We start from the raw sequence: 55,826 nt of genomic DNA, 5'->3' as shown, positions 1-55,826 counted from the left end.
GATGCTGATCCCTGCTCCTCTGGATTCCAGCAGGGTCTGGCCTCAAAACCAGTTTGCCACTTCCAGCTCCGCACCTGGAGATTCAGCCTGCTAGCTACCCTAATCCTCCGCACTGCACTTCCTGGCCTTTCTTTGCTGCTCAGCCTCCAGCGGGCCCTGGGCTGGCGGAGGGGAAGGAGGAGGAAAAGGGGAGGGTGGAACCCAGCCAGAGAGCCACCTCTGAGTGCTAATTTGGTGCCAGGCACTGTCCTAAGCACTTTGCCTGTATTAACGCATTCAGTCTTCCCAGGAACCTTCTAGAGATAAGTGCTAGTATTATCCCCATTTTACAGGTAAGGAAATCAAGGCCCAGAGTGGTTAAGTAACTTGCCCAAATTCACACAGCTATTAAATTGCAGAGTCAGGGTTAGAAGCAGACCACGTGGAATGTGTGTGCCAGGACATCCCCCCTCCCCCACCAATTCCCCGGGGGCTGTGAGGCACTGAGACTTTGGCCTCTTCCACCCCCAGGGCTGTGCTTCTCCTACTCCTCCCTCCTGAGCTGAAAGGAGACAGAGAAGAGGGGGCGGGCGGGCGGGGGGTGGGGGGGGCAGTGGAGGAGACCGGATCACATGGTAGGAACCATGTGAAAGGAGGGATAGAAGGCAGTTTAGGGATCACAGCCAGGAAAAGAGGAATATCCAATCACCTGCATCAGCAAGGGAGCTCCCTGCAGGGAAGCTGGGGGTGGGGGTGGAGGTGGGGGGTTAGAGTGGGGAGGCCATGGGAAAAGATAGTCCTTTTAACACCCACAGGTGGCAGGAAGGAGGGGGCTAGCAGTGCCCTCTAGTACATGTACTTGCTTAGTCATGCTTGTCTGCTGGCACACTGCCCCTTACTCTTTCCCCTGCAAGCGACCCAGCGCCTCAGACCCTCGTCCCCTGGGGAAAGTTCACACTCTCAAGCTGTACACATTGCCTTCCAGGTGAGACCCGAGGGCTCGAGCTGAGTCAGGGCAACCTGGAGAGGGGAGGTGGCCTGGAGCTCCCCTGAAAAAGCCACAAAGCCCTGGGAGAGCTCAAGGCAGCTCAGACAGCCAGAGGACAGACTGGGCAGAGCTGAAATCACCGTAACCCACCCCACATCCTGGAACATCTGAAACCTTGGTGTTCCCCGATGGTGCTGACATTCCCATGCTCCCCAAGAATTTCTTGGCCACTGTAGGACCCAGTAGATGCCAGAGCGCCACCAGCCCCACCCCTGCTGCTATTTCTCAGGCAGTGTTGCCCTCGTGGCCGATGAGGGGCACCTAGGATGGCATCTTCTGCTTCTGCAGATGTAGGGGTTTGGGGGACCAGTGACTTGCCCTACCCCTGCCTCAAAACCCTGCTAGCAGCTCTGACATGTTCTGATTCCTGTAGGTCTGTCGTCTCTGTGCTTAGATCACCTGGTACCTGCATCTGTCTCAACCAGAGCTAGTCCCTGGCCTGTCCCAGCTGCATACACCCCCAACTGGTGAAGACCTGGTGCTGACTCAGGTGGCTTACACCATCTGCACGGACTCCATTTCCCCAGCTCCTGGCCTGAGACTTCCTGCACTCACCCCATGCCCTTGACCAAATGGAATTCTACCTTCCTCCCACTCTTAAGTCACCAGTACGTGACTTCTGACCCGGTCTCCCCAACGAGTCAGCCCCCAAACACTGGCTCACATCTCATCCTCTTGCCTTGGACGGCCAAGGTCTAATACGGTCATGCACCACCCCAGTGGCCACAGATGCTGTCCCCACTTTTGAACACAAGGTCCTATCTTCAGCCAGGGTAGATAGAGTCTTTGAGGCCACCCAGTTTCTCTGCCTACAGCCTTGAGCACTTCCTGGGCAGGACGGCACATTCAAGAGGTTCTTCACCTGCATGACGCTGGTAGAGGGCTCACCGGAAGCCACCTTCCCAGGGCCCCACCCTTGCATCCCAGGTCCCACCTCAACAACTCAAGCTTCAGTCCACGCCAAGCTCCTCCATCAGGCTCTTCTCCCCACTTCCCAGTAGTTACATGGCCCCTTGGAGAGCAGATGCCCAGCCAGTTAAGCTTTCATTTCGTGTGGTAGGCTTAATAATGGATGCCCAAAGATGTCCACATCCTGATCCTGGAACCTGTGAATATGTTACCTTACATGGTAAAAGGGACTTTGCAGGTGTGAATAAGTTAAGGATCTTGAGATGGAGAGATTATCTTGGATTACCTGGGTGGGCCTGGTGTGATCACAATAGTGATTTTTTTAAAATAAATTTATTTATTTTATTTTATTTTTTGGCTGCTTTGGGTCTTCATTGCTGTGCATGAGCTTTCTCTAGTTGCGGCACACGGGGGTTACACTGCGTTGCAGTGTGCGGGCTTCTCTTCTTGTGGAGCATGGGGTCTAGGCATGCGGGCTTCAGTAGTTGTGTCACATGGGCTCAATAGTTGTGGCTCGCGGGCTCTAGAGCGCAGGCTCAGTAGCTGTGGCACACAGGCTTAGTTGCTCCGCAGCATGTGGGATCTTCCCGGACCAGGGCTCGAACCCATGTCCCCTGCATTGGCAGGCGGATTCTTAACCACTGCGCCACCAGGGAAGTCCCAACACAATAATCTTTTTAAGAGAGTGGCAGGAGATCAGAGTGGGTAGTGGGAGATGTGACAACAGAAACAAGAGGTCCTAGTGATACAGGAAGGAACCACAAGCCAAGAAATGCAGCAGCCTCTAGAAGATGAAAAAAGCAAAGAAATGAATTCTTCTCTGAAGCCTCGAGAAGGAATGTAGCCATGCCAACACATTGATTTTAGACTTCTGACCTCCAGAACTATAAGAAAATTAATGTGCGCTGTTTTAAGTCACTAAGTTTGTGGCAATGTGTTACAACAGCAGTAGGAAACGAATACACGTCCCTTATTCTCAGACTCCTCCAGGAGTCTCAAACTGGCCCATAGAGCTTTTATTTTCCCATGCATTATGTTTTTGGTGGGGATAGGGCTGTACTGTCCAAATCACCAAAGGCCTCACCACTGCCTATTGTCTTACATCTGACAGATTCACATATTTATGTTACCCTCTGACCCTTGTAGCCAGTTAAGTTTAGGACTCCTAGACCCCTCTCTGTTTAACCCCTACCTTACCTTCACATTTTTTAAATTGTTGAAGGAAAGATTTTTGTTATAGGTATAGAGAGCAAAAGAAAAACACTGGGTGGGCCCCATTGCCCCATTGTTCCTCCTCTTTCAAGAAAACCACTTAATGTTATTCTCTGAGATGTGACTGTCTCCATGTAGTTCATGCTGTAATCATGGAACAGTAGCTGACTCCACTGCAAAAAGCTGGAGTAATAAGCTAGATGATCTTGAGCCTCGGTTCCCCTGACCAGCTCTAGTAAGGTCTGCTCCTGCTTCTCCTAAATGTCTCCCCCAAGAGAAACCCACACCCCAGTAGCAAGTTCCACGTAAGCCACACCCAGAGAAGAAAGCAAATAGCCTGTTAGGGCTAGATTAGATTTAGCTGACAGACAATGCTGAGTCTGGATGGGATGTCTGGAACTGTGGCAGCCATCTTGTGACCCAAGAGGGAAACCAGAGCAAAGATGAAGGCAGCAACTAAGAGTAACAAAGTGGAAAGATGGAATTAACCTAGGGGGTTGATGGTGTCACTGAGCCACTGAGTTAACCAATCCTGGAGCCACCTACCTCTACTCTAATGGTAGAAGATAAGAATTTAAATTTAAGTCCTCCTTATCCTCTTGATTCTTTAAGCCATTGTAAGTTGGTTTTTCTGTGATTTGCAGCCAAAGACATGTTAACTAATATATTTTTACAGCTTTTTAAAAATATAATAGACAATTAGTTGCCCATATTTACAGTGTTAAATTTGATGAGTTTTGACAGATGCATACACCCATGAAACCATCACCAAAATCAAGACAATGAACATAGCCATTGCCAGCAAAGTTTCTTCATGCCCCTTTTTGTGTGGACATGGCTTCCATTTTTCTTGAGCAAACATTAAGGAGTGGAATGGCTGAGTAGTATGCAAGATGTATGTTTAAGTTTTTAGGAAATAGCCAGTTTTCCAAAGTGGTTGTAACAATTCACCAAGTATGTGAGAGTTCCAGTTGCTCCACATCTTTGCCAACTCTTGGTATGATTGATATTTTAAATTTTAACCATTGGAGGGAATGTGTAGTGGTATCTTACTGTAGTCTTAATTTACATTTCCCTAACGACTAATGATGTTAAGAAAATTTTATGTGCTTATTTCCATCTACATCTCTTCTTTAGTATATGTTCAAAACTTTTTGCACATTTTTAATTTGGTTGATTTTTTATGATTGAGTTGGAAGCTGTTTTTTAATAATGTATTCTAGAAACAAGAATATACTCCTTTCATTTTAAATTTTTCAAAGTTGTTTTGGCTAGTTTAGATACTTTGTATTTCCACATAAATTTTAAAATCTTTTGCCAGATATGTGTTTTGCAAATATTTTCTCTAAGTTTATAGCTTGTCTCTTCATTTTTGAGTGTCTTTTGAATAGCAAAAGTTTTTAAATTTTAATGAAGTCCAATTTTTTATTTTTTTCTTTTATAATTCATGCTTTTTGTGTCTTATTTTTTAAATCTTTGCCAAACCCAAGGACACTAACATTTTCTCTTATGTTTTCTTATTGAAAGTTTATAGTTTTAACTCATATTCAGGTCTATGATCCATTTTGAGTTAGTTTTGTAAAGAGGGTTGTGGTTCATTGTTTTTTGCATATGGTAACCAATTATTCCAGCACTATTTGTTGAAAATTTTTCTTTTCCTCATTGAACTGCCTAGGTATCTTGGTCAAAGGTAAACTGGCTACGTGTGTGGCTCTATTTCTGGACTCTTCTATACCATTGATCTGTTTATGTGTCTTTACATGAATATCACACTGTCTTAATAACTATAACTTTATAACTAGTCTTGAACTCAGTGTAGATCCTTTAATTTTAACTTTTTCAAAGTTGTTTTGGCCACTCTAGATCGTATGCATTTCCATATAAATTTTAAAATCAACTTGTAAATTTTTACCCAAAAAACTACTAAAATTTTGATTTGTATTACATTGAATCTATAGATCATTTTGGGAATAATTGTCATCTTAACTATATTGAATATTCCAATCCATGATATAGTTCTCCATTTTTTTAGATCTTCTTTAATTTCTCTCAGCAATGTTTTGTACTTTTTTTTTAAACCTTTTTTTTTTTTTTAATTTTTATTTATTTATTTATTTATTATTTTTGGTTATGTTGGGTCTGTGTTTCTGTGCGAGGGCTTTCTCTAGTTGCGGCGAGTGGGGGGCCACTCTTCATCGCGGTGCACGGGCCTCTCACTGTCGCGGCCTCTCTTGTTGCGGAGCACAGGCTCCAGACGCGCACGCTCAGTAGTTGTGGCTCACAGGTCTAGTTGCTCCGCGGCATGTGGGATCTTCCCAGACCAGGGCTCGAACCCGTGTCCCCTGCATTGGCAGGCAGACTCTCAACCACTGCGCCACCAGGGAAGCCCAATGTTTTGTACTTTTAAGTGTATAGATCTTGCACACATTTTGTCAAATCTATCCCTAAGCATTTCATATTTTATGCAATTATTAATGATATTTTATTTCATTGCAATTGTTTGTTGCCATTATACAGAAACTGACCTGATTTTTGTATATTAACCTTGCATCCTGCAAACTTGCTGAAATCACTTATTAGTCCTAGTAGCTTTTTTGTATATTCCTTAAGGTTTTCTATACAAGCAATCATGTTGTCTGCAAATAAAAGCAGATTTCCTTCTTCATTTTCTGGAATTCTTTCATTTCTTTTACTTACATTATTACACTGCTTATAACCTTCAGTACAATGTTGAATAAAAGTGGTGAGAGTGAATATCCTTGTTTTATTCCTGAACTTAGGAAGAAAGCATTTAGACTTTCACAATTAAGTATGATGTTGACTACAGTTTTCCAATAGATGTCCTTCATCAATTTGAAGAAATTCCCTTTTATTCCAGGTGTGCTGAGAAGTTTTATCATGGAGGTCGTTGGTATTGAATTGTGTCAAGAGATCTTTCTGCATCTATTGAGATGATCATATAGTTTTTCTTTTTTAGTCTATTAATAAGGTGAATTACATTAATTGATGTTTTAATGTTAAATCAATTTTGCATTCTTGGGATAAACACTACTTTGTCAAGATGCATTATCCTTTTTATGTATTGCTGACTAAAATTTGATAAAAAATTATAGTAAGAACTTTGCATTTATCACCATAAGGGATATCGGTCTCTAGTTTTCTTTTATTGCAATGTTTTTGTCTGGCTTTAGCATCAGAGTGGTATGGACTGAATGTTTGTGTCCCTCCAAAATTCATAAGTTGAAATCTTTTTTTTTTTGGCTGTGCCACACAGCTTGTGTGATCTTAGTTCCCCAACCAGGGATAGAACCCAGGCCCTCAGCAGTGAGAGCATGGAGTCCTAACCATTGGACCGCTGGGAAATTCCCTCATATGTTGAAATCTAATCCCCAATGTGATGGCATTTAGAGGTGGAGTCCTTGGGAGAAAATTAGGTCATGAGGGTGGAGCCCTCATGAATGGGATTAGTGTCCTTATAAGAAAAGACCAGAGAACTAGCCCTCTTTCCACCATGTGAGAGTACAATGAGAAGTTAGTCATCCGCAACCCAGAAGAGATCCTCACCAGAACCCAGCCATGCTGGCAGTATGATTTCACACTTCCAGCCTCCAGAACTGTGAGAAACAAATTTCTGTTTTTGATAAGCCACCCATTTTATGGCATTTTGTTATAGCAGCCAGAGCTGCCTAAGACACAGGGTAATGCTGCCTCATAGAATGATTTGTGGAGTATTGTCTACTCTTGAAATTTCTGTAGGTGTCTGTGTAGAATTTGGCATTATCTCTTCCTTAAATGTTTCACAGAGTTAGCCAGTGAAGTCATACGTGCCTGGAATTTTCCTTGCAAGATGGTTTTTAAGTACAAATTTAATTTCATTTAACATTTCCTGTACTGCAGGTCTGCTGCTTCTGAATTCTTTCAACTTGTATATGCCTGAAAAAGTCTTGATTCTGTATGGTTTAGAAAGATATTCTGGCTGGGTATAGAATTTTAGCTTGATAGTTTTTTTCCTTTTCAGTTCTTTAAAGATATTTCTCCTTTATCTGCTAGCTTGTATGATTTCTGACAAGATATCCCAAATTCCCAAATCCATTCCCTTAGCTCCAGGAGACTTCAGGCCTCAACTAGGTTCCTCCCCACACCCACTGTTCTACAGACTTGAAATTTTCTCTAGTCAATAAGTTGATTCATAAGGTTCATTTTATTGGTTTTCTTTCTCTCAGGGAGCAACTGTCCTGTGCTTCCTGTTGCCCAATGTCTAAAAACAGCTGTTGTATATAATTTGATAGGCTTTTTGTTAGTTTGAGACAGGAGAGTAAATCTAGTCTGTGCTGCTCCTTCTTGACTGGAAGCAGAAGTCCTGACAACTGACACATTATTATAGTCCTCATGACTTCTTGCCAAATACATTTCTATAAACAGGAACAACTGAAGAAATAAAAAACAATATTTTCTGATTTCTCTACATACCATGAAGACAGGAGAGCAACAGAATTAAAGAAGACAACGTTACTCAGAAATACTGAACTTTGAGCTGGATGAAATAAACTATCAAAACACCCATCTTTTCTGCACCAAAGTATGGAAACTATTGAGAGATAGACCCAGCTGTCAAATACCTTTCTGTGTGGTCAAAAGTGAGCAAAATACATGCTCTCTGAAGGCAAGGATACCCCAAAAGAGAGAAAGAAGGAAAAAACTCATACATGCCCTGTTTCTTCTCCCAAACTCACCAATCAGATGACTCATTCCTTATTCCACAAAGAAACAAGAAGCCAGAAGAATGGAGGTTTCTCCAACACTCCCTACCTAGCATCTCCCTTTAGGGAGGGATAAAGTCCACTTCCAATTACACTAGGAGCATTGTTGTTTTAAAATCATTAAGAATGGAAAAGAAATTATCCCAGGCATGAGGGAATAACAGGGTCCAAAGTAACTCTCCCGCTGTAAACAACTACAACTAGAAAACTGAAGGAAATGTGGGAAACCATAGTCAGCCTTTGAACAACAGGCCATGCAGAATTGTAATTTCTTTGATAATAGAAACAAATGATGTGAGACCTACCTATCATCACCCAGGCTTTCTTCCTGGAAGCAGTTTCCGGACTTTAGTGTAGAGAAGTGGAATCCAAAGAAAGCCTGGCAATCTCATTGAGTTGAGGAGGACAAAAAAGTTAAGAGTGGCCAAGGCAGCTAGAATTTGCAGGACAAACTTCTGGAGAGGAGAGAGCTATGCAAACATAGTTTCACAGATCTGTAGTGTATATAAAGAACTCCACAACTCAATAAAAAGTAGTCAAGTACTCCAATTCAAAAATGGGCAAAAAAAAAAATTTGAACGTGTGCTTTATGTTTTTTTAATTTTTTAAATTTTATTTATTTACCTTTGGCTGCATTGGGTCTTCGTTGCTGTGCACAAGCTTTCTCTAGTTGTGTCTAGCAGGGGCTTCTCATTGCGGTGGCTTCTCTTGTTGCGGAGCATGGGCTCTAGGCGTGCAGGCTTCAGTAATTGTGGCATACGGGCCCAGTAGCTGTGGCTCGCGGGCTCTAGAGTTCAAGCTCAGGAGTTGTAGTGCATGGGCTTAGTTGCTCTGTGGTATGTGAGATCTTCCTGGACCAGGGATCAAACCCATGTCCCCTGCATTGGCAGGCAGATTCTCAACAACTGTGCCACCAAGGAAGTCCCTGAACATGCACTTGACCACAGAAAATAAATGGAATGGCCAATAAGCAAATGAAAAGAAGTTCACCATCATTAGTCATGCAGAAATGCAAACTAGACCATGAGATATTACTACACATCCTACTAAAAATGGCTAAAATTCAAAAGATGGACCATACAAAGGGTTGGAAATAACATAAAGTAACTGGAACTTTCACACATTGCAAATGGAAATATATAATTTGGAAACTCTTTGGAAAACAATTTGACAGCTTCTGATGAACTTAAATATACACTTACCATATGACCCAGCAATTCTACCTCTAGACATTTACCCAAGAGAAATTAAAACGTTATGTCCACACATTGTACACAAATGATCAAAGCAGCTTTATTTGCAGCAGCCCAAAGCTGGAAACAACACAAATGTTCATCAACAGGTGAATGAATAAACAAATTGCAGTGTGTCCATATACTGAAATACTACTCAGCAATAAAAAGAATGAACTCTTGGTACACTACAACATGGATGGATCTCAGAAACATTTGACTCAATAAAAGAAGCCAGACGCAAAAGAGTATGCACTGTATGACATTCATTTGAAACTCTAGAAAAGACAAATCTATTGCCTAGGACTAGGTAGAGCTATCTGGAGTATGGTACCAGGAAATTTGGAGGTGACAAAAATGTTCTATATAATGGTTACATGGGTGTATAAATTTGTCAAAACTTGTCAAAATGAGCCCCCCAAATTGATGCATTTTATTGTATATACTAAATCTCAGTAAAGATTTTTTTTTTCCCGGTTTTGAGGATGGTTAACCAGCTAATGGGATAGACGGTGGTGGACATTTCCTTGGTTTTAGCTGTTACAATTGAGGGAAAGAGAAAAATTGGGAGTGGATTGTATCATAATGAGAAAAGAGGCCTTGCTGATATTTACCTCTGAGGAGGGTTCACTTTTTTTTTTTTTTTTTTTTTTTTGGCCGCATGTCATGCTTGTTGGATCTTAGTTCCCCACACCACGGATTGAACCTGGCCCCCTGACAGTGAAAGTGCCGAGTCCTAACCACTGGACCACCAGAGAATTCCCAGGGTTCACTCTTTGAGTGGAGGTTAAGCTGTGGCTTAGCCGAAGGCCCGGGTTCTGGGATTAACACAGAGGCAGTGCTCACAGGTTTGGGGGGTGCTGACAACCACAGCACAATGGCATTTCTATGTGAGCTCTTCAGAGCCTTTACCCAACTCCATCCGGCCCAAGTGGCCTTGAGAAAAGGGAATTCAGTTGGGGCTTTGTGCTCAAACCAGCTTGGGCCTCCCTCTGCCCTTTCCTATCTCCTCCAAGAAGGAGGTCGCTTGCTCTGGCCTAGGGTGGGGAGATTCAAACCACCAAACTTTGGGGCGTCACGCATATCCCTCCTTCACAAGAAGGTGGTTTCTTCCACCCCATCCAACTTTACCTGCCCTTTAGATCCCCTTGAACAAATCACTGACCCGATGAGTCTTAATACTTGAACGTCTCACTTTCAAGTCACAGTTTAACTTGGTGCCTCGAAAGAAGTTATGAACATTAGTCTTTAGTTCAAGTGACTTAGGGCCACAGCAGACCCAGGAACTGATGAGCTGAGGAGGCAAAGGGCAGTCTGTCTCCTCCCCCTGCACCGAAAGCCAGGAAACAGGTTGTGGGGGGGAGAGGCCTCAGCTCCAGTGCCCCTGCGAGATCCTGCCCCATGGCCTTCAATGACCTCCTGCTGTAGGTGGGGGGTGCCGGCCGCTTCCAGCAGATCCAGGTCACTCTGGTGGTCCTCCCCCTGCTCCTGATGGCCTCCCACAACACCCTGCAGAACTTCACCGCCGCTGTCCCCACCCACCACTGCCGCCCGGCTGCCGACACCAACCTCAGCAAGGACGGGGAGCTGGACGCCTGGCTGCCCCGGGACGGGCAGGGGCGGCCCGAGTCCTGCCTCCGCTTCACCTCCCCCCAGCGGGGGCCGCCCTTTCCCAATGACACAGAGACCAACAGCACAGGGGCCACAGAGCCCTGCACCCACGGCTGGATCTATGACAATAGCACCTTCCCTTCCACCATCGTGACTGACGTGAGGAGACCTGGACCTCCTCCTTCCAACTCCTGTGTTCCCATCTTACCATCCTCCCCCCCCCCACACACACACACACACACAGACTGTGTGAACCTGACCTGAGTTTGTCTGAAGACCCTGGAGCTATGAAGAGCTCTGCCTAAATGCAGGTAAGAGAACCGGGGTTGGAGTTGAGGTCTTCCTGGTAGAGGAGGTTATGGAACTCCTTTCAGAAAGCTGCTCCCTGCCCCTCCACCTCCACCAGAGAGAGAGATAGTATTACTGGAGTTTGATATTCTACTTTGGTTTCCCTGAGAGGTTGCAATTCCACAGGGTAGGGAGGTGGGGCAGTGGTACAGAGGAAGCTAGAAAGGAGGCATGCAGATAGTGGAGGGCAAAGAGGATATTCCTGAGCTGGGGATTCTGGGCTCAGAGTCCTAGAGACAAAAACAATTTCCTGACTTCATCTAGAAATAGCTCTCGGCAGCTGGGGCCAGGAGATGGAGAGCAGCCAAGGAACTAAGATGGGAAAGAGAACAGGGTTATGGGAGGGTCCTTTCATCTCTAGTGATTTAACACCCCTCCCCCGAAACGCACACACAGTCGACTGTAGAGTCTCCCTGGCCTGCTAAGTGGTTCATCCGGCTGAATACTGCACTTTGTAGCTGTCACATGGATCGTGCTCTTAACATCTGTTCTAGTCAATGATCTTTTGGTTGCAAGGAAGAGAAGCTCTCTCAAGTCAGCTCATGAGAAAAGGGATTTCAGGGAATCCAAGCGCAGGAAACAAAGTGTGTCCAGGCCTCATGGAAACTGGAACCAGGGATTGGAGCACCAGAGACATCCCTATACACTTACTCTGTAACTCTCTCCTCAACCCATTTCGTCTGTGTGCCCATCTGCAAGACAACCACTGGTCCCAGCTCTGATCCATTACCCCTCAGATTTAGGGCCTACCACCAACCAGAACATTTCTGTGAATCTTAATTCAAATTCTCAGAAAAGGCTTCAATTGGCTCAGCCCAACACACTGATGAGCAGTCCCACTCCCAACCCAGCAAATGGCTCAGGTGTCCATACCTCATCTAATCATCATGCCAAAGGACAATATAGTGGGATTACGTGGCCCCTTGCCCTTTAGTCAGGGCTCTGCAGAAAAGATGCCTTGAGAAGAGGCTGTGGTCGAGCAGAGCCCCCAAACTTGCCTGATGCAGCATCTGTCTGAAAGTGATAAAAGTTAAGCCATACTTCCCACTCGACAGACCCAAGATACAGAAGCAGAAGGTGACAAAGGATGGCTAGTCCTCCTCCCTCTGGGCATGCAGGCATCATATGCCACCCCCTCCCTGCAGAGTTGGGGAAGGACCTTCTTCATCATTCTCCAGCCTCAACCCAAATTCTGAGACATTCCCCTCCACCCACCTTAACTTGTATGTTATCGAGGCTTCCAATTCTGCTTTTCCATTTCCCTTCTTAAAACTCTACACTCTGCTTTCCAAGTTCGACCATACTCCGGGAACTATCAACCTAGCTGTTGTTCTTCTGTTCAAAACAGCAGGCAGTTTGATCCAAAGCTCAGATTTCTTGCCCTCTGGAGCAAAGAATCTGGGTAAGTGTGCACCTGAGCTTTCCTTCTAAATGGAGACTTGGTAGCAATCTCATCATTTTTGGTTTCAATGACTGACAAAGCCAGATGCACACAGTTTTCCTGAGTTGTGGGGAGATGCCAAGAATAATCCAATCCTCTTCCAGCAGGTACTGTGAATGGGACCATTATCCACCACCACACATGGACATAGGGTACTAAAAGGCCTATTTCATAAACACAACCAGGATACTTCTTCCTTGGGCCAATAATGCCAAAGGCTGCACCAGAGACCATTTCATTAGGATAATAGGCAGCTTACATGCATAACCTAATGTGAAGCTGGGCCTTCTGAGTTGTGAAGCAAATGAAACGGCTCACAAGTTATCAGGGGTTGCTTCAGCAAGAAGCTTAGTCGCAGTGAAGATACTCCACCCAGGCCACATGGCTGTATCTGGTCGGCACAATGGCACAGGTCACCTGAGAAAGACAAGTCCCAGCCTGCCCCTTGGAAAGCACTCCCAAATGGCCCAGTATCCCAAAGAGATACTTCTGCACTCTAAATGCAAAGCAAAAAATAAATAAATATAATTAGAAAAAGATGCTATCTCTGGGTTCTAATAAAAACTCTGTCTGAGCTCTTCTTATTTTCTTCTGAATTAAGGTATCCTAAGTAATAACTAGCAGCTTCTATCTGAACCATGTTAGTCAGGACTCTTGCTTGCAAGTGGCTGCAATTCAACTCAAGCTAATCTGAGCATGAAAAGAGTGTATAAAGGCTCCCATAACCAAACCACAAGATGAGCAAAGGCAGAGCTTGCTCTAGGAGCAATGGGAACCAGGGCCATGCGAGCAGGACCCTTGCTGGCTCTCATCTCCACTTTTCTTTGCATGCTGGGCATGTGACTCTGCCACGGATCCTTCACAACGTGGCCACTGACCATTCTGGGCTCACTTCTAATAACTGTCTCTCTGCTTCAACTTTGAAAAATTCTAGGAAAGACTTATTTGCTGGCCTGGGTCAGGTGTCCACCCCTGGGTCCAATGACTGTAGGGCAGGGAGGGCGTGAGTTGTTATGAATGACCGGCCTGAGTCTCCCGTTCACTTCTGTTCTGCAGATGAACAACAGTTACCATTTCACTGCCCTATTTCCTGGTGCCACTGTCATTCGTTTTCTCTTTTTCTTTCCCTTGAGGCCAGTCTCACAGCATCTGTCATTTATCACAGCCTTTATCAAGTTAGCAGTGCAGAGCCTTCCTAGGCAGCAATTCTCTGAGTCTCCCTCAAATCCACCACTGCCTATTCCTAGACTTTGGTTCCTGTTACTGATAAAGTAATTCTATATACATGAGGCCCAGGAGCACACAAATATACGATCCTCAAGAGTCTCAGGTGCACATGAAGAGAATATATATAGTAAAAGCCAGTGCCAAACCTAAGGTGATGTAAGCCCCAACCAATTGTTGCTTTTACAGATGACAAGCACTTTAGGGCAGAACAGAGGCAGAAAAATTCTTTCTGAGTACATATTCTATACTCATTTATCAATTTCTATTCTGGACAACACCCAGATTTCATCACCAGACTGCATACAGATTTTGTTCTCTTTGCACGCCTTAGTTCTTTTTTTTTTTTTAACAAATCCTTATTTTATTTTTCCGTTTTCTCTAAAATCGATAAACCTTTTTTTTTAATTTTATTGATGTAGAGTTGATTTACAATGTTGTGTTAATTTCTGCTGTACAGCAGAGTGATTCAGTTACACATGTGTATATTTTTTTTCATATTCTTTTCCATTATGGTTTATCACAGGATATTGAATATAGTTCCCTGTGCTACACAGTAGGACCTTGTTGTTTATTTGTCCTATACACAATAGTTTGCATCTGCCAATCCCAGATTCCCAATCCATCCCTCCTCCAGGACTCCTCTGACTTCTTACCTCTTTCCTACATCCTCTTGCTTCTCAGCTTTCCATTCCTCAGTTCTGGTCTATCATATCCCTAACTCCTCACTACAGTGTGTCCCACATGCATCTCCACAGTAGTATTTCATTCACAAGTTTCCATTAAAGTACTGTTAAAAATGAATTCCCAGTCTGACACAGCCCCAAAATCTTTTTAAAATAAAAATTATATCAGATAACACAGAGAACTACAGAATAGCAGTTATTTGAATAAAACAGCAATAAAGTCCATTGTTCTTTGGAGAAAGTGTTCAAATGCCAACCACCCAAATTTTACATCATATGGTGTGTGCACAGGGTATTAAAAGTCTCACAGTAATAATGAAATTCACAAACAAGGATTTCTCTCCAATCAAATCAAGATTATCAAGTAATTACACTTGAAGGATGAATTCATTTGCATATATATTAACACATCTTAAGGAGCATTCCCTAAACGTCCTGGTCATCCCTGCCCCCTTTCCTTTTTCCTCTGTTAACAAAAGAAATGAGCTTTAAAGTCCACTCAAAAGTATACAAAAATTAGCTTTTATGTAAAGGAAATACCACACCTATTTGTCATTTTGATTTAAGTCACATCCTTTAAGTCACATCCGTCAGTGTGACTTTTGATTTTAGTATGATTTTCCTGCAGGCTGTAGAGCTGTTTTACTCCACCTAGAAAGGAAGTACTTTTAAAAGGAGAATTTTTTTTTCTTATATTCATTAAAAAGAGCAAAAAATTTAAACTATTAGTTGAGGTATCCAATTGCCACTTATTCAGGATTGCAAATAACTACAACCCTCTCAAATTTGCTTATGGAAAGTTAATGGAAGGATGCAAAGGTATTTCACAGAACCCAAGGTCAAGAACTTCAGCCCAGCCTTATGAAAGACTGGAATTGGGTGGTTGAGGAGAACCAGGGGAGCTGCACTCTCTATCTTTACCTCTCTGGCACTAAGCTCTCACCCCGACTTCCCTCTGACTAAATTACTGCATTCTTTTCCCCTATGCCCCTCCTTCCCTCCCCTTCTCCCCTCCCTCCTTCTCCCCCTCCCTCATCTTTTTCTCCCTCTCCCTCTCCCTCTCTCTTTCCCACTCTCTCTCTGTCTCATGATTTCTCAGCTCCACTTCCGCGTCATTCCAAACTTGGTCCTCCCACCCCAACTTTGGGTGTCCTTACAAAGCTTGCTTCTCTGAGTCGCTTTTCCAAATTTGTAAGAAAAAGAACCTGGGGACTTCCCTGGTGGTCCAGTGGCTAAGGCTCAGTGCTCCCAATGCTGGGGGCCCGGGTTCACTCCCTGGTCAGGGAACTAGATCCCACATGCAACAACTAAGACCCGGCACAGCTAAATAAATAAATATTTAAAAAAAAAAAAAAAAAACCTAATTAGCTCTGTCCAGCTCCAGGGTCAGTTTTCTTCAGCTGCACCCAAGGAGGGACAGGTTAAAGAGCCCTGAAAGAGGGTGAGGGGTTAGTGCTCAGAAAAGGGCGAGTAGTCTGAGCAGTCATCCCAAAAGATACCTCTTACATGTTTTGAAATAACTTGAATCATTCTCACCAGGAGAGGATGATGAGAAAAATTGTGTGACTTAGGGAGGCAAGCCCTCCTTATGTGCTTGTCCTAATCCAAGACCCTCAGCCCACCAGGAGAGAGGGAGTGGGCTGCTGTGGGGCCGGCCCAGCTCTCCTTGACCCCAGTTCTTCCTTCCTCACAGTGGGACCTCGTGTGCACACACAAGACCTTGCCACAGCTGAGTCAGTCCGTCATCATGGCAGGAGTACTGGTCGGAAACTTGATGTTGGGGATCATGGCAGACAGGTCAGTGGTGAACAAAGCTGGATCAAGGAGCGAAGGCATAGCCCTCTAGGCTGGACACAGAGGGGAGACTGGCATCCCTGAGAATCCAGAGAGGGACACAGGACTGATCCACCCAAGACTGACCATGTCTGGAAAGTCTGTAGGAATCACACAACCGTCCATCAGCACTTTCCATGTCTTGCCTCATTTCAATTCCTCCTCACAATACCCTTGTGAAGCCAGCATGAATGGTACTATTAACTGCATTTTACCAATGAGGACACTTAGGTTCAGGGATGTTGGATAACTTGCCCAAACTGCCTAGAAGGAACCCAAGAAAATTGTGTTGTTAATTCTGAGGAGTGGAATTGAAAAGAAGAGAACTTTTCATTTTTCATTACTATATTATTTGAACTTTAATGATAATTCATTACCTTTATAATTGTATAAAGTAAATATTTAATGTTTACTTTTTTAAAAAGTACAGTCACATAGCTAATAAGTGGCAAAAGCAGGACAAGAATCCAGATTTTCTGACATCCTGAAGAAGTCACCTCCCACCACTCTGCCTTGTATGTGACATGTGAGTGTCACAGAAACAAAGACCTAGGAATCAATAACAGCTAGAGACAAGTCTCAGATCAGCCATAACTGTGTGCCCATGAGGAGGTTATACAAACTCTCTTAGACTTGGTTTTTCCATCTATAAAATAGGGGTTATGGTGAGGGTTAAATGAGTAGCTGCAACTCAGTGTTAATACCCTAACCTTGACTATCTTCCAGGCCAAGACCATAAAAAGATCATGGGATGAATAATAGGAGGCAATTTTCTAAAGAATAATATCTGAAAATATTATAAATGTCATAGCAGATCAAAGACACAAAATCAGCTTTATTATTCATAAAATATAAGCCACAATCATATGCATTTTGAAAAATCATAAACCTTGCATAGGTTTCCCAGAAATAAAAATCACATAAACCAAGCTCATAGATACAGAGAACAGATTGGTAGTTGCTAGATGCAGGGAGTAAGGGGTGGGCAAAATGAATGAAAGGGGTCAAAAAGTCCAAATTCCAGTTATAAGCTAAATAAGTCATGGGAATATAGTGTACAGCATGGTGACTATTACTGTATTGCATATATGAAAGTCGCTAAGAGAGTAGATCTTAAGTGTTCCCATCACACACACAAAAAAATTGTTGTAACTATATATGGTGGTGTATTTTAAGTAGACTTATTGTGGTGATCATTTCACAATGTATACAAATATAGAATCATTATGTTATACACCTAAAACTATTATACTGTTGTATGTTGATTATACCTCAATTTTTTTAAAAAAATCACAAAAGGCTGTCTCCTAACAGGAGTCACCATCGACCAAGAGTCAAAGAATCAACCACACCCCAGAGCAGTAGTTCCCAAACCTTGGGAGCTTGTTAAAAATCAGGTTTCTAGCTTACCTTCCAGATATCCAACAGGCCTTAAGTGGGGCTCTGGTATCTGGATTGTTTTCAACACACCCTCTATGATTCTGATGAAGGCGCGTGGCTCTCTCCACAGAGGTATGCTGGGATGCATCAGGACCCTGGACAGCAGCAACCCAAGGATCCTCCCAACACCAGGTCCCCTAGATGCCAGCCCTCACCCAATTATTCCCTACCTCCCATCTCTGCATCTACCTGATGGGCACACGTGGGCAGCCTTACAAGCAGCTGTTAGATTGCCCAGGGCACCAAGGATGAGACAGCCAGGGACATGGGGCAGGGGAGCAAGCAAAGCAAAAAGAACCAATGCCCAGATTGATAAGTGGGAAGACCATGGCCAGAAAGGAGCCAGACTTATCCGAGGTCTCCCAAGAAGACAGTGGTAATCCTTGAAGTAGAACCCAGGGCTCCTAGCCCCCAGCCCAGAATTCTTTTCACCCCTCCCAAATGTCTTCCTGCTCTGGTCTGTGCTTTTCTCAGAAAGCCACAACCCTGTCAACCAAGGCTGAAGTCATGCCCATCCCTACCCCCCACCCACAGGTTCTTCATTGAGTCTGCCCTCTGGCATTCCTCCTTGGGGAACCTGGACCTCACCCTGAACGCCCTGCAGAGAGTGGCCTAGATCAAAGGTAAACAGAAAGAGGGTGCCAAGCTGAGTGTGGAGGTGAGACCCCCCAGGACCCTCTGTGATACCCCACCAGAGCTCTGCCTGCCCCCACCCTCATCCTAGAAGCCAGGACACCTGGTGCTTCCCAGGCAGAGAGTGGAGGGAGGGGTCCCCAGGGGAACCCAAGCCCTGAGCCCCATCTATCCAAGCAGCTGCTCTGAATGAGTCTGCAGAAGGGCCTGACCATGAGCCGAGCCTGGCCCTCGACGCTGCAGCTGCTGCGCTCCCCTGCCATCCGCCAGCTCTTCCTCTGTATCATGCCACTGTGGTAGGTCCATCTGCACTCAGGTAGGAGGCAGACAAACTGATGGGCAGATAAGCAGACTGAGAAAACAGGACAGGCTGTGTAGGTGGGAGGCTGAGGGAGGCCCCACAGCCAGTGGAAAAGGACACAGGTGCTCTGAAGGCACACAAACACACAGTAATTTACATTACACGTAGTTACAAAAATTCAATCATACTCCTCCTACGGTTCTAGAATCTTTTTGTCCTTAATATTTCACGAACTTCTTTCCATACTGATAAATATTGATAAATGTAGACCTACACGATTGACCCTGTGTTCTCACTGATTCACTCCCTCCAAGCAGGCTCCATTCTCTTCGGCTATGGCAAGGGGCTGGGAGAGCTTTGAAGGCAGCAGGTTGTCACAGTGACTAGCAACTCAAGCCAACTTATGAACGGCGTCAGGACAATGATTCTACCTGTTTCCAGTCCAGGTTGTCTCCACGCAATGGTACTGAGAGATAGGAGAGGTGGGGCATCACAGGCGTGTGATTCTTTTGTGCCAGTTGCTGCCATGACAGCAGCAGAAATAACAGGCAGACGCTAGAAATTCCGGGGCACATAAGTTGAGTATATTCCTTTTATCCACCACTCAAGTGCTCCACCATATTATTTTATTCCTGTCCTCCACACAAACACCTCCCAACTCCACCTCCTTCACATTTTTCTCTTCTCCTCCCGAGACACACACACACACACACACACACATACACGTATGTTAAAAAACATTGTCACTTCCTCTTTGTCATTTACACGTCTCCAAGCATTTTGTGCCCCAGGTTTTTGTGGTCGTTGTTGACAGAGATGATTATGTTTGTCCAATTGTACTGAATAAAAATTTGTCTTCCCTTTCTAACAACAAAACATCACGCAAAAAATATTGCCAAACATGTAAGACCTCATACAGACTCTCTTACGAACTTCTATTGGACGTATTAACTTTCCTGGAAGTTTCTCCCTTTATTATTATTATTATTATTTTTTTTTTTTTTATGGCTGTGTTAGGTCTTTGTTTCTGTGCGAGGGCTTTGTCTAGTTGCGGCGAGCGGGGGCCACTCTTCATCGTGGTGCGCGGGCCTCTCACTGTCGTGGCCCCTCTTGTTGCGGAGCACAGGCTCCAGACGCGCAGGCTCAGTAATTGTGGCTCACGGGCCTAGTTGCTCCGCGGCATGTGGGATCTTCCCAGACCAGGCCTCGAACCCCTGTCCCCTGCATTGGCAGGCAGATTCTCAACCACTGCGCCACCAGGGAAGCCCCTCTCCCTTTATTATTATAATAAATTTGTCCCCACCCCCAATCAGAACTCCATTTTTAAAGACTACATAGTATTCCATAATTTTCTAATTTATTTTAATAGTGCCAGTAGTGGACACATAGGTTCTTTCCAGCTCTTCCCAATCATAAACAAGTATCCATATGCATGCAGCCCTATGCATCTGTCTTACATCCCTTGGGATAAACCTCAAAAGTGTACTTACTGAGGGACTTCCCTGGCAGTCCAGGGGTTAAGACTCCACACTTCCACTGCAGGGGGCACAGGTTTGATCCCTGGTCGGGGAACTAAGATCCCATACGCGGCTCAGCCAAAAAAAATAAATAAATAATGGGCTTACTGGGCCAAAGGTATGAAACGATGTAAGGCTCTTCACAGATATTGCCGCATACTCTACAGTAACGTTTTAAAAAATTGTATAAGATACCCTCATCAACACCAAAGACTTGCTCTGAGAAACAGAAAAAGTATCTTGCTGGGTTGTTTTTTTTTTCGATTTGTTATGTGCCTTTTATTCACTCAACAATAGGTTTTAAAAATATTGATTGACCCAGCTCCTAGAGAAATGGAAATAAAAACACAAATAAACAAATGGGACCTAATGAAATTTAAAAGCTTTTGCACAGCAAAGGAAACCATAAACAAGACCAAAAGACAACCCTCAGAATGGGAGAAAATATTTGCAAATGAAGCAACGGACAAAGGATTAATCTCCAAGATTTACAAGCAGCTCATGCAGCTCAATAACAAAAAAACAAACAACCCAATCCAAAAATGGGCAGAAGACCTAAATAGACATTTCTCCAAAGAAGAGATACAGATTGCCAACAGACACATGAAAGAATGCTCAACATCATTAATCATTAGAGAAATGCAAATCAAAACTACAATGAGGTATCATCTCACACCGGTCAGAATGGCCATCATCAAAAAATCTAGAAACAATAAATGCTGGAGAGGGTGTGGAGAAAAGGGAACACTCTTGCACTGTTGGTGGGAATGTAAATTGATACAGCCACTATGGAGAACAGTATGGAGGTTCCTTAAAAAACTAAAAATAGAACTACCATATGACCCAACAATCCCACTACTGGGCATATACCCTGAGAAAACCATAATTCAGAAAGAGTCATGTACCAAAATATTCATTGCAGCTCTGTTTACAATAGCCAGGACATGGAAGCAACCTAGGTGTCCATCATCGGATGAATGGATAAAGAAGATGTGGCACATATATACAATGGAATATTACTCAGCCATAAAAAGAAATGAAATGGAGGTGTTTGTAATGAGGTGGATGGAGTTAGAGTCTGTCACACAGAGTGAAGTAAGTCAGAAAGAGAAAAACAAATACAGTATGCTAACACATATATATGGAATCTAAGGGGAAAAAAAAAAAAAAAAAAAGAGAGGTCATGAAGAACCTAGTGGCAAGATGGGAATAAAGACACAGACCTACTAGAGAATGGACTTGAGGATATGGGGAGGGGGAGGGGTGAGATGTGACAGGGTGAGAGAGTGTCATGGACATATATACACTACCAAATGTAGAGTGGATAACTAGTGGGAAGCAGCCGCATAGCACAGGGAGATCAGCTCGGTGCTTTGTGACCACCTAGAGGGGTGGGATAGGGAGGGTGGGAGGGAGGGAGATGCAAGAGGGAAGAGATACGGCAACATATGTATATGTGTAGCTGATTCACTTTGTTGTAAAGCAGAAGCTAGCACACCATTGTAAAGCAATTATACTTCAATAAAGATGTTTAAAAAAAAAAAAATCTGAATTAAGCAGAATGAAAAAAAAAAATTGATAACTATTCATCTTCAACATCATTTTTTTATATTATATATATATATTTTTTTTTTTTGCAGGTTCTCATTAGTATCTTGCTGTTTTATTTTTTATTTTTTTTTATTTTTGGCTGCGTTGTGTCTTCGTTGCTGCGCACAGGCTTTCTCTAGTTGTGGCGAGCAGGGGCTACTCTTGGTTGCGGTGCGTGGGCTTCTCATTGCGGTGGCTTCTCTTGTTGCAGAGCACGGGCTCTAGGCATTCGGGCTTCAGTAGTTGTGGCACATGGGCTCAGTAGCTGTGGCTCGTGGGCTCTAGAGAGCAGGCTCAGTAATTGTGGTGCACGGGCTTCGTTGCTCCGTGGCATGTGGGATCTTCCCGGACCAGGAATCGAACCCGTGTCCCCTGCACCGGCAGGCAGATTTTTAACCACTGTGCCACCAGGGAAGTCCCCTATCTTGCTGTTTTAATTCACATTTATTTTATTCTGGAGGAAGTTGAATACTTTCTTCATATAATTTTGATCTGTTTATAATTTCTCTTTCTTGTAAACTTCCTGTTCACATCCCTTGCCCATTTTTTCTTTTTGTTGACTTGTTAAGAACCCTCTTTTACATTAAAGATACTGTTAAGTCAGAAAGAGAAAAACAAATACTGTATGCTAACACATATATATGGAATCTTTAAAAAAAAAAAAAATGGTTCTGAAGAACCTAGGGGCAGGACAGGAATAAAGACACAGACGTAGAGAATGGACTTGAGGACACGGGGAGTGGGAAGGGTAAGCTGGGATGAAGTGAGAGAGTGGCATGGACATATATACACTACCAAATGTAAAATAGATAGCTAGTGGGAAGCAGCCGCATAGCACAGGGAGATCAGCTCGGTGCTTTGTGACCACCTAGAGGGGCGGGATAGGGAGACGCAAGAGGGAGGAGATATGGGGATATATGTATATGTATAGCTGATTCACTTTGTTATAAAGCAGAAACTAACACACCATTGTAAAGCAATTATACTCCGATAAAGATGTTTAAAAAAAAAGATACTGTTACCATATAAGATCAGTATTTTTGCATCTGCATTCTCAAGTCTGTCCTTTAAATTTATCACTTTTTAAAAATGAAATCTTTTATTGCTTTATATAATCACATCTATTTTTTTAAAATTCATTAAGTTACCCTCCTCCTGAGTATAAAACTATTCACCTAAATTTTCTTCAAACATGTTCGTATTTGTTTGGGCTTTTATATTTTACCATAATCCATCTGAAATTTGGTTGAACATATGGAAGGGAGTAGGATTCTATATTTTTTCTTAGATTAGTTAATTGTCCCAAATCCATTAATGAGTAGCCCAACCTTTCCTGGCTGGCACCCTTATCTTATACTGTTTCTGGACTATTCAGTTCCATTGACTTGTCTGTCTATTCTGGTGCCAATAATATTCTGTTTAATTCTTAATTACAGTGTAGCTCATATAAGATTGTCTTCTATGGACAGCTTCTCACTGTGCCCTTTACCAACCTTGAGACAGGACACTGTACTTCGGCACACCTCTAAGGAGCAAAGCTGCCCTAAAAAGTGTCACTAAACATTGTTGATTTTATGAAGACTCCTTGGGGGATAGAAGAGATGCTTATATCACATACCACACAGCCAAAACACTTAATAGGCATTTCTGTTGTCCCTCAAATCCATTCTTGGCTAACAGTCACTTATTCTTCTCCTCTTTCTCTCTCCTGATACTTCCTCCACATAACTGCTAAAATCTCCTCCTAAGAATTCATCTCTGGCTGTAAATCTGCATATATCACTCAGCAAAGCAAAACTCCTGGCATTAATGAATCCTTCTTTCTTATAATTCATCAATTGTTACTTAAGCCTCCCCACGAGGAGGGGTCTCTCCAAAACACCCTCTCCCAGTGCAATCAACTAATCAAAGTATGCGCCTATCAAAAGCAGGTCCCTTAGGGCAGGGAATTGGAAGGAGGGGAAAAGGACCTATTGCAAGGTAAAAACATTGTTTTCTCCTAGGTAATTTTTAAATGTATGATAGCTAACATTCTGTTTTTTAGAATTAAAGGAAGACTTTCTTATCCGCATTCAAAATATAAAAATCCCACTCACAGGATTGATATAAGGCCTAAAGGAAAGAACAAATGTGACAGCAGTTTGCCTACTGCAATTGCTATATAGACGTGGCATGGCTATTACCCAAATCATATCCCCTCTGTTTCTGCCCCAGGTTTGTACTCCTTTTCAGCTTCTACGGCTTGATCATGGGTCTGCAAAGTTTTGGGATTAACATCTACCTGACCCAGGTGCTCTTCACAACTGTGGATCTACCATTTTATTTCCTGGGCTTTCTGACCACCAAATCACTTGGTTGCAAGCATACCCAAATGGGCTCCTTGCTGCTGTCAGGGAACTTCATTCTGACCTGTGCAATGATACCCCTGGCGAGTATGTGACCCATTTCTGCTCCTGTCCTGGTCCTTTCCCAAGCCCAGTTCCCAATCTGGCCCAAGCCAACTACCTGGAAGGGTATGAAAACCCCAAGCCTCCTCCAAACCTTTCCCAACACCTTATCATTACCTCTTTTCATTCCAGATCAGGTATTCCTCCGCATCGCGATGGCACTGTTAGGAAAAGGCTCTTTGACTGGACCCATGAACTGCCTCTTAATGTACACAGGAGAGCTGTACCCCATAGTAACGCAGTGAGTGGGGGTGTTGGGGAGGAGTCCTGGAATGGAACAATGAGGTCCTAGAGCCAGAAGGTTTCCAGCCAGAAAGGGCACAAAGGTCAATCAATTATTTTTTAAGGCAACAAAGGAGAACAAAAACATACAGAAATTAGGACAAATTAAAGACAAAAAGTAAGATGGTATCAATAACTCAAAATATATGTCACTACAATAAATATAAATAGATTAAACCTACCAGTTAAGAGGCAGAGATTGTCCAAGTTGATTTTATTTAAGTCTAGTTCATGAAGTTTACAAGAGACCCATTTAAAATGTTAGACCATGAAAATCTTAAATGTGGAGAAATAGAAAAGGTTATACTAGACAAATATTAACCAGAAGAAAGTTAAGTAGATATAGAAGCCGAAATAGACTTTAAGACCAAAAAAAGTACAATGGTTAAGAATATGGCTCAGAATTCCCCAGCGGTCCAGTGGTTAGGACTCGGCACTTTCACTGCTGGGGCCCAGGTTCAATCCCTGGTTGGGGAACTAAGATCCCACAAGCTGAAGGGCATGGCCAAAAAAAAAAAAGAACATGGCTCTAGTATAAAAGGTAACTAGTCCAAATGCTCAGTCATCTTATCTGTAAAACACAATAATAATAGTACCAGAAACAGATTAAATAGAAAACAAATGTATAAAAAAGAGGGTCAACAAAACAAAAAGTCAATCTTTGAAAGTATCAGTGAAATGGACAAATGCCTGGTAATAATAATAAAAAAATTAAAAACTGGACACGAATAAACATTAGGAATTTTAAAAAAACTGAACTATAGATCTAGAGTAATTAAGATGCAAATTTTTAATTAAGTAATTAAAGATGCAAAAAACTATAAACCAGTCTATATTGATAATTTTTTTTTTTTTTTTTTTTTTTTTGGCTGCATCAGGTCCTTGTTGTGGCGCAGGTTTCTCTCTAGTTGTGGCGTGTGGGTTTTCTCTCTCTGGTTGTGGCACATGGGCTCCAGAGCATGTGGGCTCTGCAGTTTGCAGCATGCGGGCTCCCTCACTGAGGCGCGTTAGCTCAGTAGTTGAGGCGTGTGGGCTTAGCTGCCCCATGGCATGTGGGATTCTAGTTTCCCAACCAAGGATGGAGCCCGCGTCCCCTGCATTGGAAAGCGGATTCTTTACCACTGGACCACCAAGGAAGTCCCGATAAATTTTAAAATTAGATGAAATTGACAAATTCCTAAAAAAATAATATAGGAAAACTAATTCTAGAATAAATAAAAATTCTGAAGAGTAAACTTTAAAATCTCGCCTCAAAGAAAACGCCAGACCCAGATATTAATACAGGTAAGTTCCACCACACTTTTAAGGAACAAATCTTCCAATGTTATACAAATGCTTCCCCAAAAAAGAGAAAAAGGGAAATTATGTCAAATACATTCTGTGAGGTCAGGTGATACTGAAACCAAAGGAGGATAGTTGTGAAATAAAATTACAGGCCAATATTACTCATTAACAGATACAAAAATCCTAAACAAAATATTAGAAAAATGAATCCAGTGGTGTATAAAAAAAGATAATACATTATGACCAAGGAGAGCTGATCTCAGGAAAGCAAGGGTGGTTTTACATTAGAAAATATATTGGGCTTCCCCGGTGGCGCAGTGGTTGAGAGTCTGCCTGCCAATGCAGGGGACACAGGTTCGAGCCCTGGTCTGGGAGGATCCCACATGCCGCGGAGCAACTGGGCCCGTGAGCCACAATTACTGAGCCTGCGCGTCTGGAGCCTGTGCTCCCCAACAAGAGAGGCCACGATAGTGAGAGGCCCACGCACCGTGATGAGGAGTGGCCCCCGCTTGCCGCAACTAGAGAAGGCCCTCGCAGAGAAACGAAGACCCAACACAGCCATAAATAAATAAATAAATAAATAAATAAATCCCATTAAAATATATATATATATATTAATATCACCACATTAATAGATTATCATCCCAATAAAAGCAAAAAGTCTTTAATAAAAATTAACATCCATTAAAAATAGTCTTAGTAAAACAACAATAGAAGGAAATTTAAGTTGATATGGAACATCTACCAAAAATCCACAGCAAATATTATTTCTTGATGGCGAAACATTAGAAGCATTTCCTTTTTTTTTTTTTTAGTATTTTTTTTAACTTATTTTATTTATTTTTGGCTGCATTGGGTCTTCGTTGCTGCGTGCGGGCTTCCTCTAGTTGCGGCGAACGGGGGTTACTCTTCATTGCGGTGCGTGGGCTTCTCATTGTGGTGGCTTCTCTTGTTGCAGAGCATGGGCTCTAGGGCGCGTGGGCTTCAGTAGTTGTGGCACACGGGCTCAGTAGTTGTGGCTCGCAGGCTCTAGAGCGCAGGCTCAGTAGTTGTGGTGCACGGGCTTAGTTGCTCCACGGCATGTGGGATCTTCCAGGGCCAAGGCTCGAACCCGTGTCCCCTGCATTGACAGGCAGATTCTTAACCACTGCACCACCAGGGAAGCCCTAGAAGCATTCTCTTTAAACTTGGGAATAAGACCAATGTGCCTGCTGTCTCCTCCTCTATTCAACATTATCCTGGAGAGTGTGGTCAGTGCCTAGGATAAGAAAAACAAATAACAGAAATAGGACTGGAAAGGAAAAATCAAAACTATTATTATTTATAGAGGATATAACTGTCTGTATATAAAATAGATAACTAATAAGAACCTACTGTATAGCACAGGGAACTCTACTCAATACTCTGTAATGACCTATGTGGGAAAAAAATCTAAAAAAGAGTGGATATATGTATAGGTATAACTTTGCTGATTCACTTTGCTGTACAGCAGAAACTAACACAACATTGTAAATCAACTATACTCCAATAAAAATTAATTTTAAAAATCTATATAAAAATCTAAAATTATTAGAAATAGTAAAGTTTGGCAAGGTGGCTAGATACAAGGTCAATAAACAAAAGATCAATTGCATTCTCTACTCTTCTAAAAATTAGAGTTTTTTCAAGGAAATTTTTAAATTATATTAAAAGGTATTAAAGAAAATGTAAATAAATGTATTATGTGCATGGAGAGGAAATCTCATAATATGTCAACTCATAATTGACATAAGATGATATTAAAATGTTTGTGATTCCAAGATTGATTTATAAATTCAATGCAATTCTGATCAAAATCCAGATAGATATTTTCAAGAAACTAGCAAGCAAATTCTAAAATGTATATAAAAGTGCTGTGGACCAAGTATAATCAAGGTACTTTTTTAAAAAGGACAGAGGGGAAGGACTTGCCCTACCAGAAATCAAGGCATATTATAAACTCTTATTATAAAATTGTAGTAATTAAGATAGTGGATGCTGGAGCAGGAAAGAACAAATTGTTCAATGGAAAAGAATAGCAAGCTCCAAAACAGACCCACACATAGGAAAAACTTGCAGAGGAAGCACTGCAGATGATAAGATAAAACGTGGCCTATTTAACACATAGTACCAGGACATCTACTAACCCATGTGGGAAATAAATAAAATGCAATCATATTTCAACCTTAAAGAAAAATTAATTTCTGCTGAAGAGGGGAGGATTTCTGAAGACAAAAAAAAAGGCTAACCAAAAAAGGAACATTGATAAAGTTTTCTACGTTGGATTTTTTTTTTTAATCCTGGTCATTTGTTTCACTATAAACAAGGTGAAAAGAGAAAAAGAAGGTATTTACAAGGATTTGTATGCAGCATTTATAAAGAACTTCTGGAAATCTATTAGAAAAAAAGGACTTCTATTTCCATTAAAATAAAAAAATAACATTGACAATAACCCCCAAAAAGTATAAAGTATTTTTAAATATCCTTAAAGTATTTTTAAATATCCACCAAAGAGCTGGAATAAGAGTAAGGGAAAACTAGGCCAACCATCTAAGGGAAATTGGGGGCCCAGAGAGGTAAGCAGAGCACCTGAGCAAACACTATACATAATGAAGAAAGTCATGTGCATTCTCTTTGACCTTAGAATCAACTGTTTAACACAGTACTGGGGGTCCTGGACAACACTGCTCTACTGGGAAAGAAATAAGCAATTTAAAAGACAAGCATTTAAAACATCATTATTTAGAGAGTATATGATCATTTACCTAGATAAACCAATAAAATCAATAAGCAATTAAAACTAATAAAAGAGTTCAGCAGGATGCGGGATACAAAATCAAATTACCAAAATGTCAATAGCAATAACCTAGAAGCAATAATCTAGAGAAATAATCCAGAAAATAACATAGAAAATCTTTGAAAATGAAGACACCATTCAGAATAACACCAAAAGCTAGATATTATCAGGAAATTAACAGAGGACATCCAAGACTTCCATGGAGAAAATTTCTGAAACATTTTTAAGATCACAAAGATTATCTTAGTAGGTGGAGAGACATTCCACACTCTTGTTTAGAATGACATAATAAAGATGTCCATCCTCCCCAAGTTAACTTTTAGAAATTTATAGAAATTCAACAGAATCTAATCAGGATTTCAATTAGATCATTTTTTAGGAACTCCAAAAACTTACTCTAAAATTTATATGGAAGAAAAAAGACCACAATTGCTAGTCAATTCTGAAACAGAAAAGCAAAGAAGAGAATCTCACTCTACTATCTATTAAGACATACAACAAAGCCATGGCATGTCTATGGCTTTCTTGGTGCAAGAAGAGACAAACAGAATTGAAGAGAGGGCTTGGAGATAGACAGATAGAGATGGAGATGCAGACGCAGATGGAGATGGAGATGGAGGGGAGCGGGGAGCGGGGAAAGGAGGGGGAAGGAAAGGGAGAGGGAGGAAGAGGAAGAGAGAAACATGGCAGCTATATCAATTTCATTATATCAAAAAGGACTTCTGCTTATTGAAGGACACAATGGACAAATTTAAAAGACAGAGGGGAATTCCCTGGCGGTCCAGTGGTTAGGACTCGGTGCTTTCACTGCCAGGTCCGGGTTCAATCCCTGGTCAGGAAACAGAGTGCTGAGTGAAATGAGAAATAGAATGATCTATTACCTCTACCATTTAGGTGAGTTAAAATATTTGCACACAAAACAATATACATTTTACAAGAACATATACAAATAAAAAATTCAGGGACTTCCTTGGTGGAGCAATGATTAAGAATCCGCCTGCCAGTGCAGGGGACACGGGTTCGAGCCCTGGTCTGGGAAGATCCCACGTGCCTTGGAGCAACTAAGCCCGTGCGCCACAACTACTGAACCCATGTGCCACAACTACTGAAGCCCACGTGCCTAGAGCCCGTGCTCCGCAACAAGAGAAGCCACTGCAATGAGAAGCCTGCACACTGCAACCAAGAGTAGACCCCGCTTGCCACAACTAGAGAAAGCCCGCATGCAGCAGCGAAGACCCAACACAGCCAAATAAATAAATAAATAAACCTTAAAAAAAAAAAATGCACATCAAACGCAATAGAATGGTTGACTTTGGCAAGGAGGGGATTAGGAGTGGGTAACGATAATAAAAGGAGTAAACAATTAAGGGGGGGGGAATAAGGGAGCCTTTCAAGGACAAATGATAATAGAGGGTGAGGGTCATGAACTGAGGGTTATGAGTAACTCAACCCTCTGCCTCTGAGGTCCAAAAAAAAAAGTAGAAAAAGAGAGTGACTGGGTAGCTTCAGATAAGATGATCAGGGTAGGTCTCCTGGGTAAAGATCAAAGGCAAACACTAAGGAATAAATGAGGAAACAAAGGGATAGGGCACAAGATAAGAACTTGGTAAGCAGGGAGCAATCATGTAGGGATTTAGAAGGAGGTCAGATTTTATTCTAGCATAATGAGATATCACAGGATGGTTTCAAGCAGAGGGTGAAAATATCTGAGTTACAGTTTTAAAGATCACTTTGGATTCCTCATGGAGAATAGGCTGGGGATAGAAGGGCCAAGAGTGAAAATGGGAAAACCAGTCAGGAGGCTACTGCAATAGTACTGTCAAGAGGTGAAAATGGGGACTTCCCTGGCAGTCCAATGGTTAAGACTTCACCTTCCAATGCAGGGAGTGCGGGTTTGATCCCTAGTCGGGGAGCTAAGATCCCACATGTCTCGTGGCCAAAAACAAAACAAAACATAAACCAGAAACAATATTGTAACAAATTCAATAAAAGACGTTAAAAATGGTCCACATCCGGGCGTCCCTGGTGGCACAGTGGTTAAGAATCCGCCTGCCAACGCAGGGGACACGGGTTCGAGCCCTAGTCTGGGAAGATCCCACGTGCCGCGGAGCAACTAAGCCCGTGCGCTACAACTACTGAGCCTGGGCTCTGGAGCCCGCGAGCCACAACAACTGAAGCCCGCGCGCCTAGAGTCCGTGCTCCACGACAAGAGAAGCCACCGCAATGAGAAGCCCGCGCACTGCAACGAAGAATAGCTCCCGCTCGCCGAAACTAGAGAAAGCCCACGCCCAGCAGCAAAGACCCAACGCAGCCAAAAATAAATAAAAATAAAATAAATAATTTTTTTTTTAAATGGTCCGCATCCAAAAAAAATCTTTAAAAAAAAAAATAGAGGTGAAAATGGCTTCGCATGAACTGGTGGGCAGTGGTTGTAGAGATGGAGAAGAGGAACTGATTCTGAATGTGTTCTGGAAGAAGAGCCAACCAAATTCATATTTTGGATGTGGGGAAATAAGGGAACAGGAGGTATCGGGGATAATTACAGATACTTGAGCTTGAGCAACTGGGTGGTTGGAAGTGCCCTGTGCCAGGATGGGGAAATCTGAGCAAAGAGCAGACTTGGAGGTAGAAACGAAAAGTTCTTGGCCATATAAAATTTGAGGGGCCTTTTGGACATCCAAATTAAGTTGTTAAGTAGGAAGTTAGATATAGCATTTGGAGCTTGGGGGAGAGGTTGGTTGGGGACTTGTTCTGTTATACAGCAGGTTCAAACTGGAACTGGACCCCAGGCTTCCTGGTTCCGAAACCATTTGCTTCCAACTTTCCTTGTAGCCAAGGTAAGTGCAAGCATTTGGCCCTGTACGGAAAGTGAAAAGAGAAAACACCATTGGCAGGCAGAGTTAGGGCACCCACAAGCCTCACCGGCCTCACCAAGGTGCTCTTCCTCTCCACAGGCAGAGAGGTCCGAGTGTGACAACCACCTTGGCCAACATAGGCAGCATTCTGAGCCCACTGGTGGGCATGACCTCCAAGCTCTACCCTTCCCTGCCTCTCTTCATCTATGGTGCGGTCCTTGTGGCTGCCTGCCCCATCGCTGTTCTCCTGCCAGAGACTCTGGGGCTGCCACTGCCCAACACACTGCAGGACCTGGAGAGAAGGTACGCTGCACCCTCCCCTACCCTCCCTACACTCAGAGCTATCAGGCCCTCACAAATCCTTGATCCAGCCCCATTTAACAAAAAAAGGCCAGACCCAGGGGAGAGCAGGGACTTACCTGGGGTCATTCAGCTGGATTCTGGTGGAGCCAAAGCCAGAATCCAGGCCTCCTGCTTCCTTTGCCTCCTGGTCCTGTTCTCACAGATAGGCTGAGTCCCCTAGAATCCTTTCTGGGACTCTTGGAAACAGTGGGAGATTTGGACATAAAATGGGACAGCTGAGCACAAACACCTAAAAAGGATCCCCCATCTCTACTCCCACGCCCTGCTTCTCCTTCCCCCGTAGGTGGAAAGAGAAATCGGGGCACAAGCAGCAGAGCAGCAGATGGTCCCACTCCAGTCCTCCTGAGAACTGAGAAGGGGCAGAGAGTGGACAGAGCCCCTGCATCTCCTGTACGTCCACACCAAGTGGAGGAATGGAGAAATGGCAGCCAGGGGAAGACGGGAGGGACCTCTACTGGACCTGTGGTTCCAGAGAATACTTCCCCTGGGCCCCCCACTCCTAGCCAGACCCACCCTACCATTTCTTTAAAAGTAGCTATGCACAACTTCTCCCACTGTTCCCACAGAGGTCACTCCACTTCAGCTAACCCTCTGTCCAAAAACTCATGCAGCGATCGTCTATGTAGAAAATCCAATGGAATCTATACAAATGCTACCACAATGAAAACAAATTTAGCAAGGTTGTGGGCTATCAGATCAATATTTTTAAAGAACTGTATTTCTGGTGGCGCAGAGCCTGGTGGCGCAGTGGTTAAGAATCCGCCTGCCAATGCAGGGGACACGGGTTCAAGCCTTGGCCCTGGAAGATCCCACATGCCGCGGAGCAACTAAGCCCGTGCGCCACAACTACTGAGCCTGCACTCTACAGCCCGCGAGCCACAACTTCTGAGCTCACGTGCCACAACTACTGAAGCCCATGCACCTAGAGCCCGTGCTCCGCAACAAGAGAAGCCACTGCAATGAGAAGTCCGCGCACTACAACGAAGAGTAGCCCCCACTCACCACGACTAGAGAAAACCCTGCGCACAGCAACGAACACCCAACACAGCCAAACATAAATAAATAGAATAAATAAATTTATTTTTAAAAAAAAAAGAGAAGCCACCGCAAAGAGAAGCCCGCGCACCGAAACGAAGAGTAGCCCCCGCTCGCCACAACTAGAGAAAAGCCTGCGCGCAGCAACGAAGATCCAACGCAGCCAAACATAAATAAATAAATAAATAAATTCATTTTTTTAAAAAAAGGATTGTATTTCTATACACTAGCAATAAACAACTGGAATTTGAAACTTTAAAAAGAATACCATTTACAGTAGCATCAAAAATGTGAAATCTATGAAGACAGTAAAAACATCAGTGGTTGCTCAAGGCTCAGAGGGAGGGAAGCAGGATGAATAGGAGGGACACGGGGGATTTTTAGGGCAGGAAAACTATTCTATATGACACTATAATGTCATTATATGTGCCAAAATGCTTGATAAGCTACAAGGTAAGTAGTATTATTATCCTTAGGCTGAGGAAGGTCGTGAGACACAGCTAAGAAATAACGGAGCCTACACTTGAACTCAGTTGACTTGACAGCAGAATTCATGTGTGTGTACACACACACACACACACACACACACACACACACACACACACCGTGCTCCCACGTTTCTCGCCAGTTTTCTCTGCTCCCTTCACGGCTTTCTTTTAGTTACACTGAAAACCTTTATGCATCTTGCTCCCCCCACCTCCCTATTCAGTCTTTCCTGGAAGCAGAGAAGGGACTAAAATGAACGCAGCCAATCAGGAGGCTGTGAAACTCTTCCCCCTCCCTGAGGCAGATGCTAACATCTAGAAACAAAGGAGAAAAGAAGAAAGGGGAGAAGAATGCTGAAGCAGGCTAGTCTCAGCCCTCCAGGCCGGATCCTGGCTGCTGGAGCAGTGTGCCACTTACACTTGGGCTCTTGTCCAGGAAGTTCAGCCTCCCAACTAATCCAAGCTTTCCTGCTGGACTCCAGGCTCTTCTCCTCTTCTTCTTCTCCGCCTCCAGTGAGCCTTGGGTTGGCACTGATGAGGCCCAAGAAGGCAAAACACAGCAAGAGGAGTCACTGAGATCTGGTCTCATCCCTCCATCCCTCAGGCCCTTCCTCCTCCTCAACCTCTGCCTGCCTCTCCTGGGATGGCAGGAACCAGTACTGATGGCACTGGGAAGACCACGTGAAAGAGGGATGGAGGATGGCATGATCTGCAGTCCAGAAGAGAACCCAGGATTCCTGGTCCTTGTACCCGTTCTGGGCTGGGGGTGGAGGCGATGAGGGGCTCTGGCAGCGGCTGCAGAGAGGCAGGAGCGGGTGGACGCAAGCTGTGGCTGCCCAGCCCGGAAAGCTAACAGTTCATCCATGCTCAGCTGCCTACCCAAGGCCTGCTCTGGCTCCTTCCTGAGCTAATGGGATTCTACACTGGCCCAGGAAGCCTGCCTCCTGCCGCATCCACAGACAGGCACCTATTGCCCCAGCCCCAGGGAGGGGCGGAGGAGGGCCGGTGCGACCTGTACCTGGCTCTGAAGCTGCTGGCGCAAATGTGCAACCACGCATCGAAACCGCAGGTACCCTCCAGAATCCCACTGGTCCTGGTCTCTGATTCTAGAGACCCTTAGCCTTGGCCCTGCCCCGACCCCGGCTTCTGGCCCCGCCCCCTCCTTCTACCAACCTAGCCTTCAGAGCCTCAGCTGCGTCTCCGACCCTGGCCCCGCTTCTAGGCCTTGGCGCTGCCCCTGAGACCTGGCCCCGGGTTCGATCACAAGGCCTCATCACCTGGCCCCACCTCTCAGCTCCTTCACCTGCTGCACTCCTCCCTTCCTGGCCGGATGACTGGTTGGGACCGTCCTCACCTGAGTGAGCCAGGTGAGTGCCCCTTCCCCCACGCAGCCCCGCCCCTGTGCCATGCCCCACCCCTCTCTGGCCTTTACCTGCCTCCCAGCCCAACCTGCACCACCACCAACGCAGGGTTTCTCTCCATTATCTCACTAATCCTCCTGGGTTCCTTCGGGACAAGACCTGCTACCCGCATTTTACAAGCCAGGAAAGTCCTGTCCAGTCCCTGGGACGGGTCTCTGCACCTCTTTTTCTCCCTGGACCTTCCCAGTGGTATCCATGTCCAGTTCATCCTCCCAGAAGGATTCTGAGTCCAGGGCTGGGACTAGGATGAAAGGCACTTGGACTCACCTCTCCTGCCTCGCCCTGCCCCTGTCTTCCCTTAAAAGTTTGACATTTTGGGACTTCCCTGGTGGCTCAGTGGTTAAGAATCCACCTGCCAATGCAGGGGACACGGGTTCGAGCCCTGGTCCGGGAAGATCCCACATGCCGCGGAACAACTAAGCCCGTGAGCCACAACTACTGAGCCTGCATGCCACAACTACTGAAGCCCACGCACCTAGAGCCCGGGCTCCGCAACAAGAGAAGCCACCGCAATGAGAAGCCCGTGCATTGCAACAAAGAGTAGCCCCCGCTCACCACAACTAGAGAAAGCCCTCATGCAGCAACAAAGACCCAACGCAGCCAAAAATAAATAAATAAATAATAAATAATTTTTTTTTAAAGTTTGACATTTTGTTCATCGTAGATTCTTTTTGCATTAATTTTGATTCTTTTAAGTATTACGTTAAAATATTACATATCTTGATTACTGAGTTTTTTGGCACCCCTGAGATTTTGCACCTGAGGGGAGTCCAGCCCTGCCCTGCACACACCACCTTCCTTGGCTGCCCACTGCTCGGGAGACATTCAGGGACATTCATGATCTGGCCCCTGCCAAGGTCTCTGGGTTCCTCTCTCTGTGCCCACTGCCCCAAGCCCTAGCCCTTTGTATGATCTCCTTATCATCTTTATCTTGCAGAAACTTGATGGTTTGTTTACTATTACCAGGCAAAGGTAACAGTAGTGCAAAGTCATCTAGTAAGGAAAGTGCTTGGCATGTTCTGGGAATAACAAGGCCCATGTGGCTGGAGCAGAGTAGCAAGGAAGCAGTGGAAGGAAATTAGATCAAGGAGGGAGAAGAGGCTGATCACACAGGGGCCTTGCAGGTACTTATAAGGCCTGGAGCTTTACTCTGAAAAAGATAAGTTGATAGAGCATCTCAAATGGTGGAGGGATATGATTTGACTTATATGTCAAAGGGAACCTTCTGAATGCTACATTGAGGACAGACTGTACAGTGAGTCAGGGTAGAAGCAGGAAGACCAGTGTGGAGGCAGTTATCCAGGTGAGAGATGACACTGGCCGAGACCACAGTGGCTGCACCCTTGATATATTTAAGGAAGAGACAACAGGATTTTCTAATGAATTAGATTCAGGATGTGAGAGAAAGAGTAAAGTCAAGAATGACTGCAAGGTTTGAGGCCTGAGCTACTGGAAGGACAGGGTTGCCATCTACTGAGATAAGCAAGGCTGAAGATAGAGCAGTTTTGGGTTAGGGATGAGTCATGTCTGAGATGATTCTAGATATCCAAGTGGAGCTGGCAGCCAGCAATAATGACAGCGATAACAATAATCATAGCTCCAGCCGTAGTACTAATCGGAGGCCGGCACTCTTCCAACGCTTTACATGTCTTAACTCATTTAATCCTCGTAACAAGCCTGTGACGTTGAGCTATTATTATCCCCATTTTACAGATGAGGAAATACTGGATATACAAGTCTGGTGTTCAGAGGAGAGGCTGGGCTGGAGACATAAATGTGTAAGTTATCAATGTGTGGGTGGCATAAGTCACCTGTGAAGTGGGTGTGAAGGTCCAAGGACTGAGCCCAGATACTCCAAAGTTTAGAGAGTGGAAGGATGAGGAAGATCAGCAAAGGAGATTGAGGAACAACAGCCAGGGATGTAGCAGGAGAAAAAATGGGGGGTCCTCAGAGGCTCTGTACAGAGGAAGTGATGAAGAGAAAGCACTTTGGAAACTGCAAATTGAGATCTCAATACGAGGAGACAATTTTGGGTTAGTCACTAGCCACTGAATGGTTATATAGCCTACCGCAAGTCACAGGGAATCAGCTCCCACATCTGGAAAATGGATCTTTACACCCTGTGACTGGTCCTTATCCCCAGTCTCATCCCAGGACCACCTGCTGAGTTAGGCTTACCACCCTCATCCCTCTGCATTGACCTTCCCACCATCCCCCCACCCCTTGCCACTTGCCTCACTAGAATGTTCTAGTTCATAATCTATATTTTTGCCTCCAAGGTGTTCCCTCATCTTGAACCAGGCTTATGATGGGGCGAGGAGGGTAATTACTTTAAATACTTGTAGGGTTCACCTCCCATCCTGCCTCTCCTCTGGGCCCTGGCTCTCGTTTGACCCTGGCTCGGGCCCAAAGACTCAAGAGATGCAGCTAGGGAGAGAGAAAGTGCTGCCTCAACTCCCTAGAACCCAAAATCTCAGACATGGCTTTAGAGAGGAAGGCTGGGAGCCATGGGTGGGAAGTGGGACTAGGGCCGGGAGCTGAGGTTCAAGGTGCAGGGGTCTGGGGCTGGGAACCAGGAGACTTGGGGCCAGAGGCCTCATAGGGGGCTGGGGAATAAGGTCTCTTGACTGAGGACTAGAGGCTGGAGGCTGGGTGGGGGAAACTTGAAGCTGGGGCATGGGATTGGGAACCAGGAAAACACAACTTGGGGCTATGGGAAGCCATCACATTGAACCCTACCAGGAGGGCCCAGACAGCACTCTTCAGGCCTCTGGGGACCAGAAAAGATCAGAGAAGGGGCAGCTGGATGGAGTTTGCGCTCTCCAGGGCTGAGCCAGGGAAAGTCACAGAAGGTCATGCACAAAGAAGGACACACTAAGGTGAGTAGAGCAAGGGCCCAGAGATGGAAGTGTCCAGGAAAGGCTGGGGCAAGGAAACAAGTCCTCAAAGGGGCAGGAGTCCAGGGGACTGAACGATGGAGGGAATGCCTAAAATGATCACATACTGGAGCTGGAGGGTTTCTAGATAAGCTAGTCCAGAGTGAGTCAAGTATGTTCCTCAGATGCCGGTCCTAAAATATGCTCCACAGAAAAATGGTTCTGTAGTGAAATAAGTTTGGAAAACTGTATGTTCTCTCTGCCTCTCAGAGATTTTTAGTGTGCACTTGCCATTTAAAGGTTCTGATAGGTTCCTACAGTAAAGAAAGCCTAATTAATTTTCTATTTTATCATGGAAGTCTTTTTTCTTATAACTTACACCTACTAATGTCCTGCAACATAGACTTTGAGGAACAGTAGACTAGCCTCCCATTTTACTTCCAGGAAACCAAAGCTCAGAGAAGGAGAGTAATGTGCCCAACGTTTCATGACCAGGAGAGGCAGAGCTGAGTAAAACCCCAGGTGTCCCATTCTCAAAGAACATCAGAGCTGGGAAAGTGCTCTGGGACCATCTAGTGCATCAAGTCTCTCTTTGCCTTTGCCCTCAGTTCCATTTATGGATGGGTAGACTGAGGCTGGGAGAGGGACCATGACTATTTCTCTCCCACAGGGTCTAGACTGGGCCCCCAACTTGACTCAGTCTGGTGCCCTGACAACTCTGGAACCAGATCATCCTCCCCAACCAGGCCTACACTCGCCCCACTAGGGCCAGCTCCCACTGACCATCCCTCTACCTTTCTTCACCTTTTTTCCTATTCTTAGGAAGTTCATGGACTCTGGTCTGCCCTGGTACCTTTCTCAGGATCATTTTATCTCCTCAGCTCATTCACCAACCCCACGGCTTCTGGGTTCTGGTTTCTCCTGTTCCCTCCCCAGTGTTGAACACAGTGCTGGGCATAGATTCGAGACTGTTCCCTCAGGATGGGGCTGCATTATCAATCTGGAGGAAGTAGGATATGTTATAGGCTGAACTGTGTGGTTTTTATTTATTTTTTTATTTATTTTTAAGTTTTATTTATTTATTTATTTTTGGCTGTGTTGGGTCTTCGTTTCTGTGCGAGGGCTTTCTCTAGTTGCGGCAAGTGGGGGCCACTCTTCATCGTGGTGCACGGGCCTCTCACTATCGCGGCCTCTCTTGTTGCGGAGCACAGGCTCCAGACGCGCAGGCTCAGTAATTGTGGCTCACGGTCCCAGCTGCTCCGGGGCATGTGGGATCTTCCCAGACCAGGGCTCGAACCCGTGTCCCCTGCATTGGCAGGCAGATTCTCAACCACTGCACCACCAGGGAAGCCCCTGCACTGTGTGGTTTTTAAACAGGGACTACTGGTTGACAGCTCTGGAGGCCTATCCCTGGAATGTAGGGCAAGGGAGCAAAAGATCCCCAGGAGGAGGGCTGAACTGGAGTGGGCTTTTATCCCTGTCTTCCCCCCACCCCAGGTGGTTTGCAGAGTCAGCCCACTGGCTGTTGGCGGCAGGAAAGCTAGAGCAGGCTGAGCATGTGCTCAAGGAAGAGGTTCACATCCCTGGGAGAAAAACACAGAGATAAATACTCACCCCAGAAGTGAGGCAGCTTGAGGCCCAAGCAAGGCTGCTTCCCACCATCCAAAACCCAGACCCAGCCTGGCTTCCTACCTCCCTCCCTGCACTGCTGCCATTTTCTGTTGGGAGGTCTCCCTTCAGACAAGGGCTTCCTTCCTCTGATATGCACCCAATCCCTCCCTTTCTGAGCCTCTGGTCCTCTGTGGGAAGGGGAAGAAGGGCAAGAAGGGTGGGGAAGTTTGGTCCCCCACCGCTGAGGGCTGTGTGCTCCCTACCCCTGCTGGCTGGGCACATCCCCTTCTCCATCTCCCCAGGGGACTCCAGCTTCAAGCAAACCACTGATGTGCCCGAGGGAAAGGCAGCTCCAGCCAGCAGGCCCCTCCCCCGCCCTGGCCTCAGCCCTGGAGCTACGGCCCCTAACTCGATTCTGCACCGTTAATCACAGCGTGTGCCAGCCGGTGGAGTAAACAGGCGGCCTCCGAGGTCCACTCAAACTCATCAATCCCTGCCTTGGTCAGGCCTCCTTTGGCGCTGGGGCTGGCAGGAGGCGCCAAGGGGGCGGGGAAGGGGGGCCATGGAACCAGGGTCGTGTTAGACCCTGGCAGAAAGCCTGGTTGCCCCACAGTCCAGGGATATGGGTGAGGAGGAAAGGAGAGATGTGGGTACACTGACATTGACACTTGGGGGATCTTTAAGATAGGGGCAAAAGCAGTGATTGGGAATCAACTGCCTAGCTCTGGGACTTACTAGCCATTTGACCTTGGCAGATTACAGAACCTCTCAGTGCCTCAGTTTCCTCATCTATAAAATGGGGATAATAATTCTACCTACTTCCTCGGGTTGCTATGAAAATTAAATTAGTGAAAACATGTAAAACACTGAGAACGGTGCCCACACACAGTTGGGGCTATGTGTTTTGTTAAATAAATGGGACAACAGAATGAATGACTGGGAGAGACACCGGCTTAGCAAGTTCCGGCAATTCTCCTCTGCCTTATAAATGGCCTAGAGAGTTCTCATCTAGTTAGACTGCAAAACCTGCAAACTCTGGAGGAGTCAGGAGGGCAGAATGAGTTAACCTAACCTCTCTGGGCCTCAGTTTTCTAACTGTCAAATGGAGGTCATAACTGCGCCTATAGCATGGAGTTGTTAGGGGGATTAAATGAGAAAGTTCATGAAAGCCTTTACGAATGCGTTAGCCAGTAGCAAGCGCTGCAAGGAAGGGCAGCCAGCTCCTATTTCTTCCTAGAGCTGGGTCTGCACCATCCTTTACCCACCCCTGCCAACAAAAGGCCCGCACTGTAGGCCATGAAGGATGAATATGTACTATCATTACTCTCCCTGCGAAGGAAAATGGGCGCTCGGCACCAGGCACACGCCAGCCCCTGGCACCCCGGCCTCTCGCTGCCCGTTCCCGGGCACGGAGCTGGGCGGGACACAAGGGGGCGCGGCGGGAGGTGCGGAGCGTGGTGGGTACCGCTGGCGCGTCCCGGGCAGCCGGCACGGAGGGGAGGACCCCGAGCCGAGCCTGGGTGGTCCGCGATGCGGCAGGCGGGAAGGGTGAGAGGCAGCCCCCTGCCCACCGACGGACGTGCTGCGCCCGCGCGGGGGCTAGGCTCTCGCCGAGAGGTTGGTGGGAGAGTGAGCCGACTTAGGTTCCACTCGCCTGGCTCCGTCCCACTCCTTGCCTTCGTGGGCTCCGAGCCTCGGTCTCCGCCTCGGTGGGGAACTCGAAGACAAAGCGTACACGCCCACGGGAGTCGGAGGGAGGGGTGTTACCAGGAAAAGAAGCAAATTTAGCTGGGTCGGGGGCAGGGCACCCCGAAATCGGTCTGCCTCCCCCCCGTCACTCCCTGGGCGCGCGGACTCAACTACAGAGAGTTTGGGAGAAGCCTTGGGCATCCGGACCTCAGGGCCGGGATCCCGCCTGAAGTTTCCGCCCAAAGCTCCATACGATTTCTCTCCAGCAGCCTCATGTCGTCCTAGTGCTGGGCCGGGGCCCCTATACCATGTGGCGGGAAACATGGGTGCCCAATGTCCACTAACCAAGCGTAGCAAAGTCGACTCTGTTAATCAGATTTTTCGAGCTGTTTCTGGCCATAGAGATTTGAGCGAGAAGCACTGGCCTCCACAGTGCGAGGAAAAGTGCGCCTTCCCTCCTTCCGGGCCTCACGTCCACAGTGCGTCCAACTCCTAGGCGGCAGCAAGTGACCTGGACTCCGAGGTCCTGTCCTCATAGGACAGGCGGCCTGTGGGAACCCTGTGGGAACACAGTTCCTCCCCGCGGCCCAGTCCGGCCGGGATCCAGAGATTCGTCCAGGATGCTTTGCCTCGGTTCGCAGCAATCACCACCACCGTCCGACCCCGGGCGTCCTGTTAACTCAGCCCCACCCGCCATAAGGACTACGCAGCGCCCCGCAGCTTCAGGCCGCGCGAGGAGCCCCTCTCCGGGCCGCCCGAACCCATCCTTTCTTCGGAAGCTGACCTCGAGGCTTCGGGGCTGGTGGAGCCGGGCTCTTGAGGGCTCTCCACGTGCCCGGAGGCTCCCAGCACAGAGCCAGGCCGGGGAGGTGAAGCGCCCGGTAGGTGAAGGGGAGATTGTTTCTAAGAGGCTTAACTTCGGAACTAGACTCGGAAAACCCCGATTTCCTGTCCAAGATGATGCCTTTGTTGTGGCCACTTTCGTCCCGGCCTTCGGGCAGCAGGGACTGCGGGAGCCCCTTTCTAGGCCTGCTCTATCCGCAGCCCCGCCCTGGATTCTAGTTTCTCCTTTTAAGTCTGGGAATTAGTCCCTCCCGGAATCCCCGCCGTCGGGAAGGTGAGACCGAGGGGGTAACGAGACTGAGGGCCTAAAGCAATGGGGGCTGGGGGGTGGGGGGCGGGATGGGGATGAATCAAGGAAGGGTGCCCTGAGGACAACCGGCTGCCTCCCTGCTGGGGTCGGAATGGAGGTCACTTCCCACCGCGGGTGAGACCACCAACCCAGGCCCATTCCAGAGGGCACTGAGGACCAACCAGCTCAGCTTCATAGGTCTGGTGGGGGCCAGGAGGATAGCCCACTCCCGCCTCCTTCTCCCAGAACAGAGGAAGCAGCACTGAGAAGCGGCAAGTTTATCTGGGTTTGAGGTTCTAAAATGGGTCCAAGCCAAGGGTGAGGGTTAAACTGAGGGGCTGCGAGCGCGCAGCATGAGCGCGCTCACTTCCTTTCCCCACCCCCGCGCGGCATTCAGACAGGATCCCCGACCTTTTAAAAATGCTGTCACAGGTTTCTGGCATCCCTGAAACTGCAGCCTCCACGCTCCCACCCCGACCCCAGGATGCCCCCAGGCACACTGACCGCACCCCCACACGAAACCCCCGGGGGATGCGCGCCACTTAAACATCTACTCATCTGTAAAATGGGAATAATGATAGAACCTCCCTCAGAGAGCTGTTGTGAGAAACAAACTAGTTAATGAATTAAGAGCCCTTAGCAGCGCCTGGCACGTAGTAAGTGCTCAATACGAGTTATAAATAACGATGATAATGGTTTTCACTTGTAGCAAACGCCAGTGCCAAGTTTAACCTGCAACTAACGATCAAACAGCGCTGTCAGGAAAGTAGTTCTAAGTGCCGTCACTGATAAAACAGTCGTAGAGAGGGGCACCAACTTGCTCTGCGCGGTTCCACTGGGAAGAGGAAAACCTGGATTCGCACCCAAGGCAGCTTCTCTCTTCCCGCACGCGAGGAAGCTGAGAGAGGGGCCCAGCCACGCGGGGCGACCCCGTGTTCCCACGGTGGCCTGGAGGAGTGACCCCTCCGCCCAGCGACCAAAAACAGCAGCCGACAGGAGCCGATGCCCAGGGGTCCTGTACCAACCGGGGTCCCACGCAGCCGGAGAGAAAAGAGAACTGGCTGGGGTCAGGCCGGGCCGCGCGAGGGCGGCTGGGGGGCGCGCGGGGGCGCGGCTGGACCCCCACGTGCGCCGCCTGCCGCTGCTTAGCCGAGCCCTTTGTCGGGAGCAGCCGCGTTCGTGCCGCACTCGGTGGCTTAAAATAAAGACAATGTTCCCAGCCTCCCTGCGGCTAAATCCGGCGCGGGTGCGGGGGCGGTGAGAGAGCCGGGTGGGAGAGCTTCTCCCGGCCCTACCTCCCTTCTCCCTTCCTGCCTCAGTTTCCCCATCTGGTAAGGGGACCTAGCCAAGCCTGGGCCTAGAACAGCCATGCAATCGGGTGGGGGGGGGGCGGGGGGCGTCATCCCCTGCCTCCGCGGCTGCACGGACTTAAGGCGCAAACAAACCTCTTGGGACAAGAGGGGCGCTCAGGAGGAGGCAAGGGAAAGCTGGACACCCTCCTCTCCCGCCTACAAAATAAGTGTTTTTATTTCTAAAGGGACGTGTGCAGAGGCGGTGGGAGAAGGAAGGGAGACCAAGGAGACTGGGGGGAGGGGGCAAGGAGAGAGCCTGATTCAGACTCGGAAATGGATGTTGAGCGTGGAGGCCTAACACCCACACACTCAGCCACGTGTACGCGCACAAGTACACGCAGCCCCACCGCGCGCGCAAGCCGCAGCCGCAAACCGAGCACAACCCAGCAGGGGCAGCGGGAGACCGCGCCCACGGGCAGGGACTGGGCGAGCTCTGACCCGCCAGCTGACTCCGGGGTGGGAGGGGGTTGCTCAGATTCCTCTCTAAGCGGCAGCGTCTCCTGGACTTCAGAAGGGAGGGGTACTGGGCGCTTGCTCTAGCCTCAGCTGGCTTCGAGAAGCAGAGATGCCCCCACATGTACCTGCCACGTGTGCCCACCACTGGCATGATGGCCGCTGGCCACGCCCCAGGGACTCCAGTTTCTGCTCCACCGGACTCCCTTGGCAACTGGGCTCCAGCCTGAGGAAGCCCCAGGTTACCCTCAGGCATCAGGATTGAGAGGGGGTGCTGGGTGGGGGAAAGGGCAGGGGGCAAGTGGTGGGGCAGGTCCCAACCGCCTGACCCACTCCAGAGCCGTGGGCTCAGAGCCAGGGACCTGAGTGCAGACACTTGCCAACCACGTTTTCAACACGCCTCTGCTCTTCGGTTTTCTCGTCTACATAGTGGGGATAACAGTTGATCTTGGTCCTTCCTATCCTCCGTCCCAGGGCTTCAGCATGGCCCAGTGAAGCAAAGGCCCGGCAGCCCAGCGGCAGCCTCCCCATGTCTGCTCCACAGTCAGCTCCCCAGGAGGTCTCAAGGGCCAGGTGAGGGTGGGGCAGGACCCAGGTCTCTACGGCTAAAGGCCCCCAGGGGTTCTATCTCTGAGGGAACTCAGCACAGAAATCCAAACCGGCCTGGGGGAGAGGGGTGCTGGCCAAGCCGTTGCGCTAAGGGATGTGGAGAGGAAGGGCAGGCTTATCACTTCCCAGGTGCACACCTGTGAGCCCCGAGTGGGAGTCAGGGAGACAGAGTTTGACAAGCTGGGAGGAGAGCTGTCTGTCTGCCTGTCTGTCTGTCTTCCAAGTGGAAGCTGGGGGTGGAACAGGCAGGGTGGTAGAGGCTGCCTCCCTTGTCAGAATTAGCAAGTTCCACAGTTGGGCAACACTCAGACACACACCGAATACAGACACACACACGTCCTGGCTCCAGACCCACAGGGCGACACCTGCATTTACACCGGCTGCATGCTGACATGCGACTCAGGGACACACATGTGCGGGGCACTCAGCAACGTGTGGAGCAGGCATACGGCCCCCCACTCGTCCCCGCAAACCCGACACCCGTGTGCCCTCACACCCAGCTGTGTGGCAGGGACAGAAAACAGCACACCACCCAGCACGCGGGCTCAGCCGTTCAGCCCCGGGCGGGGCGGGTGAGCCAGCCCTCTGGGTCTGTTCCAAGTTGGAGCCTCTCACGTGAGGCCCAATGTGTCATTTCCAAACAGAAGGAATCTAGCTCCTTCGCAGCAGGGAGGAAGAGCAGGTTGTGGGGCTGGGTGGGTGGGCGCGTGGGCATGTGCAGGGGGCAGGGCATATGTGGAGGGAAACAGGCATGTGAACGCCGGGGTGTGTATGGCGGGGCATGGTGCACGCTGCTTGGGGTCTCTAAGGTTGGGTGGGGGAAGGAGCCCCGGAAACAGTGTGCCTTTGTGAGGGTGTGTGTGTGTCGCCGAGTCTGTGTGCGTTGGGTGTGGGTGTTTGTCTCCCTGTATCTGCCTTCTCTCCCGTTCTGGACTTTCAGCCTTCCTGGGCTCATCTTCCTCATGTCCTACACCCTCCCTCTCAGGACTCGAATTTGGTGCCCTAGTGGAGAAGGGGGCCACGCTCCAGGACCCAGTCCAACCCCGGACACTGCCTGAGGCTTCCCTCCAGCTCCCCCTCCCTTCCTTTCCTCTCTTTTCTCCCTCCCTCTCTTTCTCTTCCTCCCTCCCCCCCCCCAAGGCTGGCGTGCCAGGGGGTGGGACATGCCAATCACTAGCTGTGCCTCTCCGGCTGCCAGCACAGGGCGCAGCTCCCCCCAGGAGCCAGGTGTTTGGGTCCCTGGAGACACCGTCGGCCCCCGGACAGGCAGTGGAGCTGAGGAACCTTCAGACTTCTCTCCAGCCCCATGGTGAGTACGTTTGGGAGGGGCTCCACCGAGGTGGGGGCAGGAGAAGCAGGGTCCTTGAGCAAGGCAGGGACCAGAACCAGAAGGAAATGGGGATGGACCCCAGACAGAGGAGGGGGCCAGGGAGGGGTCTAGAGGCCCAGGGGGCTCTGTAGCTTTGGACACTGGCTGCTCCAAGTACCCCATCTCCTGGCTTCGAGTGGATACACCTAATGTTTTTCTGGGATTCAGCTGGGAAAGGACATGGAAACCCCCTTAGGAAACTGGACCTGGAGCCCAGGAGGGATTAGGTTGCCACACAGCAGGCAGAGTCTCCAAATCCCAGGGACAGAGTGAGGAGGGCAGGGGGCCAGGAGGTAGCCCTTGCCACCAGGATGCTGTGGGAGGTTGACCCCCCCCCAAACTGGGGTGCCAGTCCCAGTACCTCCTCCTCTCCTCCCTCAGGGAACCCTGAATCCCACCACCCCCATCCACCTTCAACCCCTCCAAGATGGACTGAACCAGGCTGCTGGCCCGATGGACAAGCAGGATACCAAGGTGGGTGCCAGGCCAGAAGCCAGCAGGAGACCAGGTCAAGAGCTCCCGGGCTCTTGGGGGATATGGGCACATGGATGGCCATGCCAGCCAGGGAACGTGGTCCCGATGTGTGCAGCCACCCAGAGGGCCCTCCCTATGTCCATAGCACCTTGGGCTCCCACAGGGCAGGTCTCAACCCTAAGTCCAGGTAATGCATAGTTACTAATGGGCACCCATGCCAGGTACCCATCCTAGGACCCCCAGAGCACAACGTGGGGATGGGCTGGAGGCCAGGAGCTCTGATTCTTGCAGAGTGCCAGCTCCTGAGCTGGCAGCTGGGGAGGGGTTGGGCGGCATTCATTGGGTCACCCAGACAAATGCTGCTTGGGGGTTATCAGTGCCAGTGGACAGGGGTTCACTGCTTCCCACAAAACATACCTGCGGACTGACCCAGGGCCTCCTGCCCAACTGGCCGGAAGCAGCCGGACAGTCTCCTGCCCCTGAGAAATCAGCTGCTCACTGAGCTGTCAGGTACGAGTTAGTTCTCTGCCCCTTGACCTCAGCCACTAGGCAAGCCGTGATCGCCACTGCATTACAGAAGGCAGGGGAGGAAATGACGAAATGGGGCTGCAGAAGATGTGACTCTTGGCTCTTCGGCTGGGGCCTGGAGGTCTGAGAACTAGATTCCCAAGTGCAAAGAGGAGTCAGAGTGTCAAGAAGGGAGTAGGTAGAGGTCATGTCAGACTAAAAAGGAACCTCCCCATTGTACAGATGGAGAGACTGAGGCTGAGGAAGGGGAAGGGACATGCTCATGGTCACAGAAGGGATATTTAGGGGTGCAGCTGGGGCTTGGACCCCATTCTCCTCACCCTCAGCACAGCGCTGAACTCCTACCTCCCTGAGCAGGATGACAGGGTGGGGGAAGCAGCGAGCTCTGTGAACGGGAGCTTGGGCTCCTGGGCGGGCGGGGGAGAGGTGGGTGAATATCTCCCTAGGTTTCCGTTCTGCTGTGATGCCATGGTGATGCCTAGAAAGATGGAGGAGGGAGGGAGGGAGGGAGAGACAAGAAAGGAAATGGGGAGGGGAGCGCAAGGAGTGACGAGCAGGGGGCATGCGGAGTGTAGAACGAGGGGCAGGGCACTTCTGATGCCACCTGGCAGAGTGAGGTCTAGGGCCCAGCCTGCTAACTGCCAGGCTCTGACATGGTCTGGCTAAAGTTGGGCAACTGGTTAAGGTCCATCAACAGTGAGAGTATGTGGCACTGATTCTAAGGCTGACGCTCCTCTTCCCGTTCAGCCGTGCGTTTATGAAAATTTAACTGATGGCTGCTGCCCTCCGCAGGGCTAGCTGGCACTCCCAGTGGTGACTGTTGAGCCTGAAAAGGTGATAAATTGTATCAGTTCACCCCTTCCTTTCCAAGGCCAGACATCAGAGCTGGAAGTTTTATGCACCTTAAATGGTGCTACCTTCAGAGAAAAATTAACCCCGGGGGAGAGAGCCACCTCTGACAGGCTGGCTTCTGGGTTAAGGCCCCAGCAGAAGGGACGGGTCAGGAGGCCTGGACAGAGGAGCGCCCTCGATGCATTTGTGAGGTCCCAGGTGCCCAGCCCCACAGCCCTCACCTCATACCTCCTTCTCCCCAATATCGTCCGTTCTCTCCAGCCAGGGTTCTGCCGACTTCCACGTCCAGAATCACAAGATGGCTTCACTCCCCCCTCCTGAATCTCTTCCCCAGCACCCCCTCATTCTCTGCCTCCCCTTCTGCTCTCCTTGGCCAGTGGTAAGATTCAGGAAGCCCTAGTGTTCAGGAATCCCTCTCCCCAGCAATCTCTCCCCTCCCCCTTCCTCTCACCAACCAGATGCCCGGCCCCCGGGGATTGGTCCAGGACGCTGGCGGTCAACAATCTGGCCTGCTCTGCTAGAGGCTCTGACCTCATCCCTTAACTCTTTGAGCCCAGGCTGATGTTTTCCTCCCCAACACTGACAGGCGCCATCCCACGCCCGTGCCTGTCCTGTTACCTCACCCGACTTCCCTGCAGCAGGTGAGGCAGGGTTTCCTTGGTCCATTTTACAGATAAGGATGTTCTTGGGTATTTTGCTCTCAAGCCAGGTAGGGCCTCACCGAGGGGACAGGGACCTGGCAGGTGAAGGGATGCAGGAACTGGACAGAGAAGAGAGACCACACTCTGGAGCCAGTTCAAACTGCCACCCCTCACCCCCGCCACTGCAGGCTCATCCTCATGCCCGAAGTCCTGAAGTCAATCAGGAGGATTCCGTGTACACATTCATGGATTTATTCCACAGATATTTACTGAGCAACTGATGTGTGCCAAGCAAAGAGCTACAGCTGGACCACCCCCTTCCCATAGCACTGTGATCATATATCACCCAGAGAGATGACAGACACTGTCACACACATACACACACACAGGCCAGATTCTGAAGGAAGGACTGATTCCTCCCTATTGGCTGATTCAAACTAGGGTTTGGCCAATCTAGCTAGTCAAAGTGGGCAAGGAGGCCATTGAGCACCCCCCAATCCCCACAGCAGTTTAGAGTAGGGGCCCAAGAGGTTAGCCCCAGAGGCAGACTACCTGGGTCCAGATCCTGACTGCATCACTGATGAGCTCTCAGGTCCTTAAGATCTGAAAGCCTCATTGCCCCTTTTGCAAGTTGAAGATAATAGAACCTACTTCCCAAGGGTTTGTAACAGGTCACTTAAATCATGTATGTAATGCTTAGAGCCATGTCTGGTTATAGTAAGCAGTCTGTAAATATTAGTTGCTGTGATAATATTAATAATATTATTAAAAGCTCCCAACAACCTTCATCAGGAAGCCACAGCCCTGGGCAGAAAAGCACCTCCTGCTTCCTTTCCACCTTCCTGTACCCCAAACACCCTCAGAGGATGAGTCCCAACCCATCCTCACAAAGACTCACCCTTATCATTTCTTATTCTCACTCAGCAATGCACACACCCTCACATACAAACACTCATCCTACAGGAGGGTGACCAGGTCGGGACAATCACTTGCCCAAGGTCACACAGCAAGACAAGAGCAGAGACGGGGCTTGAAGCAGAGGCAGTGCAAGGACTTCCTTGAGGAGTCTCCCCGCCAGGCCCTGCAATCCTCATTTACCAACTCCCCCAACCCCATGGATGTTTTCACAGAATATGCTATGCAAATACAGCTTCCAGCCCCCCTTTCAACCAGATGGCTAACCCTAAGCCCCTCCTTCGTAGAAATTCTGGAGCTGAGGCTGAACCCTGGCACCCTGACTTTCAGCCCAGAGCTCGTCCCCGCAGGGGAATCAGCCACAATCACTGGAAGCCATGTTCCTTCTCAGCCATCAACTCGCTGACCCTTCAGTAGCCTTGAAGAGGCAGAGGATTGCCCCCAATAAGGAGTTAAGGAGACTCGCCCAAGGTCACACAGCAAGGACCAGAGCAGGAACCTTCTCTGGAGCAAATTACTGTCCAAGAGGGGTTTGGGGGAGGACCCCCACTTCTGATGGTGGAGGAAGGGCAGAGTCATTGACAACCCTGTTCTTGGGCTGAATCCCAGGGTCTCCGAAGGTCCAGGGGGTGGCAAGAACCAGGGTCCAGTTCCCCAGAACTTCTGCCCTTCTTCCCCGAGCTATCCCCGATGGGAGCCCATAGGTGGGGCAGAGAGGGTCCACCAAGCGGAAAGAGCGCAGGCATTGGAGCCTGCAGGTCCCGGGCTGAGAGAAGCTAAGTGAGCCTTCAGCCTCTGCAGCCTCACCTCTGGGATGTGGTCCATTTCACAGATGAGGGTATTCTTGGCTATTTTTCAAGCTATTTTGAGATCTTGGTGCTCTCGAGCCATCTTGAGATCTTGGTTTCAGGAGCCTGTAAAATCTCCCCAGATGTCAGCCTGGTCCAACCCCTCCACTGTACAAATGAACAGTCTGGGGACCAGAGAGGGGCTGTGCCTGGGGTCCGGAGGGGAAGGGGCAGGTGAGGGTTCGCTGAGCAGTGGGTCGGAATGAGGAGATGGGAATAATAACAGAGGCCTTTGACTGAGTGTCGTTTCAGTGCCAGGCACTTTGGACACTATTATCCCCATCAGCTCAGGGATGCAGGGCTGCAGGGAAGGAAAGGTTAAGTCGTTGCCGATGATCGCACAGCTAGGAAGGGACAGCTTGGAGATTCAAACCTAGGGCTGTGGTCCGCAATGCAGGAATTAGGGTGAGGCAAGTGAGGTACTCGCCTTGGAGCAAAATTTCAAGGTGGGGGGCTCACAAAAATACCTCACTAGTCAAGATAAATAATATTGTAATGTAATATATATATTTTTTTTTAATAGCACCTTTAATTATTATTTATTTATTTATTTATTTATTTGGCTGTGTTGGGTCTTCGTTTCTGTGCGAGGGCTTCCTCTAGTTGCGGCGAGCAGGGGCCACTCTTCATCGCGGTGCGCGGGCCTCTCACTATCGTGGCCTCTCTTGTTGCAGAGCACAGGCTCCAGATGCGCAGGCTCAGTAGTTGTGGCTCACGGGCCTAGTTGCTCCGCGGCATGTGGGATCCTCCCAGACCAGGGCTCAAACCCGTGTCCCCTGCATTAGCAGGCAGATTCTCAACCGCTGCGCCACCAGGGAAGCCCTAATGTAATATTTTTAAAAATCAAATAGCAAACTACAGCGCACAGGCGGTCTGCTTTTGTAAATCAACTTTTGTCAGAACCAGGGCCAGGATTAGTGCGAGGCATGGATGATAGGGGTGTTTGTGCAAGTGTGGGGCTGGATCCTGTCTTGGTTTAAAATTGTGTTCATGATGGATGTTTTGCATTGATTTCTATTCTTTAAATATTGCATTAAAATGTTATTTTCTTGATTGACTGAGTTTGGGGCATCTCCTTAAATTTTGCACCCAAGGCAAGTGCCTCACTCCCCCCGCCCTAGTCCTAGCCCTGCTGTGGCATAAGGACCAGGTACAATGGCAGAACGCTTGGCCGCCACGTGCCCAGACAGACGGGAGGCCCCTACAGCTGTGGAGGGTATAGCCTCACATGCCCTAAAGCTCCTCTTCTGACCCAGCCTTTGCACATCTTGGCCCAGGGAGCCGCTGGGGGCTACAGAGCTGCTCCAGGGCACCCAGGGGTTGGGGGGGTGAGGCAGCACCCAGTCTAGGAGTCGGGAGACCTTGGGCTACACAGTGCCTTCTTCTCTTTTTTCTCTGGGCCTCAGTTGCTCGATTTCTGCAATGGGCACAAACAGCACTGAGTCCAGAAGATCAAAGGGACAAGAGTTGTTCAGGGTCACCTTGTCAAGGGTGGTTTCCACCAGCGGCCTCACGGGGAAAAGTCCCAGCGCCCACAGTCTGATCTCAGCCTCCCGCCCAGCGCCTGACTTTGGTTAAGGGAGGAGGATGCAACAAAACTCAGTAAGCAAGATAAATCATATTTTAATGTAATATTTCTTAGTTCAAATTGGCAAACTATGGCCCCCAGGCCGACCGTCAGTTTTTATAAATAAAGTTTCATTGGAACGTACTGCTAGGGCTCCAATCCTGGTTCCTACCTTAGCTGTGTGATCTTGTGCATATTCTCGTGCTTTTCTCAGCCTCAGTTTCTTCATCTGTAAGATGGAGAGAAAAACAACCCCTAGGTCATAGGTTCCCCATTAAGGTTAAGTGAGATAGGGCACATAAGTACTCTGAGCAGCGACTGGCCCTCAGGGACGCTAAATAACAGCAATGACCGTTATTATTAGTTACTGTTGTGCCAGTATTAGAATTTTTTTTTCTTTTGGCCGTGCCACTCGGCATGCGGGATCTTAGTTTCCCGAACGGGGATCGAACCCATGCCCCCTGCAGTGGAAGTTCAGAGCCCTAACCACTGGACCTCCAGGGAATTCCCCATAGTATTAGAAATTTTTAATCAAAGAAGCAGACACTTCTAGGCAGGAGGGAGCCCTCGTTACTACCTGTGCTAAGAGTCAATGGGAACTTAGTGCTTACCATGGAGCAGGGCTGTTCTAAGTACTTTATATCTATTGACTCTTTAAGCCTCGCAATAATTCCTCGATGTATTAGCTAGGGACTAACATTATCCCCGTTTGTCAGTTGAGGAAACCGAGGCACACAGCAGTTACATCGCTAGCGGAGACCACACACCCAGTACGTGGTGTAGCCTGGATTCAAACGCGGACAGTCTGACTCCAGAGTCTGGGTCCTTCAACCAGGATGTCACCTGTGCCCCCTCACGTGCAAATTGTCCCAGACACACAAGCACTGACAGCCACAGCTTTTCTTGCTTGTTCTGTCACACTCTGAACTCATGCTGAGAGTCGCTGTCACACACACTGACAGTACACCCCAAGTCACACACCACCGAGGCATCCATCATGCAGCGACCCCCTCACAGACTCTAGTCTCTCTGTCACAGACCAGGTCCCAAGAAACACCAGGGTTTGCTGGGTCCCTGCCCAACGTCTCTCCCTTGCAATTTTTCCAACAATACAGCCCCTGAAGTATTTTTCCAACAATACAGCCACAGCTGCAGGTAGGAGGAGACCCCAATCTCTTCAACAAACAGAAGGATGCCTGAAGCCCAGAACAGGAAGGAAGCAGCCAAAACATACAGCAGCAAGGCCGTGGCTGAGCGGTGGAGGCCTCTGCCCGGCCAGTAGTCACTAAGAGCTGTGGCTTTTCTCTCTTCCCACCCTTAGTGCCTGAGCTGGACTCCAGCTTCAGGAAAAGTCTGGGGCATCTTCTGGTTCCCCTTGCTGCCCTCCACTCAGCTGGGGCCCAGGAGCCGAGTGGGGAGGTGGAGGAGTCCTCCCATGCCTTATCTGGGGCCAGACCCCCGCTGATCTGGGAGCTGAGGCCCTCGCCCCTGCTGCCTGCTTTTACTCCGGATTGTCAGCCACCGGCAAGTGTCTGGGCCCAGCACAACGTCCCCTGCTGCCCTCACAGAGGGTCCGATCCAGCCCCAAACCGCGCACAAGCACACACATGCAGGCGCACACACACAGCACCCCTCTGCTCCCATCTCTTTCCCCTGTCTTCTCTGGAGCCCTCCCCTGCCTTCCCATCTCTCCTTATTTGATGGAAGAATCCCACCGGATCTTCACGTGCTCCGAGAGTGAGCGAGGGAAGTGGGCTCTGATCACACTCACCACCTGTGTCGCCACGGCCAGGTCTTGGAGCTGCTCGGAGCCACGGTTGCCTCAGTGAAATGGGGTCCACGAGAGACCTTCCTCCTACAAATGTTCAACAATTAAATTAGGTAATTCAGTTAAGTGCTTAGCACTGTGTCTGGCATGTAGTAACTACTCAATAAATGAGAGCTTTAATAAAATTGAGTGAAATGCTTTGAAAATTTGGCAGTCCCGTATACAAAGCGAGTCTCCCCACTCCTGCCACATGAGCAAGGCAAGCATTAGTAGCAATTTCCCGATGAGAAAATTGAGGCTCGGGGTCTGAATGGTGAAGTGGGAATGAGGGCTCAGATCTCTGGATTCCAAAGCCATCCCCGCCCCCCGCCCCGTGCTGCTGGTAAATCCATTAAAGCCTGGGAAAGTGCATTATAAGTGACGGGGTGTGGGCACCAGTAAGGGGGGTGTGACGCTGTCTGGCCTGCAGCTCTGAGAGGGCAGAGGCTTCGCTCCCAGCACCTTCCACTCTGGACTCTGGGAGACGTCCAGCAGCCCAACCCAAGCCCGTGTCCTCTCTTTTCAGGTGATGACCGCCCCCAAGGAAGGCCTGTACTGTGACTAGAGGAAGGGGCTGCCCCCCATCGACCCCACCCAGCCACCATGAATACCTCAGCCCCACCCGCCGTCAGCCCCAACATCACCGTCCTGGCACCGGGAAAGGGTCCCTGGCAAGTGGCCTTCATTGGGATCACCACGGGCCTCCTGTCACTGGCCACGGTGACGGGCAACCTGCTGGTACTCATCTCCTTCAAGGTCAACACGGAGCTCAAGACGGTCAACAACTACTTCCTGCTGAGCCTGGCCTGTGCCGACCTCATCATTGGCACCTTCTCCATGAACCTCTACACCACGTATCTGCTCATGGGCCACTGGGCTCTGGGCACGCTGGCCTGCGACCTCTGGCTGGCCCTGGACTACGTGGCCAGCAACGCCTCGGTCATGAACCTGCTGCTCATCAGCTTTGACCGCTACTTCTCCGTGACCCGGCCCCTGAGCTACCGCGCCAAGCGCACACCCCGCCGGGCGGCCCTGATGATCGGCCTGGCCTGGCTGGTTTCTTTCGTCCTCTGGGCCCCAGCCATCCTCTTCTGGCAGTACCTGGTAGGGGAGCGGACGGTGCTGGCCGGGCAGTGCTACATCCAGTTCCTCTCCCAGCCCATCATCACCTTTGGCACAGCCATGGCTGCCTTCTACCTCCCTGTCACGGTCATGTGCACGCTCTACTGGCGCATCTACCGGGAGACAGAGAACCGGGCCCGGGAGCTGGCGGCCCTGCAGGGCTCCGAGACGCCGGGGAAGGGGGGCGGCAGCAGCAGCAGCTCAGAGAGGTCCCAGCCAGGGGCTGAGGGCTCCCCGGAGACCCCTCCAGGGCGCTGCTGCCGCTGCTGCCGAGCGCCCCGGCTACTCCAGGCCTACAGCTGGAAGGAGGAGGAGGAGGAGGATGAAGGCTCCATGGAGTCCCTCACGTCCTCGGAGGGTGAGGAGCCCGGCTCCGAGGTGGTGATCAAGATGCCCATGGTGGACCCCGAGGCGCAGGCCCCCGCCAAGCAGCCGCCCCGGAGCTCCCCGAATACGGTCAAGAGGCCGACCCGGAAGGGGCGTGAGCGAGCGGGCAAGGGCCAGAAGCCCCGTGGGAAGGAGCAACTGGCCAAGCGGAAGACCTTCTCGCTGGTCAAGGAGAAGAAGGCGGCTCGGACCCTGAGCGCCATCCTGCTGGCCTTCATCCTCACCTGGACACCGTACAACATCATGGTGCTGGTGTCCACTTTCTGCAAGGACTGTGTTCCCGAGACCCTGTGGGAGCTGGGCTACTGGCTGTGCTACGTCAACAGCACCATCAACCCCATGTGCTATGCGCTCTGCAACAAAGCCTTCCGGGACACCTTCCGCCTGCTGCTGCTCTGCCGCTGGGACAAGCGTCGCTGGCGCAAGATCCCCAAGCGCCCCGGCTCTGTGCACCGCACCCCCTCCCGCCAATGCTGATGGCCCCTCGCCTGCGTCCCTCCACCCCAGGCCCCGGTGGAAAGCGGGCAGGCGCTGTGACCTCAGACCCAGGGCCCTGCTCAGGCCCCACCAGCCTTCCCAGGCCCCTAGGTCACCTTCCTGCACAGCCCAGGGAGACCCTGCCAACTTTCCAAATTTTGCTGTTCCCAGGCAGGGAGGGGCACCCAGGGAACTGGTTTTTCTGTTCCCTGCTGGGTGGGAATGGGCTGTTCACCGGGAAGAAGGCCCAGGAGGAGGATCCGGGCTTTGGCTTCCTTGTTTGTGTTTAGACAGGAAGTCCGTCCAGGGCCAGCAGTGCGGGCCAGGAGAAAGGAGGTTTAACCGTGCAGTCATCCTTGGCCCAGG

The 55,826-nt window shown here is 48.4% G+C and overlaps 1 protein-coding gene and 1 pseudogene across 1 annotated transcript; both read left to right on the top strand.

Moving 5' to 3' along the window:
* Window positions 1-10,541: 10,541 nt before the first annotated feature.
* On the top strand, window positions 10,542-32,163 carry LOC133099963 (solute carrier family 22 member 6-like; annotated as a pseudogene).
* A 21,914-nt stretch (window positions 32,164-54,077) lies between these two features.
* CHRM1 (cholinergic receptor muscarinic 1) lies at window positions 54,078-55,508 on the top strand. Its single transcript, XM_061203523.1, has one exon. It carries the CDS (start codon window positions 54,078-54,080, stop codon window positions 55,458-55,460), a length of 1,383 nt encoding a protein of 460 aa, XP_061059506.1. The 3' UTR covers window positions 55,461-55,508.
* Window positions 55,509-55,826: the final 318 nt, after the last annotated feature.

This window comes from Eubalaena glacialis, chromosome 10, assembly GCF_028564815.1.
Source record: "Eubalaena glacialis isolate mEubGla1 chromosome 10, mEubGla1.1.hap2.+ XY, whole genome shotgun sequence".
Classification (NCBI taxonomy): domain Eukaryota; kingdom Metazoa; phylum Chordata; class Mammalia; order Artiodactyla; family Balaenidae; genus Eubalaena; species Eubalaena glacialis.
Note: the sequence above shows the minus strand (reverse complement) of the source record. Positions and strands in the feature narration are given on the sequence as shown.

Coding starts and splice junctions, on each gene's coding strand:
- CHRM1 (XM_061203523.1), top strand. CDS start 54,078: ATGAATACCTCAGCCCCACCCGCCGTCAGCCCCAACATCACCGTCCTG.